The sequence below is a fragment of the Papio anubis genome, chromosome 8 (assembly GCF_008728515.1).
Source record: "Papio anubis isolate 15944 chromosome 8, Panubis1.0, whole genome shotgun sequence".
In the NCBI taxonomy this organism is placed as follows: domain Eukaryota; kingdom Metazoa; phylum Chordata; class Mammalia; order Primates; family Cercopithecidae; genus Papio; species Papio anubis.
The window spans coordinates 94,300,734-94,361,681 of record NC_044983.1 but is presented as its reverse complement, the minus strand read 5'-3'; the positions used below and the strand labels follow the sequence as shown (position 1 = coordinate 94,361,681).

The 60,948-nt window shown below is 43.1% G+C and overlaps 1 protein-coding gene and 1 long non-coding RNA gene across 4 annotated transcripts; one reads left to right on the top strand and one right to left on the bottom strand.

The window, feature by feature from the left end:
- Positions 1–1,610: 1,610 nt before the first annotated feature.
- LOC103886998 lies at positions 1,611–2,972 on the top strand. The gene is made up of 2 exons (XR_002524108.1): positions 1,611–1,939; positions 2,826–2,972. It is a non-coding gene; the product is annotated as an uncharacterized LOC103886998 (long non-coding RNA).
- Positions 2,973–22,100: 19,128 nt separating this feature from the next.
- On the bottom strand, positions 22,101–29,751 carry OSR2 (odd-skipped related transciption factor 2). 3 transcript variants are annotated; one of them, XM_009213411.2, is made up of 5 exons: positions 25,680–25,709; positions 25,511–25,562; positions 24,584–25,352; positions 23,446–23,545; positions 22,101–22,679 (listed from the first exon to the last, which is right to left on the bottom strand). In XM_009213411.2, the coding sequence occupies exons 3-5, from the start codon at positions 25,237–25,239 to the stop codon at positions 22,497–22,499; spliced, it is 939 nt and encodes a 312-aa protein (XP_009211675.1). In that variant the 5' UTR covers positions 25,240–25,352; positions 25,511–25,562; positions 25,680–25,709; the 3' UTR covers positions 22,101–22,496. The 3 variants fall into 3 exon arrangements, with proteins under 3 accessions (XP_009211675.1, XP_003903062.1, XP_003903061.1); XM_003903013.3 differs by lacking the exons at positions 25,511–25,562; positions 25,680–25,709 and adding an exon at positions 29,337–29,751 and having other exon boundaries at positions 22,101–22,597; XM_003903012.3 differs by lacking the exons at positions 25,511–25,562; positions 25,680–25,709 and adding an exon at positions 29,337–29,728.
- Positions 29,752–60,948: the final 31,197 nt, after the last annotated feature.

Below are 60,948 nucleotides of genomic sequence, written 5' to 3'. Positions count from 1 at the left end.
CCGGTCCCGAAGGCGCAGGGAAGGGCGGACTCCCGGGACCGTCCCCTCCTCCCGCAGGTCCCCTGGGTTGCTCGCGGAAGGCGGGAAAACGCGAGTGGCCTTCGCGCCCGACCTCGGGCACGGCGACCCGGCCTCCACCTGGAGAGGGAACGGGGGCCCGAAACTCCCGTTAGCCCTCTTGGTTATTCCGTGTGGCACCGCCCCCCCCGCCCCCGCTCCGTCTCGAGTGCGGTTCCGGGATCCAGAGGCCTTGCAGTGGCCTCAACTGCGCCCACCGACGTCAGGCCCGTCGCCCAGGGCCGCTTCTACCCAATCCACACCGAACGCCTCACCGAGCTCGCTCCGCGGTCCGAGCACTCGTGCCGGCCGAGCCCAGCCCCGCGCGCCTAGCCTTCCCTCCATGTCCCGACCCTGGGCCTGTAGGGAGGGCCGAGCTGGATGCTCCCCAGCTGCTTCCGTGCGGACGGCCGCGAAAAGTCCATATTTCTGCTCGGGTCTCATTGCCTCTACTTTTCCGCAACCTCCCTGGGGACGCTGGCGGTCACACTGCGGTTTAATCCCCCAGTGCGCTTATCCACGAGCAAACACACAGACGTGACTCAACGGAGCGTTCACCGACTCTCGGAGAAGCAGCTCCTGGGCCCTTTCTCCCAGGACCATTCCGCAGGTTGGATAGGGCTTCTCTGCGACCTGGGCCCTGCGCCATCTGTAGCCGCAGAAGCTTCCTTTCCCCGCGGCGTTGGCGGCAGGGGTTACCGGCCCCTGCACCGGCGGTCCTGGGGACGCGCGTGCCTCGCTGGGTGAGGGGGAGGCCGCCGGCGTCGGGCTGCGGCCGGGCGTCCGCCGTGCCTTGGCCCTCGGGGGGCGGGAAGCGCACGCCCAGGGTCTCGGGACTGCCAGGGTAGGGGTGGGCACGGTGTCGTGGGCGAGGCTGTGAGGGCTTAGGGCTCATGAGACTTCTCTAAAGGAAGTCGGCCACGTGGAGAGGCCTCGTGGACACGAACTAGACCTAGGCCTCTTCTCCATCACCGCCGACTTCAGCCCTTCCCCCGCCCGCGTCTTCCCGGCTTCGTCCTGCCCCCACCGAACAGCACCCGGCCCAGTTCTCCGCCTTCCAGCCCTCCTCTCTTCCCCTCCCTTCCCGCCCCACATCTCCTCGCCCCCCGCCCCCCCCCCCCCGCTTCCTTCTCCTTCCACCCGCTCCCCTCTCACGTCTCTAACCCTCCCCTTTCGCGCTTTTTTCCACTTAATCTCACTCCCTCTCGCTTGCTTGCCCCCAGGCACCCTACTCAGGTTTGAGCGCTCACTTTTTTTTGTTGTTTGTTTGTTTTTGAGACAGGGTCTGTTGCTCTCCCAGGCTGGAGTGCAGTGGCGCGGTCTCGGCTGACTGCAACCTCCGCCTCCCAGGCTCTGGCGATCCTCCCACCTCAGCCTCCGGGGTAGCTGGGATTACAGGCATGTGCCACCACGCCCAGCTAATTTTTGTATTTTTAGTGGAGACGGGGTTTCGCCATGTTGGCCAGGCTGGTCTCAAACTCCGGACCTCAGGTGATCCGCCCGCCTCAGCCTCCCAAAGTGCTGGGATTACAGGCGTGAGCCACCGTGCCCGGCCCCTCACTGTCTTTTAACCTGTTTCTTAGTTTATGTGGAAATAAGCTGCCTCCGCCCAGCCCCCCGACATCAGGCTAACTTCATCTTTTTTACTCACAGTGCAAAACAATTTTTACTACCCAAAGGACGCTGCACAAGTATAGAATAAACTCTCGAAAGGAAATCGATCTCCACATGAAGACGTTTTCCTCCGTTGGTCAAGTCGAAGGTCCTCGTTGGCCGTCGATGAAACGAGAGATTTCTACATTGGTTCTCAGACAAGCCTGTTCTTTCTCCCGGAGATTCAGAGGCTGGGCCGCGGTGCCTCTTACAGGCTGCACGCGGGGCTGTGAGCACCTGGGGGCAGCGGTCGAGGCTCGTAAAATGCCCCGGCGCGAGCAGGGAGGGCAAGCAGCGGCCACGGCCTGTCTGGCTGCCCGCCTAGGCCGCGGCTGCGGGACGCAGGCAAACACCCAGGCCCACTGGTCACATGCGGAGAGCCCCGCCCGAGTCCCAAATCTGTGGCCCCTAAGCTATGAGCCGGCGCCGGAAAGTGAGGCCAGCGCGGGTCTCAGCAGGCTACTCCTAACCAATTCCTGGAAGGCACTGAAGCGCGCGCCTCCAGGTTGCTCAGGCCATCTGCTGTCCACCTCAGGCGCGGCCCTGGCATTCCCTCCAAGCCCTAGAGGAGCAGTGGTTTCGTGCAGCCCGAGGCTCTTGGTGTCCGAGAGCCTGAGGTCCTTTGGCAACCTTTCTTACTCTCCCAGGGGCAAAATATAGAGAGCCGAATCTGAGCCCTGAGCATCGACAACGTGGCCTCTTCTCTTCTTAGTGTGATAAGCTCATATGGTTTTTTAAAATTATATATCAGCCATATTAGATATAATAAATATACGTTTGCCAATTACCTGGGCTTGCATAGAGAGAATGCATTAGCTGTGGGCACAAGTATAGAGAGTCTCCCAAGGAAAAGATTGCGAAGACGAACTTGGAGGATTTAGAGCCAAAATACTCTTGCTTTCAGCTGCTTAAGTGGTTTTGGGCAAGTCAGTAACCTCTTTCCCTTAATTTCATTATTTACCAACTGAAGTTACTGGGTAAGCTCTATGATTCCTAAGGTATTTTCCAACTCAGAGACTCTCCCCAACAAAAAAGCTTTTTTAAAAATTCGATTAACGTTTGAATTCGTTGGTTTTGCTTTTTCTTCTTTTTAACCCCTTTTCTCTCTATTTCAGAAAGAGGTAGGAAACAGCTTCAAAAGGTGAAAACATCCAGAAAGATCGGGAAATAATGGAAAAACAGAAAGTGAAGAGATCGACTAAAGTCATAAAAATGTATCCAGTTTCTCCAGTGAAAATAAAACCAAACAGAGCCCTTTAGAACTCAGCCTCTGGTTCAGGTTTTCACAAGAATATTGAATCTCAAGTTTGTAGAGGGCAGGAGGTGTACTGCATTGATAGGTCCCAATCAGACTATCTTGTTATCTCCCTAGCCTAGCAAATGAAATACTCAGGGTCTTAATTGTCTGTTCCATAGAGTGTATCTAAAACCTGTTGTGTCTTCATGTTCCTAGGGTGAGTGGTGGAACCTGGCCATAAGTAAAGTGGAAAAGAAAGGACTGTAGGAGGAAGGAGGCTTAAGGAATCTCCAGTTATGTGCCACCTTAACTCAAAGTCCCTACCTTTCCCTTAGCTTCCTTTTTTTATTTTTTATTTTTTTCCGAGACAGACTCTATGTCGCCCAGGCGGGAGTGCAATGGTGCGATCTCAGCTCACTGCAACCTCTGTTTCCCGGGTTCAAATGATTCTTCTGCCTCAGCCTCCCAAGTAGCTGGGATTACAGGTGTCCACCACCATGCCCAGCTAATTTTTTTTTTGTATTTTTAGTAGAGACGGGGTTTCACCATGTTGGCCAGGCTGGTCTCGAACTCTTGACCTCAAGTGATCTGCCCCCATCGGCTTCCTAAAGTGCTGGGATTACAGGCATGAGCCACCATGCCCAGCCAGCTTCTTAGGTTCACACACAACATAGCCAAGGGTTAAAAACTCTCTTCCTGAATTCACTCCTTCATTAACCAGCAGTCTGCATTGGTTATGAGCTAGGCACTAGGGATTACGTACTGAGGACACAATGTGGAATAAACTTTGGGGTCCAGTTTACAAACTAGTGACAGACATGTGTAGTATGAAAAGTGCTGTTATACAGCAATGCACAGGTGTCATGAGACCAGAGTCAACATCAAGGAAAACTGTCCAGAGGAATGCCCTTGAGCTGAGCTTTAAGGAAAGAGTTGATGGGGGATTTTGGAGTTAAGGGGATGGGTAGGCACCCAAGGACATGCCTGACGCCCCAAGGCTAGAGATAGCTTCCTTTGGAGAAGTTCAAGTAATCCTTCAAAGCCGAAACAAATGGTGCAAATGAAAAAATACAGAATTAGTGGGAAATACAGCTAAAAAGGCAGGAAGCAGCTATATCCTGAAGGGCTTAGTGAGTTGAATTTGAACTTTATCCTGAAAGCTATGGGAAGTTCTTGAAAGAGTTTTAAGTGAAAATGCATAATATGGATTTGCTTTTTAGAAAGATCATTTTGACAGTAATATTGAGGACAGATCGGAGGGTTGGGTAAATTGGAGGGAAATGAGTTAGGAGACTATTGCAGTAATGCCTAGTCTAGTAATGCCAGTAATGCCTAATAGAAGTGATTAGTTTGAATTTAGGCAGTGATAGTGGCTGTGGAAATGAAATTGAGGGAGGATAGGAAGAGAGGGAGGGACTGATACAAATGATAAGAAGGGAGACTTAAGACAACCTGATGACTAATTTGAGTGTAAGGGATGACTGAGAATGAGTAGACGAAGATTCCCAGACCTTGGCTTAGGTATCTAGAGATTCAGTGATGCCACTTGCTGAGAGACAGGCCAGGAGTGAAACAGAAAGATGTGCTGTTTGGGACTTAGTGAGTTCATATGTCTGTGAGACATCCAATAGAAATATCAGCAGTGGTCTGGCCTGGAGGTTCAGATTTAGAAGTCACTAGCATAAAAACAGTAGCTGAAGCCCTGGGTTTGGATGAAGTCACTCAAGGAGAGTGTTCATTTGAAGAACAAACTTAGGGAACACCAATTTAACAGGTCATCAGAAGAAAAGGAACCCTTGAAGGATATTAAGAAGGAATGGCCAGAAAGGCAGAAGGAAAACATAAGGATAAGCACTATTTGGGAGATACCTATTATCTTCTAGTTAATGGCCCAGAATCTTTATATACATTACGTCATGGAATCCTTACAGCAACTCTAGAAAGTAGATATTTTCAAATAAAAAACTCAAGGTATGAGAAGTTATGTAACTTGACTAGAGTATGTTCAGCCTGTGGAGTCAGATGAAACCTCGGTTCAAATTCCACCTCCCAATAGCTATAGGATGTAACCAAATACTTAATTTCTCTGAGTCTCAGTTTCCTCATCTGCAAAATGGGACTAATAAAACCTATGTTTGAGAATTCTTGTGAAGATTAGATGAGATAGCATAATAAAATGCTGGGCACAGATTATGAAAATGATGGTTATTATCCTTAGTAATAACCATAACCACATATCTCTATGTTAACTTGAGTTCTACCATCTATTCTTTAGCCCTTTGGCCCAAACATGAACTCCAAATTTTCATGGTGCTTAATGCACAACTAAGACCTAAGCCAGACATAAGTATAATAATCAGCCTTTACTCAAGGTTTGGGCATAGCCAGATGAGAATGAACATAGAGAAACATAAAGCTAAATAATCTGAAAGTTTATCACTTCATTTTTAGGATCCCCTGCAAGGCTACTGCCTTCTTAACTAGCCCCTGGGAGAAGCCATCTTTCCCATACCACCAGAGAGCATCCTCAAAGAATCCATTTACCTGAAAGTCCAGCAAGAACATGATTCCAGAGGAAGTCAGCAGTTTTTGCTGAAGACCAAAACCCATCTTCCAAGATTCTATCACCTGTCAGAGGACCTGCCCCTCCCAGACAAGTGATACAGAGAATGTGCACGTTCTTCAGAAAAGGTCATGTCTACCTCTAAGGGTATGGCCTTTTTATATGGCCTCAAGAGTAGAGCCTTAGAACACAAAATAAGTGTAACATTCAAATAAAAGGTATACACTTTTCATTATTCCTAGAAAAGATAAGACTTCTCATCTGAATTTTTCTTAATCTTTCACGACCCTTAGGTCTTCTTTTACTGAAACAGATGCACACAAAGTACTTTCTAGCTTTAGATAAAGCTAGAAACTGACTATAGTCCAAGTACAACAACAAGGTACTATAGCAAAAGGAACCTCTCAGACTGAAGGCAGGAGAAAGATTTTGTTGGTATAATTGAGGAAAAAAAACCCCCACAGTATTTATGTTATCAAAATTAAAAGGTATAAGTAGATATGGAAATGAATAAATAATTGGTTAGTGTTCACTCATGTGTTTTTAATCCTCTAATATGATTAGATATTTCAAAGTATAGAGACTTTTGATCATGGCTTTAGTACAATTCATGATGGCAGTTCTTCAATTTTTTTCTTCACACTTGTTTCAAGGAATGTAGAGACATATTCTGCCCTAGGGCTTTAGTGTGTTCACCTCTAAGGTGAGGATCCTATGCAGATTTTTTGAGAGTTAGGCACACAGCTTCAGCAAGCTAGAGACTCCAAGTCATGGCCTATTTTGCCCATTATAAAAGCTATCCTCATTAACCATTATTTTAGTCACCTGTAAAACATGGACAAGATAAAATATGTTGTTCGATTTTATTTAATTGACCCATAGCATCCATTTGTCATGGGAATTATCCTCCTGAGGTTAAGAATTTTAAGGGTGGGTGGGACGCAGTGGCTCACGCCTGTAATCCCAGCACTTTGGGAGGCCTAGGCGGGTAGATCACAAGGTCAAGAGATCAAGACCACCCTGGCCAACATGGTGAAACCCCGTCTCTACTGAAAATACAAAAATTAGCTGGGCATGGTGGCGGGTGCCTGTAGTCCCAGCTCCTCGGGAGGCTGAGGCAGGAAAATCGCTTGAACCTGGGAGGCGGAGGTTGCAGTGAGCCGAGGTCATGCCACTGCACTCCAGCCTGGGTGACAAAGCAAGACTCCCTCTAAAAAAAAAAGAAAAAGAAAAAGAAAAAGAATTTTAATGGCATCCTTCAGGATGGCAATAGGTCTTCCCCCAGGTGTCCCCCCAACAACAAGAAAGGATGGTTATGGTCAGGGTAGTATGGGAAATGCTGGGTTATACTGTGTTAATCAGATTTCTTTACTGCCAGACTTCTCAGAGACATAAGTTGTTAGCATACCTTGTTAAGTTTCAGATGTATTTGACTACAAAATTCCTTTTTCTCAGAGTGTCTAAAAAGACTTCTGTGTCATGGATTATGCTTTTAAAAAACCCTGCTATTTGCCATTACTGTGATCATTACCAGGAGAGCATACTTCATTTGGATAAAGTCACCTGAATGTTCTCTCACCATTGAAGCCACATTTACCTTCTCCAGTGAGTCTTCCTTATCCCCTCTCTTCCACCCTCACTGACAGGGGAACCTTCTACATACGTCCATAGAAGCCTACACATACCCAGATCATAGCATATTTATTTCTTTATTGATGTTTTTCTTTATTTGTCTCTTATAATAAATCAACACAACGCACAACACACTGAGATACTCAAATATTTGTTGAATGGCTATCAAATGAATGATAAGCATTGGGATATATATACTTATATATAAGTATATATGTATACAATTGCAGTAATATGTAGTATTATATGTATGTATATATGTATATATTCATATACATATATATATTCAATCAAAGAATTTTCTAGTTACAGATATGTCCTAGGGTTCTTCATAGGACACCAGCTTGCAGAAAGATAAAAAAAAAAAAGGACACCCCCTTTGTTGACACACCCACTAGGCAAACACCTATTCCATATCCTTCTGTCCAGGCAAACTTAATCATTACCAAGAGCCCCTGTGAGTCAAACCATAGCTATATAATTCCACTGGATTGCTTCCATAAGGTTTTAACTCAAACATGACTAGAGGAAAGGAATCCTTAATTACAACTTTAAAATATGATCAAAAGCAACACTGAAGAAAAGTGTTTCCAGGGAAGAGCTGAGGATGACACCCAGTTTATAATAATTCATTTTCCCAAACCTCAGAGCATGTGATCAAAGCTGATATACATTATCTCAGTCTTGCTACCAGGGTGACTCTTTTTTTTAACTTTTTTTGAAGTTATTATTTGGATGAATAAATAGATGAGGATGTGCCAAGCCAGAGACAGTCACTAAGAGTCCTGAGTCCTGCGGCATGATCTGTAATCGTTCTTTTTTTTTTTTTTTTTTAAATAAAGAAGCTGTGGCCTTTGGCAGCTTGAGATATTATCTTGCAGCTCAGGCCCTTTCGAATCAAGATGGGAACGTAACATGTTAGAACTTGCAAGAAAAGGACAATGGAACCTCCTAATTACAGTTGGAGGAGGTTGCAATCAGATTAGGGTTATTAGGCAAATCAATGTGATACAAGTACCCTTGACAACCTGTATGCTCAATACTGGGATCGTTCAGTTAATCTGGGCCAGGGATCTAAGAGATTTATAACCAGTAAGGCTTCAGATCAAACCAGTTAATCTTCCTTCCTACCACATCATCAGAGAAGGAAATAAAACCATGAAACTTCTAGTTCCTTCTTTCTCCTCCCATAAGGTGTGCTAACGTTGACTTATTGGTAATTGTTGGCAGATGTCCCAGAAAGACTGAAAATTTGCTAAATTCCTTGGGGTATTTGGATGAGAGAGACGAAAACTTCTATTCTAGAATCTGCATAAAGAAGGAATATGCAATGTATTTTTCCGAGGACCTGGTGGTGTGGTGACACCACTCCCTAAAAATTCTAAACATTTTACAAAGTCCAGCTCAAACATCTTTTCATCTGTTTATAAAAGAAGAATTCTCCCCTTCCCCCAAGTTTACAGCTTAGAGAAAATAAGGGCAGGATTGGGACCAATCATTGGAAGGTGCAATGAGGTGGATTTTTGATTGAACATAAGACTTTTCTAGCATTCAGAGTTAATGGTACCTACGATTTCGTAAAATAGTAAGTGCTCCTACCTTTAATAATACTGTATAAGGGATGAACAAAGACATTTCTAAAGTTCCTTCCAATTCAAAGACATTGCTATTCTTGAAACATAATAAAGATTACAAATTGAGAAATATGCTAGCTGTTCTGACTAGCAAACCTGTGACCCCTCAGCTCTGTACCTCACCCTCTTTGATAAGTAATGGTTTCTTCTTCATTGGTTCTGAAGACCTGAGAGGAAGGAGGAGATGAAAGGTAGAAAAAACAAAACAAAACACCTTTCGAGCAATATAAACATCTTGAACTAAATATTCACCATTTTACATTTTTAACAGAAAATGTAAAAGTTGTTCTCTGTTTACAAAAGGAAGAATTATATTGGAATGAATATTCCTTGGTCACCCAAATTGTGAGATCCCTACAATAAGTAGAAAGCTGATTGGGAATCATCATTTTACTCCACTAAACCCCACAAAACCAATTTTATTTATTTATTTATTTATTTATTTATTTACTTATTTGAGTCGGAGTTTCTCTCTGTCGCCCAGGCTGGAGTGCAGTGGCGCCATCTTGGCTCACTGCAAGCTCCGCCTCCCGGGTTCACGCCATTCTCCTGTCTCAGCCTCCTGAGTAGCTGGGACTACAGGCGCCCGCCACCACGCCCGGCTAATTTTTTGTGTTTTTAGTAGAGGCGGGGTTTCACCGTGTTCGCCAGGATGGTCTCCATCTCCTGACCTCGTGATCTGCCCGCCTCGGCCTCCCAAGGTGCTGGGATTACAGGTGTGAGCCACCGCGCCCGGCCACAAAACCGATTTTCAACTGTTCTTTAATAATCGTACTCTAAGAAGGGCCTAAAAATGAATTTTTAATCTGATGTTTTTCCAATCGTGTTACTCGTGTAACAGCATATATTATTTATAATATCAAAGGATAAGAATTTTTTAAAAGTTTAAATTGGCTCCTATTTTAGGCATGGGCTATCTTTTAGTCTTTAAACCCTATACTAATATATATAACTTGACTCTATCAATTATACTTTAACTTTTTTTTGGTTTTTTAACATTTATTTGACACCTATTATATGCCACCATTGTGCTAGAAGCTTTTACATAATTCGTATTTGGATAGATAGCTTTTACATAATTTGTATCTGGATCAGCAAGTTAGCAGAGGAGATTAAATTATTAGTTTATAGGAGGACTTCAGAGAATTTATAAAGTTAAGCAGTGCATGTAATAGTATCTATAATAATTAACTATCTAGATTTCATGTTGCAGTTTATATCTTTCTAACACTTATGTAAATTCCTGTAGTTTATTCTTTTTTTCTGTTTCATTGCTTTCTGTTCTTTTGTAATAGCTTACTAGCTTTAAGATATAATGTGTATACCATAACCTTTACTAATTTCTAACCTTTTTTTTTGTATATTTACGACAGAGTGCCCAGGCTGGAGTGCAGTGGTGCCATCTTGGCTCACTGCAACCTCCGTCTCCCAGGTTTACACAAGTCTCCTGCCTCAACCTCTTGAGTAGCTGGGATTACAGGCACCCACCACCACACCAGCTAATTTTTGTATTTTTTTAGTAGACACGGGGTTTCACTGTGTTGGCCAGGCTGGTCTCAAACTCCTGACCTCAAATGATCCGCCCGCATTCGCCTTCCAAAGTGTTGGGATTACAGGCATGAGCCACTGCACCTGGCTCTAACCTTATTTCAATAGTAAGAGAGAAACTTGATGCTAAAGAACAAAAAAAGACCTTAACTGTAAAACAAAAATTGACAACTCCAACAGTCCATTTTGCGCTAATACTTAAATTTAAGTATGTTTTTTAAGAACAGATGAAAATATTTTGAGGCAAAAAGAGAAAGACAAAGCTTGAGGAGAAAATAAAGGCATCTGAAAAATAGTATAAGAAAAGTTGATGACATGCAGTATGTATATGAAGAAGGTGGAGCATGTGGAGCCTGGATACTGAGTTTGGTTTGGTAAATATCAAGAGAGTACTTCAGGTCTTTTGAGAGAGGATGGGAAAAATTAAGAGACCAGCCAAGTTAATTTGGAAACAAGCCAGGTTTACATATAATAAGCTAAAGAACTGTCTGAGAGGATAGGTAATTCAAGAAGGTGGCTAAGGAAGGTTTGCTGGAAAAGGAGCAAAGATAAAGTAGACATGTCTGAAGTTTAGCTAAAGGAAAAAAATAACCTGTATATGCTCCCATAATACAAAACAAAGACAAGTGGCAGATAGCCTATTAGTCAAAGATTCATGTTGTATTTCTGCATTCTGTCTTTTGATTACAGGCTAAGTGTGTGATTCACAAGGAAAACCACATTGAAAAAATGTTAGTTAACCACATTGAAAAAATGTTAGTTCAATGTATACTAAATAATCTACTTTTAAAAACAAATGTAATTATAGGAGGATCCAGTTAAAACAACACTTTTAAAAAATCATATGCAGAGAAGAAATAACACATTATATTTTAATTTAAAATATGACATCTTAAATTTTACCAAATGTTCCAAGTCTAAATGGAACTAGAGTTAGTGTAATGATGATCAGATTATTTGGTATTCATTTAAAATGTTACAAAACTTAAAAATACCCAGTGGCTTTTTCACGGCAGAATTTCTCTTATTGTTCTTTATAAAATGAAACTGCTGTTTTTACTCAGTGGATTTGAGTCATAATATAAATTAATTCATGCCACTTTACTATAATTAGAGTATAATTAGTTAACCAAATAGAAAACTTCTATTATTACATGTAATAAAAAAACTTTCAAGTTGCTTTGTTTTTTTACTATTTGTACCACCAACACAAGATATCTTCACTTTTCACTACTCTTTTTGTGTTGTTTATTTTAAATAGCCAGTCAGGTTATTTTTATTACACCTGGTTAGATCAGATTGTATATTTAGGTAAATTAGTTATAATTGAGATTTCACAGATTACCAAAACTTCTGGTCATTTGTTAAAATTTAAAAATTAGTATATCTTACTTGCATTTTAAAAGTCATATACATTTATATATATTGTGTGTTTTTAATAAAAAGAGAAATATAAAACTCTGCTTATTCAGATACTCTGAAAATTTTAAGAACCTTAAATAAGTAAGAAAATAAACCATTTCTTAACCTTTTTTGAATCACAGATGTCCCTGAAAATCTGACGAAAGCTAGTTTCCTCTCCCTAGGGGAAAAAAAACACACATGTGTATATGCAAGTGAAATTTTGCCTACAATTTCACAAAGTTTATGGACTCTCTGAAGTCTGCCTATGGACCCACTAAAGGTCCATGAACTCTAGGTTAAGAACTTCTGCAATAAACCCACACTTTGTTTTGGCAAGATGAAAAACTTAACTATTACAAAGTATGACTGTTTAAGCTTTCATTCTTTAGGGGCATGTATCTGAAAGGAATAATTTCTTTTTTAATCTCCTATTCCCTAAAAAAATTTGGCTCTGTTATCCCTCCTGTTTAGCCTTAAAATGAGGACCAATTTCCTTTGGGTCAAACCCCAAACTCTTAGTGTCTTGACTTTCTAAATGCTTGACAACTATAGACACTTTAATGAAATCCAAATGGGTGAAATTCAACACTTCATTCTGATGTTCTTTACAGATGTTCTTAATAAGAACACTGAAGAAGTCCTTAGAAACCTAGCTTCACACATCAGCTAAGGGAAGAAATAATTCATTGGAAAATGAAGATAATAAGTAATTCCGGATAATAAGTATCTGTATCCTGTACCAGTCAATATTGTGCACTTACAACATAAACCTGTAATCAACTTTGTAGCGAAGTATGTGACACACAGGGTACAGTCTGCTGATGGACTCCTGGGTAGCAATAGTATTACATCATAGTACCTTCTGACGTTGGATATTTAAATTCGGCTCAGGATAATTTTTCCCCACAAGAGCTTCATTTCTACAAGTGACCATTTCTTTTTCAATAAACTCAGGAAGAAGAAGAAGCTGAAACAATCACCTTCAGCTCTCATAATATTAAAACAATTATTTAAATAGAAATGAAGATAATTACTTTAAAATAAACTTTATGAATGCTAGAGTTTTGTCAGTAGAATGAATGTCATAACACCATCTAGGTAGCTTAGGTTACCATAATCATTTTGTTCTTCTACTCCCTTATTTTCCAACAGTCGATAAAAGCTCACCTGATACCTGTCTTCAAAGCTCTGAATAAAACAGTTACGGCTTGGAAAATGATTTCCCTGAACATTCTTTGAGACCATCTGGAGAGAAGAGTTTGCGTGGACATAAAAGTTTACATTAAACATGTTTACCAATGAATTCACAACTTTGAAGGTGAAAAATAATTCATCTGACAAGGTATTAGTGGTAAGGGCCCTTTTCTTACAATTTTCAAGAGTGTTAGCTTTACAGGAATGTGTGGAAGTGAGGCACATTAACCTAAAAGGGAAGATCAGAAAGAAAGGTACTCCAAATGTTGCATTACATTAAGTCAGAGTTCTGAATTCTGATCCAGAACCTGTCACTCTTGTTTCCTACAGAGCCTTAGGCAATTTACCTCACCCCACTGCTACTCCCCCATTCATCCCTTTCTTCACCCATGAAACAAAGATAATGCTGACCTACCTAATATAAGAAGGTTGTGTTAATTTAATGTCACGTGCAAAATATTCAACAATTTTAAAGCTATTTAGTTAAGTTTTAGTATTTGACAAATTTGTACCTATGCCAAACAGATGGCTACAAAACAAGTGAGACACTATCAATGTGCTTGTGCCTAACACCATCAGTAATTAGAATAACATTAGGTTAGAGGGAGACCAGAGGAAAATAGAAGTATACAGAAAGACAGAGGAAGGCAAAGTTCTAGAATTGGCTTGTACCTTGGGAAAATAACTTGACTTTTTTGCACCTCAATTTCTTCATCCTCAAATGAAATAAAATCCTCTGTGTGGTCCATGTTAATATTCTGTTTATTTTTAAATTTTGTCTCTTTCTGGTAGAATGTAAGCTCCAAGGATGTAGAGACCCTGTGTCTCTGATGCACCAGAGTAATCCTAACATCACCAAAGTAATCCTAACATCGCAGAGTAGCTAGTCATTAAAAATCCAATTATTAGACATTTCCTAAAGTCCCTTTCAGCTCTAATATCTGATTCTTTTTTGAAAACAGTTTATTATGAAAATTTCCAAGTATATAGGAGAGTAAAGAGACTAATGTGACAAACACCCCTCTATTTACCACTCGGCTTTTCCAAGTCTTAATTTCTATATTTGCTTCAGATATAATGAAGAAATAAAATATCATAAATACAACTGAAATCTCCCCTCAATGTGTACTGATCTCTAATTTCTATCCTCTTTCTTTCCAGAGGTATCCACTATGCAGACTCTGGTGCTTATTATTTCCAAGAACATCTTATACTTTCACTATAGTTTTATGAACTACATGTCTTCAAACTTTACATGAATGATAGGTACTTATCATTCTGTAACTTATTTTTTTCCCGTACAACATTATGTGCTTGAGATTAATCCATGCTGATACATTTACTGCTAAACTGGTCATTATAACTACTACATGGTGTTCTATTATGTGAATATTGATGATTTATTTATCCATTCTCATGCTAGGGGACATTGTTTTTTTTTTTAGTTTTTCTCTATTACAAACAATATTTCAGAAAATATTCCTGCCCATGTATCCTTCTGCAGATGTGTTTCAGTTTCTCTAGTGGAATCACTGATTTAAAGGGATATGTATCTTTAATTTCACTGGTCTAGGCCAAATATCTGATTCACTTGCCCGTATTCTTACTGAGATGGTTGGTCAAGTTATGTATTTATTTTTTCATTTTCTTTTTTTATTTTGCCCTGGGCAGGAAATGAATGTTAATCAAGTTGACGAGAGCATCATCTTTCTATTTCTAACCTTTTCTAGATATAAACAGATAGAAATAGGGCATAATTATTTTAGAAGTCAAGAAGACTAACATAAAGTAAGGAGCTTTCAGATGGATCTTGATCAGAACCACATAAAAATATGACCATGTCCTGTCATCGCATTATGAAATTTAAAACACAGCACTGTCAATATGTGATGTTGCAAAAACACAGTGCCACATTGTAAACATTGCCGAGGTCTGTGAATAAATCCCTCTGAGAGCTTATGACTCTTTATGACCCAGTTCACGAAATAACTTTTAGAGTAGAGAAACACTGACTTTTTAGATCAAGATAATGGGAAATGTTAAATTCTGACTCATAACACCAACTGAACTACTGTTTTAATGCTGTCCTTAAATAGGCAACATGTCTATTAGTTTAATTTGGTGTTCCAAGTGCTGGATCTTATGCAATTCCTTTAGCCTTGTATTTAAGATGATCTATTTGGAAAGATAGGTTATGGGAAAAGTTTCTTAGTCTCAGTCCCTGCAATTAAACAGCTTATGTTTCCTTATTCAATAAATATTAAAATATAATAAAGAATATGAAAGTATTTATATTATCTACTTAATGTAGTTTTTTCTCCTATATTAATTTTCTTATTTAGATAAAAGATGTAGGGCATGAACAATGCAGTTTCACTAGGAGGTTTACCTTGGTAAAAAGACAGGAGCTATTACATTCTGTCTTGTCAATGATCCATGGATAATGGGTCAGCAGGGGATTTAAGAACTGTATCTTTCAGTTCTTGCCAGGGAGATACATCAATGTGCACTGATGTGAACTATAATATGACACACCTTGCAGAACCCTCAAATCCCTTCAGGCACTCTAAGCTGCCTTTATGAAGATAGGGGACTAAAGGTTGTCAGTTAAGGATGGTATTTTGTAAATAATTTCAGTAACAGAATGATTTCCCTATTTCTCCATATTAAATTCTAATGCATAAGAATTAATCCTCAGGTTAAAAAGTCCTTAGTTTTGTTTTGATTGTTTCTATTACATTAGCAGCAGATCTGTTTTAACCGGTAGGGTAAAACAGACCAAATACATGCATTGGTTTATACATACATTATTTTATATATACATTGTTTATTGTTAAGTGGAGGTGGAGGGAAGCAAGTTGAAAAATAGTATTACAGTAGATCCTATTTGTGTGTGATTGTCCAGATTAGTCAGGGTGGGAGCAGGTAATAAGAAACTTACCTTATACATTTATATACTGTTTGAATATTTTAAAATAAGTATGATTGTTTTTATAATCTAAAAAATAAGTAAATTTACTTTTCAATGTAAAAATATTACTTTCAATTAACAATCTTTCGTGTGGTCTTTAAAATTTTAAGAAAGTTTTAAGAAATTAAATTAACAGTCTTCTGTAGGGTCTTTAAAATTTTAAGAAATTTTAAGAAAACAAATGATTTGTGTTTCAAGTAGAAATCACATTTATTTTCATTGAGTTAATAAAAATTTTCATGGGACAGAAGTGATCTGATTTCTTGATATTTTCTAACTTTTGTGAAATCATCAATACTTTTCTGGAAATGCTCTTTTCCCAAAACCATATATCTTACAAGCTGGAGAGGACTTTATAAATTGTGTAGTGCAAATTCTCATTGTACAGATGAGAAACTGAGTCTCAGAGAAGTTAACTGTCTTGTCCATAAACAGTTTCAGAGCTTAAAAAAATTAAATCCATCTCTGACTTTCATGTTTATGGCTCTTTCTATCAAAAAATGGCCTCCTCCAGCTCTAATTTTAGTGTGATGATAACATAAATAATCTAAAAGCAATTTAGTTTAGCTCTGATTCTAAAACCAGCACACATCCACACCACAATACATAAAGCATTGCTGCAGCAAATGAATGCTCTTTGTAAAAAGCTGAAGTAAGAAGTCATTTGGTGACAATATTTTCCTTAGTAAATTGAAAGAAAATTAATTTTACTCTGTGATTTACCCATTTCAACCAATTATTATAGTCTCTTTCTTCTGCTGCTTTTTAAAATTAGGGAGCAGATCAAGAGAACAAAGAAGAATAAATAAATAAAATTTCAAAGCCAAATATGTCTATTAATGAAAAAATTGAAATTTGGGACAGCAACAATAGAAAATAAAAGTACATGGGAAAGACCACGGAAGGGCAGTAAGCATCAAAGCAGAGGAAAATTTGACAACTTCAAGGACAGTGAGTAAATAAGTAAAGAAAAGGGGGTTGAGATTTGTTTTATGTTTATTATGGTAGGCACATAGTAAATGGCTGATGGATAAGATAAAGGTAATGATGGTGTCAAAGGCTAACGCAGAAGTTCTGTCTCTAATACACATAAGAACTACCTGAAGTGTTTGTTTAAAATAGAGTACTTAGTCTTTATCACCAGAAATTCCAATTCACCCACTGGATTAGGGAAGACACAGAAATAAGTACCTTGGGTAATTCTAATGTTCACACATGAGGAACCCTGGGCTAGAATTGTCGAAGCTCTAAAAAGGGTGAAAATATGGAACCAGGATGAAGAAACCTAGAGAAAAGATAGGAAAAGGAGCTCTGAATGGAAATCAATAAAGAGAGATAAACTAGAAAGTAAAGATGTAACTAAATTAGAAGAATGGTTTAGAAGTGGCATATGAGTGTGTGTGAAAGGAGACAAGCAAAGATTGGTCAGAGGTAGTAAATCAAGATGAAAGATTATAAAGATGAGCAAATTAAGGCTTTATTTTAGATTTTAAAAATAAAGATTATTACCCTTTTCCTTTATAAAAGTAACGTGTGCTCATTGTGGAAGAGTTGAAAAATTTAAAAAGGAGAAGAAAAATGTACCCTTAGTTTGTCACTCATGAAGCTGCTGTTAACATTTTGGTATATTTTCTGCTACTCTTTGTTTCTGCTTAGTTTTTGAAAGGTTTTGCTTGTCTTATATAGTTGAGATAATAATGTCTATGCCTTTTTATATATTTGAAATAATACTGTCTAATACCAACATCTCCTAACACAAGGTGTTTAATGGAAACTTCATTTTAAACATCTGCCTAATATTAACAATAGCCAGTTCTCTTTTCTTTCCTGCTAACAGAACTCAGGTTTGTTCAGGCGGTCAAGGGCTTCAGGCTTAAAGGCTGACTCCATTTCCACTCACAAAAAGTGATTTTTTGTTTAGTTTAAGCCAGTCATGGTACAATTCTATTCCCCTTATCAGTGATTGGCTGAGGAAAGGGCAAGTGACATACTTCTGACCAAAAAGATATAAGGGCAAATCTATAGGTTAGATTTGTGAAAGAGATTCTTAGTTCCTTAAAAGTGATCCAAGGAAGAGATAATCCCTTTTTCTGCCTAAGGAATGTGTGTCAGGAGGGAGCAGTGGAGCTAGTGCTTGGTGCTGTGGCAGCCATTTTGTGGCCATAAAGGAAGTCCAGTATACACATTAAAGATGGAAGAACAGAAAAGTAGGAAGAATTGATCCTAGTTGATCATGACACTCCAATTAATTACACATCCCTGGACCCTACTTTGAGACTTCTTGTTATGTGAGAAAATATATCTCCTATTACTTAAGCCCTTTTTAGGTGAGTTTTCTGTTCTGTGCAGTAGAAAACATCCTAATGGAGATAGCATGATAATTTACTTAACAATTTTCCTCTTGTGGGCTATAAGGTTACTTACAGTTTTTCACTATCAGTTTTTGCCTGGGATAGTTTCAAGAAAAAAAAGTTACATAGCATAGATAATAAGGTAGCTTGTGTTCGGGGAAAAAAAACAACAAGCAATAAAAAAAAAGAAACCAGAATGAACTTGAAATATCTCAGGTCATCAAAGCTGAATCATTCGGAATCTCCACGCCCTTTATTGCTCATTGCTGTCAGCAGAGGTGGTTATCATGACAAGTTACATTATAGAAGAAAAAATTGAGAAATATAGTCTCCATATAACACACTAATAAAGGCAAACACAAATAAACCCCTAAAATACAAAAGTCATTCCTGTTTGCAATGTGTTATATGGTTTCATCAATTGTTTAAATCTTTCCTTATTATAATAATATTAAAATTACTTTGGTAATAAGAAAGGCAACCCATTATGCTAATATTTTTCTTGTATTAAAATTTGCTGTTGATTCTACACAGTGTTTAGTGCAAATGCATCTATTTTGTCATGTTGACAATCTTCAAGAACTCAAAGTTGGGGTAAAAGTATCTGACTGAACATTATTTAAGTGAAGAGGACCAAATGCATGTGCTAATATCAGCAGATGAACAGACAAAATTCCCAGTAACCACCTCTGATTTTATCACTAGTGGTAGTTGAGCCTATTTATAATTTGAGATTTTAGATTTGTTGACTTTTTAAATATTTTGTTATTCTATAGTCAGATTTTAAAAATGCTTCCTCATGTAAAAAAAGGGTGTGCCTGTGCAAAATAGCAATTGTAATTTCTACAATTATAAAGCACTAGTACCACAATGACCTACATTTCAAGGTTAGTATCAGTAAGAACACCTAACACACATTCATAATTTTATATTAACAATTGGTTACAATGTAATTCATTTTTAGAAATTATTTTAAAAACCTTACTGCATAGACTGCAAAATGAGATTACAGTCACAGCTAGAGAGTAAATACCTAACTTGTGCATGAAGTTCTTCAGCACTGTGGTTATGACTCGTGATATTTCCACCTCCTGGCTGGTCTCTTGCCAGGAGCATTGATTCACGAGTTGACTGTGGTAGAGGGTGTAAGGAAAACACAGGCTAATCTAAAACTCAAATAATGACTCTTCTCTGAACCAAAAAAACTAGCAGATCAATTTCCTAAGATACAAGATATTTTCCCTATGATGTCTCATAAATTTGTTCATTTCCTGTATACGTGGACAGTCTAAAGAAGAAGAAAACAAAACCCAGAATTTGGAGAGGATCTCACTGTTTAAAAGTTCACCTGGCTGGGCGTGGTGGCTCATCCCTGGAATCTCAGCACTTTGGGAGGCCAAGGCAGGCGGATCACTTGAGATTAGGCATTCGAGACCAGCCTGGCCAACATGGTAAAACCCTGTCTCTACGAAAAATACAAAAATTAGCCAGGCATGGTGGTGGGTGCCTGTAATTCCAGCTACTTGGGAGGCTGAGGCAAGAGAATAATTTAGAACCCAGTGGGTGGAGGTTGCAGTGAGCCAAGATTGTGCCACTGCACTCCAGCCTGGGCAATGAGTGAGACTTTGTCTTAAAAATAAAAATAAAAATAAAAATAAAAAGTTCACCTAAGATCATGAAGCGTATGTAGAAAAAGTCTACCCTGACAGAAGCTAGATCCTTTCTGAGCCTAGACGAATGCTGGATTTAAGTGTCTAGATTGAGGGTGTTAAATTAGCCCTATCGTAGGTTTTTAAATTACCTAAATAGCCAAGATTCCAAAAATGTGTCACTGGATATAGAAAGGCAGAAACTGATCAAGAAAATCAGTGGAATTTAGCACAGGGCTTGGCACATGAAAAGCATAAAATAAGCATTTATTAAATTAATGAGTAAATAAATTAATTATGAATAAATTAACCTTAACTTTTAAAGTAGTTTGTGTATCAGATGGGGAACTGCTTTCTCCACTTTCTCCTCTCTTCTTCCTCTTTCCCTTCTGATTCTCATTTCTTCAAATAAAATAAATGGAGAGGAACAGTTTTCTGGTTATACCTATCTATATATTCCTGTAATAGGGACTTCAAGGATATGCCTGTAGCTTGATAGCGAACAAGGGTCATTCTTTGATAATTGGACTGAACCCTGTGCAATGGAACTGTGACACTTGTAGTCAGTAGGGGTGGGTGGGGCTGTGAGATTGACTATGTAGAAAAAGCCTGCAGGATTAGGGGGGCTTTAGGGACAGTCAATGTTAACTCTGCCCTAAAGTATTCAAATCTTCTGTACCAACGTGGGCAGGATCTTGAGAGAGAAGAGGGCAGGGAGGTCACTGAGTTAATTCTGTACAAACAAAAGAAAGCAAACAGCTGTTTCATTCCTCTAAATAACACAGGCACATGCACTCCATACTCCATCCCTGCCCCTACTCCTCAGGAAGACTTTGGGCTCATCCCATGCTGGGGAATGCATTTGTGTGAGCATTAGGCACACAGGCTGGTGACTGGACACTTTGTTGGAGAGAATTAATTTCTGGTGAGAGATAAACATGACTTCTAGCCTGCTCCCCTGAAAACAGAGGAAGGAATTAGTCAGGAACACTTTTTGAAACCTCTTAGTAGGTTGTATTGAACAAGGTACTGTTGAAAAATTTTGAGTCTAGTCTTCAAGTCTCTACTTTTCTGGAAGATTCTAAGGTAAAAACATAGGGTATGTTGCTTGGAATCACCCTGAAAGTGAAACATGCCATCCCCACACAAATATACAAAATTTTTAAACATCTGATAATGCCTTGTTTAACCCGTTGTTCCATATTAAATAGTTTGTAAGAGCCTACTGGGCCACAGGTTCCTCTGTCATTCCCCCTTTAAGTTAAATCACTTTCCTTCCAGTCTCTGTATAGTACTACTCTTTATCTCCTTCCAAAGCCCTCCACCCAAATCCTACACTATACTTCAGGGTTGTCACTATACTAGAGTCATGTTCCCCGGGAATCATTTAGGAAAGGTTGAAATGCCTCAGAAGGTGACTACATGTTTGTCATGAGCTCTATACATGGAGTAACCTGCACTTCTGGCATTTTCCCAGGGACAAAGACCAACCAGTGGTGGAAACCTCACTGGTAGCCTAACTCAGTTTGCTTTGCAGAAAAATCCTAACCTTCTAGAAGAAAGGATCCCCACCCTTGGAAAGAAATATTTTGTGAACATAGCTAACTGGTTTCTCCTTTCTCCTCTTCTCTCCCGTCTTCTTGAAGATTGTATCTTCCTGTACTCTTCTGTAGGATTTTAGACTTCCCTCCTGAAGACAGGATAAAGTTTCTGTCTATAGTGATAAATCATAGTGTTCAAAGTCTAATGGTAAGAGAAGTTGCCCATCATAAATTGTGACAATAGGCCAAGGACTTTTCAAAAATGAAGTGGTAAGAAGCTCCCACCTCTTCTATGCTTCCTGCTTCTTCCCATCCTGTGCTTTCAAGTGGGACAAGCATGGAAGTTGCATGTTATATTAAGATATTACATTTATCTGAGGGAATAATACACAAGTAATTGAAATAAACAAAAGGGGATAAAACCTCAGGGGCATCAATGTTTTAATATCTTTGCAAAACAAAGAAACAGCCCAATTGTCTAATTCCAAAATGCCACCGTATAAAAAGGGAAGGGCTGAAGTTGCAGATTGAGAATTCTGAGAAATCCTATTTTTTTAAACTTAGGGATAAAGAATGCCCTTCAGTATTGAATTGTATAGAGAAGGCTCACTCTTCCAGAATCTAGAGGAAAAACAGAATTTAAATAGCAAGACACCTTTGCAGGAGTGTTGAAACAAACAAGAAAAAGTTTTATTTTGAAAATACAGTCTTTAAAGATAAAATTTGGCTTCCATTTTCCATATCTAGGCGCATCCAACAAGATCCAAAAACAAACAAAACAACAAAACAAAGACCCACAACATTATGTACAGAGCTCTAAAATGAGCTGTGAATATCTACAAAAAACTAGCATATACTCTTTGTGAAGGGATGTAGTGTGTGGCTTTCTACAGTTCTCAGTCCCCCAGAAGAAGAGTTAACTCCCTGGAGCTGCAGGTGCGGTTGCAGCAAGGGAAGAGCTGGGGTCAGTGAATGGCTAGGGGTGCGACCCCCCGGGAAGGAGACGTGGAGAGGTGTCGGGGGAGGGGAGCAGCGGCGGCACGGGACAGATCCTGGGCTTCTCTAGAAGTCCTGCCGCGGGGTGTGAGTCAGGCTGTGCCGCCGCAGATCACAGTTTCGCCTGAACACTTTGCCGCACTGCTCGCAGCTGTAGGGCTTGATGTCTGTATGGGTGAGAAGGTGAGTTTTCAGATTACTTCTCTGATTAAAGGTTCTTCCACATGTGGGACATTTGTGTGGAGATTCCTGTTCAGATGTGAAGCAAGCAAAGGATTAATCCTTCACACCACCACTGTACCCTTTTCAATAGTTTCTGTCTTATCGGTATCACAAGCGTTAACATAACACTCGCATGACAACAAAAGAGGGGACTTGCAGGAACAAATCTGTGCTCCTAATCCTCCAATCATGAAAACACACGTGCAGGCATACACAGAGGCCCGATTACACTGATAACTTCGGAGGTAGACCCGCGGCCACCTCGGTGGGCTTTGTGATTTCCAGCTCTTCACATTTCATCACCATGTCATAGGCAGGAAAAGGAGGAAGGAAAAACTCTAATCCTCTCTTAAGGAACAACATTCTCCTGGGTAATAAGGCTCCTCTTTGCTGGAAAACTAAACTATTCCTCAATGTCCTGAAAGGTACAAATTATGAGGCCCCTGGGAAAGAGAACGTATGGGATTTCACTATGCCTCCATTATCAAAATTACCTTTATTTCCTCCTAAACACGAAAGTTTTAAATGCAGGGCAGATTGGATGAAAAGAATTCTAAAATTAGGGTTTATGATAATCAAAGTGGCCTGTTTTTTAAGAAAAATATAAAAATGCTTTATGTTAAATAAGATTAATTTTATATATAAAAAAAATCAAGAGTGTTGCTTTTCCCCACCTAGAGAACTAATCTAAACAGAGCCTTTTACGAGAAAGAGTCTGCCATTGAACACCTTTTGCAAAGCAGTAATGATAAAATGAACCAGCCACTGTTTTTAAACAAGAAAACAAACTTACCTGCATGTGTAAAGTTTTGTGAACTGCTAGAGTTCTAGACTGACAAAATCCTTTCCCACACTCCTGACATTTGAAGGGTTTTTCTTTGGAATGGATATACCTGAAAATTAATATAAGGTTTCATTGAAATAACTTTGCCCCATGATGAAGAGTTACTTTTAGCAATTACTTAAAAGGAAGTCACGGAAGAACAAAAGAAACAAGATTTCCATTTATGTTTTTAGATTTTTTTTTTTCCTGTGTAATTCTGTTTATGGTTAATCTCAACAAACAGCTTCTCTTCAAAATGTTCACTGGCCTGCGGGTTTTATCTACACTTGATCGCCCTCTCTGGTGTTTTCTGGAGCTCAAAACCCCGCTGAACGGGCCTTTCTTGGCCTCCATGGTTTTCTCTGGGATTTAAATTGGCCAAATCAGGATGTAAGGCAAAGCCGAGTTTAGAGGTGCTAATTTTAGTGAATCCCTTAACGGCCTCGGAGGATGGGTACAGAAGTCTCATCTCTGGGGAACAGCAGGTAGAGTCCAGAAAAGATACCCCTAAAAAGGTCTCCCCAACTCCTGAGAAGTTTTTACCTAAGGATAACACTTACATTATTGTATGTCTTCAATTGCCTTGTATTAATGCAGAGTTTAAGGTCGTGGAAGGCAGGTGGGAGTTGTTTGTAAATTCGGTGACCGCAAGACCCCCCCACCACACACACACAAATACAGCTTAAAAGAAAGGTCCCCATGGCAGGCTCTGGGGTGCACTTAGGTGGGGGGCGAGGGGCGAAACCCAACAGAAGTAGCCCGATTGCAGGCAGGACCGGCACCCCAGGGTCCCTCGGTTCTTCCTGCACCACTCCTCACCGCACCGGGAAGAGACAGGATAACCATCCCAGGACTAAGGCCAACGAATTGTTCCTGTCCAAGGCTGAGGAAAGGCCCTCCCTCATCCCAAACAAGAACATAGCAGGAGCCGCTGGGGGGGAAGAAAGAGTAGATGTTGGGAGTTAGCTGAACCGGGCTGGGGAGCGTGATTGAGGGTGTATTTTAGATCACAGGGGTTTATAAAGACACTTGGGATGTCTATCAGGACTCGGTGTGTCCAGAACAAATTCGCTTTCCCTCTCCCGGCCATCCTCCTTGCCCGCCTCACCTGTGATCCCGCAGGTGATCTTGCCTCCGGAAGGCCTTGTGGCAGATGTCACACGTGTACGGCCTCTCGTCCGTGTGGGTCCTCTCATGGATGAGCAAATTGTAGGATTTGGTAAAGTGTCTGCCGCAAAACTTGCAGATAAACTCTTTTTTCGTTTTGGATGGCAACCTTCCTCGAGAGGGCTTTCTGTCCGGAGTCAATTTACTGAGGCCCGAGATGGGGCTACCCAGCCCCGGACTCAGCTTGGTTAGGTCTCCCATCTTAGGTGGATCTTCTTGCGTGGCAGCCACTGCCAAATTGGCAAAGTCAAAACGGGGCCGGTCTTTGTGCAGGGCTGGGAGGACATGGGCAATGGCCCCCTGCTTGGGGTGGAATAGGTGGGTGGTAAAAGGCAGGGCCGGGAAGGGGAAGCGTGCGTCCACGAGGCCCTGCGCCGCCGCCATCTCCGTGATAGTGGAGCGGGTGATCTCGTGCACATTGGGATACCCCAGCGTCCAGTGGTTCATGTGCATGGTCTGTACCGCGCTGAGACCGTACAGGCCCTGCAGGTGGTCCACTGTGGCCGGGAAAGTATTCACGGCCTGCAGGAAGGAGTAATTGGTGAGCTGCAGCGACGGGTGGAGCGGGATGGGCGCTGGCAGGGCCTTGCTCCCCATTTTCCGGGATGCTGGGGGGCTGAGGGGACCACCCCTTTCTTCCAGGAATCAGAGGCAGGAGTGCGTGGGGCTCCGACAAAAACTCAGTGAGACAACAGCACGTAGAGAAAGCCCTAAAAATGGCAGGGAAGAGAGGCAGAGACCATGACTATAATCCAAGGTTGCTCCTTCTGCCCTCTGGCACTCACACAGGTTACCACACTCACCCAAGTCTCCCTCCCCACCCGACTCCAAGACCCCCAAAAGAAGCCGTGAGGGGACCTCGTGGCACCTGCTCAAGTCCGCATGCAGATCAGCCCTGGGCCACAGCAAGAAATGTTCCACTGGAAAGCGGGCGCCCAAAGGAAGGAAGGTCGGATTCAGACTCTGGACAGATACAGATCGGTCCCGGGAAAACGAAAGGCGGACAGTGGGGCAGCACCCAGCCCAACCCAGCCCACCTTCCCCAAGCCCGTCAGGTGAAGCTCAGTCAACCACAACGCCAATGCCGGCAGGCCGGGGCGAGCCTCTGTCGCCGCTGCGCCTCGGAGCTCCCGGGAACGGTGGGTTAACGTATGGGTGGTGGGATCCCACGCGCTGCGCTGCTGCCGCGCCCTGCGGCCCTGCGGCCGCCTTTCCCGCGCTTACCCGGACCGCAAGCCGGCGTGCAAGAGCAAAGCCGGTGCGCTTCATCCTTCTGGGCCAGAGGGCCCTGGGAAGGGCTCGCCTCACCCCCCACTGACCTCGGAGGTTTTCTTTTTCCTTCTCTGCCCTTAGTCCCATTTATCAGCGGTGACGGGCCGCAGGAAAGAAAAGTGACACCTCAGGGGCTGGATTCGGCCTAGAATCGCCCCCTCCTCCTCCAGGGGCTCTCCTCCCAACCCTCCACTAAGATCCCTTCCAGATGGTTCAGGCTCCCAGGGGGTGGGATGGGGGCAGAGAACATCCCTGAGGCTGGAGGAACCCCTTTTCCCAGACTGAGTGCCAAGCTCTCGGGAGGCCTGAGCTGCTTCCCAGTCTGGCACCGAGAAGCGACCCCTGCATCCCTCCACCCGGTAGGCCCCAGGAGACCAGAGAGGAGAGAGAAGACAGGGGAGAGGAGAGAGGAGAGCGCTCCGGGGAGGGAGAGGAAAGGAGCTGCAGCGGAGCCGCAGTAGGCCAAGCACAGGGTGGCCCTGCTGGCCTGCAGGAACCTTGTCCGTTGGCCTAGAGGTGAGTGTGGCTGTGCTCCCGCCACCAGGACGCCCGGCCTGGGCCTAAGCAGGGCACTTCCCCTCTCCTCGTGCTCCCAATGGCAACACAGGTCTGATTTCAGATCCAGGTTCCCGGGAGCACCTCACGTACATTCACGGCGGGCCCACATTCTCCCACGGCCAGCCCCGTTTTAGAAAGGAGTTCTGCCAGCTCGGGGGACCAGGGCCTTCCCTCTGCCAGCCCCCCAGGTGTAGGAGTCAGAGCTAAGCACCAGTCTGTGCCACCAACCGCCAAGCCTGGCATTTGAACCCAGTGGGAAGGCAGGAGAGATTCCAGCCTTCCCTTCCCACCCAACCCCTTCCTGCGCCTAAGTTGTCCTCTTTAGCGTGTTGTGAAGTACTGCCTGTGGTTCCATCTGTGAGCAGACTTAGGGGGCTACGCTAATGACAGTGCGTTCTGGCAAGGCAGGATCTGGCTGCCTCTGCGGGGCCCACACCTTCTTCTGTTTGGAAGGGCTCCGGGACAGAGATTTATTAACAAATCCCTTCTGCTTGGTGGTATGCGGTCTGGGAGTTCAGGCTAGGAGTTAATGAGAGGTGTGTAACAGTCAGAGGGTCTCAGTCAGACCATTCAACCGCAACTGTAAACCCCCATTAGTAATCAACTTTCCCACCACAAATCACGATTATTTTTGCTCAGCGGCAACTCTCTTAGGGAGGCAGGAAAAAAGGATTCTACTAACATTCCTGGTAATCTATCTGATTATTTCCCTTTCAATTAAAAATAATAAATTACACCCTTATTTCCCTTTGTATAATGAGGATTTTCCAGAGATTCAAAATATTATTTTTCCCTTCGTGTTGAAAAGCAACCTCTTTCCCGTAGAGAGGAAACCGAAATTATTATTTGGGTGTATTCCCAGACTAGATTTCTTAGAAATAAATACAGGAGGCAAAGCACAACTCCCACCACAGGGTGTATGTGTTGAGGTGGGGAGCGGGTGTAGGGGGGAGCGGTGTCAGCTTAAGTACTGCTGTGACCTGTGATTTCTACTCCAAAGGCACAGCAAACTCCGCCATAAAGGTTACACTGCCACAAAGTTGAGTGCCATCTTCTTTCCCTTTTCTCTGAATGGTTTATAACACAGAAATTAACGACTAGTATATTTCAGGTTCATGTTAGCAAAAAAAAAAAAAAGTGCTATTTCATAGTGCCTGTTTAATTTGCAGAGCATATAGTTTCTTCATAGGGGAAGAGCAAACCATTGGTCCTTTTGAAACCCTTTTAGAAACAGAACTACCTTAAATATCCACCAATGGCTCTTGCCACAAATAATTAGGAGGGTTAAATTTCCACACTCCCATTGAGTTGCTGGAAATGTATGTCAAAAGAAGTATTTTAAGTGAAGGCAGAGATCCTAAAGTACTTTCGTTTTGTCTAGAGCTGAGCCTTGTAATTCCCACACTCCCTTTCAGGAAATAACAGCGATCTTCTTCTGCTGTCATTTCTCCACCGTCCTGTTTCAGACCACTGGTTACTTTTAATTTTGCAAGGAAATAAACTTAAACCAATGAAAAGGCATAAATATGTTGGTGGAACTGAGGCTATTTTTCTTTCATCAGTCTTCTTCACAGGAATTTCCAGGCATGTGGAGAAATTTTGTAAAATTTAGTTGACTGGCTGTCAACAAGGGAGATGTGTACACACTTAGTTCAGTGAAGCTTTCAAAACATTGGAGAAAAAAGTTAAGAAGTAACTTGATAGGGAGTTTTGCTCTTTGGTAATGGTATTATTACACTGAATTATCTAAAAATAATATACAGTCAGGGTTCATCCGCTAAAACCTGTGCATTGGTATCTGAGAGAAATGACTGATGGTTAGATAGATAGGCTCACTGAAATTCAGCCCAAACCGCAGTAGAATTTTATATAAATTAGAGAGCTATAGACTAAGTAGATCAAAGATCATTAAAAAGAAAAAAATTGTTTAAGGACAGATTGTGAGGGCCAGACTGTATCAGGTGAATAGAGAAACGGCTGCGAATTTCCTGTCCCTTCAGAGCGCCTCTGCCTTCCCAAGGAGTTAATTAAATTAAGATGCCTTCCGCATAATCTGGGTTCTGTTTCTCTCTGCTCCCCTTGCTCCCCCTGCGTGAGTAATTTTCTTGTTCTGCTCAGGACTGCAGTTTGTTTAGCAGAGAAAGTGGCTGTCTGCGCCCTTTCGCTTTGGGAAACGCCAGCCCCCTTTTGTTCTCTGCTAACAGGTAGGAAGACAGATCGGGGCTCCCTCCACAAACACCTTTTCCTCGCTCCTCCTTTGTACAACTGCAACTCCTTTCTCACTTGCCATTTCTCGGGAATCCGAGCGTGTAAGCCCCCGGGGAGTTTGCTTTTGGCCCCCCCTCAGTCAGGACTGGAAGGTGGGAGGAAAATTTAAAAGCCAGCACAAGGTTGACAAATTACCGAGAACTGAACTATTTCCCTCTTGAAATGCGCCTTCAGCGTCGCTGGCTGGGCAGGCACCGGGTGTCCGGGCCCGTCCACGCTGCGCTGCCGCGGCTGCCCCGGGACGAGTCGACCAGGGCTTTCTAGGACAGGGGCAGAAACACCATGGGGTTTTGGGGTTTGATCTCAGTGTACGTCGATCGGCTTTTATAAGAAGTCTTGCCGACCGCTTAGATTAAATATCCCAAAACAAAACTAAGAAACCATACGTAGAAGTGTGTGTGGCTGGGTGTTAGCTGGGAGTTGCATGCCAGGGACCCAAGGAAGTGAGAAATACAGTGCCCTGGGATTGCATCCCCATGATCTATTTTCACATGTAAACTTGGGGCACACCAGACCGAGAATCTGAACGCCTCTTGCACCCCCAAACCCTTCCTTCCAAAGGGCGGCTACAGCCCCTTCCCAGGGCGGACACTCACCTCCTGCAGAAAGGTCTGCCTGCTCAGCAGCTCTCAAACCCGGTCCAGGCAGCGAGGCGCACAGTTTGGAAAGGTCATTGAGTCCACGCCTGGCAAACTTTTTTTTCCGCGCGGAGTCGCAGGAGTCGCGGACATGATCTGGAGGACGCGAGCAGCGAAAGCAAGAGCAGATCCACGTCTTCTTCAGAGTCTGTGGACGCGGACTGTGTAAAGACCCGGGGTGCTTGGGGCAGGCGTTCAGCGCTCGCCCAGAACCTCGCTGTTCCGCGAACCTCTCGCTGCCGACTCCAGCTGAGGTCGGAGCCCACAGCCTTGCAAGGCCATCACCCTCCAGCAGCAAGCACGCCGAGCTCCGTCCCCGCCCGCGTCCCTCCCCAGGCTGCCCCAGGCCGGGAGTCTTGGGCTTTAGTAGCGGCCCCGCCTCCCCTTCGGGCGGGCGTCCCGCCGCCGAGCGGGGCCCTCAGCGCCCTGGCTCCGCCTTCGCGCCCGGCGTCTGCTAATGGTCCACTCTGTTTACTTGTGTTTGGATAGCAACTGAGCCTTAAAGGCACAGGTTTGCTCGAGGTTTCCCTCGAGCAGCCGTAGGTGACTCAGTTCAAAACTCACATACAAACACAATGCCCACCCCCTTTCTTCTCGTTGCCACTTTTCCTTATACTATTAGAAACTCAACAACTGCTTCTCTGCCTCTCAAAGACCCTGCAGAGAATCCCAAAGGGCATTTAGTAATTTTATTTGGTGCGCTCGCCGGCTTCATTTGCACATCTTAACACGTTCAATACAACTACTTTCACCGTAGAGTAAAATAAATCAGTTCTAGACTGTATTCTCCAGCATAAATCACTCTTTCCCCAATTTTGAACAGCTTTGTACATACTTTTGGTCAATTATGGCTACATGTGTAGTCTGCTTTCGCCTGCTGTTTTCTAAACGAAGTTTGTTTACAGAGGTGGCAATTGACTAATTTAGTAATTATTGCAAAGACGGGTGGAATGCCCCAGGAGAAATTTCTTCCAATATTTAAGCTTTAATCGGCAAATGTTCATTTCTTACGCAGTAAACCAACTTGGTTAAAAGAGTGGGCATCTGCAACCCATTGGCAAACAATAAAGAATCCATCTGGAATGGGTGAAGAACATTTTTAAAATTTAGGAAAATGCGATTCTAGTTTTTCAAAACATTTACATCGTCATTCCCAGGAAAAATTGAGTCCATTGTTCAGTCGCCAGGAAAGTTAATCGAATTCAAAGTGCAGTGATACATTTTTCAGGTTCTTCTAAAGGTTTGGTCTTGTGTGAGTGTAACTGCAAAAGCACTTCAACCACTCTGGAATAGGGGTGACAGAGTGACAGGAAGGGAATGATACACACCCATTTTAAGCAGCTTCTTTTCAAATGTGATTTGCGTGATCAACACTAAGCAAAAACGCCCTTCGTCCCAGACGAGTTGCCAAAGGGGATTTGCGTTAGCCCAGGCAAGCCCGCACTTAGAGGAGGTAGATCTTCAACCAAGAGGCTGTGCAATTCAAAAGTCTTCCGTCGAAAGATGGTTTTGGATGGGACTCCCCAAAGGACAATTTAAAAAACTCAACCTTGCGGGGAAGTAGACAAATATAAGCAGAAGCTAAAAACTGTCAAAAGGTTAAGCAGTAATTGGGGAGTCAGGCAGAAGCTCCCAGATATTATTTTATTAAGATAAAATTCTTTCTATTTTATTTATGCCGAGGTGGAGAGAATTTTTCGTTCCTTTGGTAAAACATAACAGAGGTCGCAGATCTTTTTTTCTATCTTTCCAATTTTAAGTTCGCAAAGATTAAAAAGTGAGCTTAAAACGGAGATCCGAGTGTTTAATATCCTGCAGTACTTAACTGCTTCAAAGTAGATTTGACACACAGAATGGAAGCAGCAGAATGCCTAAGCATTCAGTTTTTTTTTTTCTTTCTCACATTTTCCCTAGTGGGTCCCATAGGGGTGCTTTCATTTTAGAGCTCAGTCCTGAGCCTCAGCTGCGGGGCGCCTGTGGTCCTCTCTCTCCAACTGCCTCATTCCTCCCGCATCTTTTCTCAATTTGGGAGATTTGGAGGGAGCTTTCTCTTCTTTCAGACTCCCCAAGTCTCCCACTCACGGGGTGGTGACCTGAAGAGCGTTCCTAAGCTTCACACTTCCTTTTCATCAAAGGGGAGGCAACTCCCCAGCAGCGGGCTTCACACCTTTCCCGCCCTTAAGTATGTGTACGTTGGGTGCGGAATCGTTTGGTTTTCCCGAGGGGTAGGCAGAATTTCCAACCACCCACGAGCTGCTCCCTCTTTCCGCAAACCTCCTAACCCCGGGGTTTTTCCATAAATGTGTTTACTTCGTCCACTCCAGCCTGCGAAGTTCCAAAATGGAGTCTGGGCCACGCCGGCGTTCTGGGCACGACTGCGGTCGCTTGGAAAGGTAGGGAAGAGTCGGCGAGCTCCAACTTTGGGGGATGCCGCGTGGCCCGGCCGCGCCTAAGCTGCCTGCTGGCCCTGCAGCCTCGATGGGCAGGTGCGCGCCGGACGCGGGGAGCGGCCCGGAGGCTGAGCGCAGCGCAGCACTGTCCACGGGCCTTCCTGGGCCACCTCTGCGCCCACCGCGGGCTGACCCTTGCGTTTCTCCAGGCTCAGACCCAGCCAGCCCCTCATCCCGGCCAGCGTCTAGGGCGCAGGCATTGCGGAGCCCACCCAAGAGCAGGTCACCGGCCAGGCTCTCCGCCCGCCCCCAGCAGCCCCCGGCGCAGAAAGGCCACCTGGCCCACGGGCGAGTTGTGGGTTTCGGGTGTGCGGAGAGGGAAGTCCCGGAGTCTGCAGTGGCCCAGCTGTGCCCCGGGGGCTGTCTCCGCCGAGCAGTTCCATTCCCGCCGCGGCCCCGGGGACCTGAGCTGCTGGATCGCTCTGAAATTTCCGCTGACCCGGTAGTCTGCTGTCCTCGCGGCTCTGGGCTTTCGACACCAAGGACTCTCTCAGGGAAATGGCTAACTGACGAGGGGCGCGAGCAGCGGTTGTCTGAACCCCAACCGCTGCAAGTTTACGCCCCGGGAGACCGGGATGAAGGCCAGGGAGAGGAAACGCGGAGGAGGTGGAGGAGGAGGGGGCGCGCAGCCCAGGCCCCTGCCCCTGGCCCACCCAGGAGGCTCTGCCAGCTAAGCAGCGAGCAGGTGTCAGACACAGACTTCCCTGGAGTTGACTCTCAGGCTCTCCCACTCGAACCGCGCGCCTCTGCCACTCGGACTCGGATCCTAGAAACTTTTAATCTTTCAAGAATACAATATGGAAACCTTATCTTTTTCCAAGGATCCCAGCCACTACCCCCGGGGACTCGCCTCCCTTCTCCTCAGCCTTCCACTGCCTCTGCGAGGCGGGGACCTTTTGCATTTGAACTTCCCGCACTATTGGCCGTTTTTCGCCATAGCCTGGAGGAGTAGGGAGCTCGGCTGTGCTCGGGGTGCGTGCGCCCTGGCCCCGGAGTAGCAAGGACGCCTGGGGAACCCAGAGGAGGATTGCGTGTACTAGGCCGAGTTGAGGGTGCGGAGACAGGGGCAAAAAGCTAAGAATTTTATCTTTAAAACAGCGCGTCAGCGCCCGCGCTCTCTGCAGGGCTGAGGTGGGAAAGCGCAGCCGCGGGCTGTAGTCAGCAGCCGGCGGGAAGGGCCGCAGCGCCCCCTGGAGGCACTGGCCGAGCTCTGCGTGGCGCGGGCTGAGGGGGCGGCCACCCCCGTGGCCGGCTCCTCTGCTTCAGGGCTTGGCCACCAGCTGGACCGCCCGCCCCGCGGCTCCCTGTACCTGGGCTCGAGCTCCCTTGCTGCAGAGAAAGAGTCGTGTATGCGGCAGGGGTCCTGTGGAGAGGGCCTGGGCCTATTATCGGGATTAATAGGCTTCTCCACACCCACCGTCGGGTCCTTTGTGGAAGCCCCACAAGGTGCCCCCCACCCCCAGAGACTTTTCTCCTGGTGGTTTTCTGAGACGGATTTTTCGTACCCACGACGCCACTCCGGGCTGCCCTGACTTCCCCGGAGGAGGGGAAAGACACCAGTTCTGACCCCAGCGCAGGGAGTTCGCAGGCGGTCCCGTGCCCCAGATTCCAAGGCCGGGGACCTTGTCCCGGCGGGAGATGCAGAGGGGTTTCCCAGGCGACCGCGTGCAGACAGGCTGCCCCACTCCCACGGATCGCGCGGGGGCCTTCCCGCGTCTGCAGGAGCTGAGGGTCGCTCCTCACTCCAGGAACCCCGCCACCCCGAGTCGGGCCAGGCCAGGCAGCCTCAGGCACTCTTCCGGCCACCAGCCTGCGAGGCACTGAGTCACAGGGAAGGGGAGCTCTGTGGGAACACCGAGCACGGGGTCGCAGGGCAAGTTGCGTGGCCGTGGCCCGGGTGGTCTAGCCTGGGGACAGAAATTTCCTTGAGCCCAGTTCCAGCCCGGGTTTGGATCTCCCAGGTGAGGCTCTCGGCTGCCGCAGCGGTGGATCCCAGAGCCGGCGCAAGGCCACCCAGGCCACCGCCAGCCCCTCGCTAGTCGCGAGATGCCTCCGCGACCCTGGAGCGTGAGGATGGTCCCGGGGCAGGAGCGAGCGGAGGGGCGCTGGATACCGCTCGGGCTCCGCGGTCTCCAGGCCCGCGCCGCACGCCGAGGTGGGTAGGAGCGGGCTCCCGGGGCGCGCGGGCAGAGAGTGTGTTTTCGTCTTCCGGTGACTCCAGGGAAGAGGATCTGCTGCAGTTTGCCTAGTCGGAGAGAGCCGGCCAACGCCCATGATCCTGCGTCCAGGGCTGCTTCGAATTCATGGTGCTTTTCGAACCGAGCGCCTCAGTGTCCGTGACAAGGAAGACATATGGCAGTGAAGGACAGGCCCCAGACACATCCGGGGAGGGGGGGGGCTCTCCGCACGGGACCTCTCTGGGAAGGCCCCAACCGCCGAGGGCGGGACTGGCCCGGCTGTTGTGCTCAATCTGGGTAGACGATGGATGACAGAAAAGAATATCCTGGGGAAAGACTAGGGCACGGTCAGCAAACCTATATTTTTGTTAGGCTTTCATGTTGTGTGTGTTTTTCAACACACTTGCCAAAGCTTAAACGTTGGGAAAATTCAAACGGAAATCTTGATTTCCGATGACCTCCGTTCCTACGCGGCAGTGAGTTGGCTGGAGCTGAGCAGCTCTACCCTCCCGTCTCCGGACTTGTTTTTAAAAGGTCAGCTGAAGATTGCCTTGGACGTTCCATTTCCCGCTGCAGATTTCGTTTCCCCAGGACGCTGGGATAGGTCCGAGTTACCCTCTAGAGCAGCGGTTCTTAAAGTGTGGTACAACAGCATTCGCATCATCTGGAACTTGTTAGAAATGCAAACCCTCTGGCCTCACCTACTAAGTCAGAAACTGGGAGTGGGGCCTGGAAATCTGTGTTTTGAGCAAGCCCTCCAGGTGATTCTGATGCATGACAAAGTTTGAGAACCACTAACCTAGATCAAATTGACATTGGGGACCATTGCGGGCGGGCGCGATTTATCTTTCTCAGGCGTGCTCTCTCTCCTGCTCCGTTCCTACCTCTTCTTTCTTCCTTCACTCGAGAGAATGCACGCATAAACGCATCTGCTTTAGGCAGCTTATTCATTCATTCACTCGCTCATTTATTTCTCATTCATAAGACTTTCCAAGGGCACCTTCAAGTACTTGGAAACGTGCTGAGGTTACCTAGGGGAACAAGGCTCTACGCCTCCCCGCAAGGAGTCAGCATAAGATGGTGGGGAGAGCAATGGAGAGAAAGTGCGGGTGCCTTCTTTCACGGCCAGTTGTTGTTATTAGTATTATCTAAGACTAGATCTGACTGGTTTCAGGAAATGTCGCACCTCATTTTACAGTTTCTAACCATTTGTAACACTTGCCTGCCTTCCTTGTCCGTGCCGATGTCATTCTCTTATTTTCATCACATTTTAGGGACCTTTCTGTGTGTCTACTGCACACACTTCCACACACATCTTGACGCACTTGACCCACACCTTGCCAACCCTCCCTGTAATAGGTCAGAGTGGCACTAGGGGTAAGAGAGTGTCACGATCCGAGGGATCATGGGTGGGGCCAGGGTTCAGAGTCTCTGTGCCCCTGGATTACCCTGAGGCTGGACAGGAGGGTCTGAGGACAACTGGAACTGACTCACATGTTCCCCTCACCCACTTGGTGCACACCGGCTCCCACCCTACTTCCTGCTGCCCCAGTCTGCCTAGCTATCCACCTTCAAGTGCATCCAGCATTGGAGTCCTGATTTGTCACCTTAAGATGGAATCAAGTCCCTTTGCTTTTCTCTAGGGAGTACAAAATAGTCTCCCTTCTCCCCCAACTAAAAATTTCAATGACACTGGCACTTTCTAGTCTTCTTATGCCAAGTCAACTTCCCTTATGATTGTTCACTTTGCACTTTCTCTCTAGGACCTTCACTTGAATTTCCATCCTTAGGCAGTCAAAAAATCGCCTCCACTGGACCATTTGCTTCCCTCCAGGATTTTCTAGTTTTAGACAGTGAACAATAGAAGGCACTTTGTCTCCCCCAAATCTCATCTAACTAGAAGCCTCTTGTCATCTATTTTCAAGTTGGGTTTTTTTTAAGCTTTAATTTTAGTGAGTCAGTGCAGGAAAGCCACTGAAAATGCATACAAACAAAAATGAATTTTCGTACTGACCATAGTCATAAATTGTACAAAAGTATTCATCATCTTCACTTTGACAAAGGGTTGCTATTTCCAAATGACCTTTTCTTATGGGGATTCTCAAAATATAAGCTATTACAGTGGTCAGGAATGTGGTAATTTCTTTACTACCAGTGATTCTATTTCTTAACAGAATTTTGCTTCCCAGTGCAGATGGTTTGATATAGTAACATTCGAAGCAGCCAGCCCTTAGGAAATGCCAAGGCCAATATTTGAATGCAGATACAAGTTTTAACAAAGAAAACTGTAGTATATGCTTGTAGCTGTTTGCCTGTGAATATTCCCCTGGAGGGTTAATAAACTATTCTTGAATCTAATCCAAGTCAAGCCAACTCTAAAAATCCTGTGAAGTACCAACTCATAAGGCACATACAATTCCTTTCAACAATTTTCTTGAGTGTCTACTATGTGCCAGGTATGAGGCAATTGTGTTATTGTTTGAAGCCTTGAACTTTCATCCTGACTTGGGGGTGGAAGTGAGGACAAGGAAGGTGGAATTTTAAGGTTGGATCTCCTTGGTTTAGTTAAATTTTAAAGTAGTTGTACTTAATGGCAATCTTTAAAACATTTATTGAATTCTCTATTACATTTTTAGTCATTTTTATAACTCAAGAAGAGAAAATAAATGTTTAAGTCAGCCCATTTATTAGAAAGTGAATGCCAGCACAGACTTAACTTCTGGCTTTCCAACTGGAAGACAACATTTTATAATGATGTTATTTCACTTCATGCCAGGTGATAATTTCACTGTAGATTCCCTGTGATTGGTGACCATAGCTCACTCAAACTGATTCTCACTTCCTGACTGTAAGGAGCCACAGAGAAAAAACAAATCATTCTTTTTCTGGCACCCTTGCTGGAGGAGGAGTAAGGGAAGTGGCAGACGGCTAGATTGGCCCCATCCTCATAGTTTTTTGGGAGAATTTGGAGAAGGACCAGCTCAGATCAAAGTTTCAAAGAATGCTGGTCTTACAAGAAGTGATGAGCTCTGTTATCTTTGCCTCTGAGCCCAAAACACAGACAACTTCAGTGGATCTGGAGACATACCAGTATGAGAAGCCCCCCTCCACTCTTCACAGTGTCTGCTCACACTGCATGTCTTAGCTGCATACTTCACTTTTCAGTCACCAAACCCCTCTTCCCATGTCCTTTCCCCTATACCCTCCCTGGCCCATGCTTTGCAAGTGGGCTTGCCTCCAGGAATCAAACTGGGTGGATACTATGATGTCAGAACACCAGGCAGCAGCGTTTCTAACGTGTTAGACCACGGTTGTCTTTTTCTTTTACTGGAAAAGTACACAAAGTGCAAGTTGTCTCCCAGGCCATGAGGCACACATCCAAATGCCCTACGTGGTGGGCCCACCCAGGCCCAGGAGAGTGTGGAGAACAAGTGTGTCATATGGGTGTGTTCACTAGTCCTGCTCCCCCTCTGTCTCATCCTTGACCACATTCTCTTGACAAGCCATATGGCCTGGGAGTGACCTGAAATATATTAAGGGCATTTGGTTTGTAGAACCCTTGCAGAGCAAGGGAGCAATAGCAGGGTGATATTTTAGAGTTGGTAATTCATTTAATATGCATTTATTGAGTATGTTTGGTATGGATGGCCTTGTGGTAGGTACTGGGAATGCAATAATGAGTTTGGAGCTATGGTCTACTGGGAAGATGCACAAGTAAATAGGCAATTATGGTATCGTATGCATCAGAAAACCTGGATCCAAGATCCCTAGTTAATAGCTCTATTATGTTGGGCAAGTCATGTTGCTTGTTGAACCCTCAGTGTCTGAATCTGCAAATTAAGGATATTCTGAGGGTTAAATAACATGGATGCAGGCCGGGTGTAGTGGCTCACACCTGTAATCCCAGCACTTTGGGAGGCCAAGATGGGTGGATCACAAGGTCAGGAGATTGAGACCATCCTGGCTAACACGGTGAAACCCTGTCTTTACTAAAAATACAAAAACAAAATTAGCTGGGCGTGGTGGCGGGCACCTTTAGTCCCAGCTACTCGGGAAGCTGAGGTGGGAGAATGGCGTGAACCCAGGAGGTGGAGCTTGTAGTGAGCCGAGATCACACCACTGCGCTCCAGCCTGGGAGACAGAGTGAGACTCTACCTCAAAAAATAAATAAATAAATAAATAAAAATAAAAAATAAAAATAAATCAATAAGTAAATAACATGGATCCATATTAATGCTCTTAGTAGTTACGACTTTTTCTTACCCATTAACATGAACTGACCTTACATGCACAAAATTATTCCTACTATCCATGTAAGAAGTTGGAGAAGAAACCAAGGGGAAGAAATTTGACTCAATACCTATTATCTGGTTATCAAGAGTATACAAATTAAGCTGTTGCAACAAATGTTAGAGAAAAAGTTATCTGCTTTGACAGTAAGACTTTTATCAAGAGAAAATGTCTACATTTTCATTTTTTACTGAAAAGTAGGAATACAGTACTGTGCATTATATTTTATTATAATCTTGTTTTAGTTGCAATTAGAGGATACATGGAGTGAATCTATAATGAATAGGTTGTTTTAGGCTTCTAAGTTATTATTTTGGATGCTATTCTCTAATGAAATAATGATGCAATTAATTTGGGGATACTACTGATGTATGAGGCCTTGAGGAAGGAGATAGTATTAGAATACACTTGAGCTGTGTGTATCAGAAAATCCAAACTAACATGGGTTTAAACAACAGAGAGGTTGACTTCTCCCACATAAATATAGACAAGTCAGCGCCAATATGGTGGATAGCTTCTTCATTATCAGGTACTTGGGCTCCTTCTGTCATGTGATTTCACCAACTTCAAGCCATGATTCTTACTTTATGGTCCAAGATAGCTGCATTCTGACCCATAGCAAGAAGGAAGGCATGAAGGAGGGCAAGCCCCACGTCTCTAAGGAGACTCCACAGAAACCAGAAGCTAGTCACCAGGCATATCTAGCTGCAAGGGAGGCTGGGAAATGTAGTCTTTACTCTGGGTAGCCATGTGCCCAGCTTAAATTCAGACTTCTATTACTAAAGAAAAGGAGAATGGATGTAGGGAGACAACCAACAGTTTCAGCCATAGGATGTCTAGACCTTGTGCTTTGTTCTTTATATATGTCATCTATTTTTTTTTTTTTTTTTTTTGAGACAGAGTCTCACTCTGTTGCCTAGGCTGGAGTGCAGTGGCATGATCTCAGCTCATTGCAACCTCCACCTCCTGGGTTCAAGCTTATTCTCCTGCCTCAGCCTCCTGGGTAGCTGGGATTACAGGAGTATGCCACCATACCTGGTTGATTTTTGTATTTTTAGTAGAGATAGGGTTTCACCATGTTGGCCAGGCTGGTCTTGAACTCCTGACCTCAGGTGATCCATCCACCTTGGCCTCCCAAAGTGCTGGGATTACAGGCATGAGCCACTATGCCCAGCCTATATATGTCATCTTATATGTGTTGGCACCATAATCACTGTCATTGGTTCTAGATAGTTTTCACTGACACCTTTGCTGCTTTTATGGTTTTAAGCACTATATGCATTGGCAGGATTCTACTTTGGAACCCCTAAGCATATTGCCACTACTTGCCCCTTTTTGTTCACTCTTAGTTGTGGCTGCTGATATGCAGCTTTCTTCTTAGAGTGTGGAGGTGTGAACAGAGAAGGTGGGTCAGACTTGGAAAAAAGAGGTTTCAGGAACCTGGCTGGGGATTGTTGGGGAAGGCCACTTGTACCACATGGCAGCATTTCCTTTGTCAGATATGTACTAGGTGTCAGGTGGGCCTGGTGACTGGGTATTCTGCAGCAGCACTTCATTTTTTCCTTGGAAGATGGAATAGGAAATGAGACAAAACAGTACACACTAGTGGAAAAGTACCTGTATTGAAGCCCTGGATTCTTCCTGCCCCTGTTGCCATGTAAAGCAGACTTGGTCGGCAACTGCTAAAGGCAGGAATGGCCTTTTTATTAATATAACCTCATAGTCAGAGGCTGCAGAAAAAAATGTGCAGCTCAGGTTCCCCAGAGGGGCAGAGTCAAAACTGCAAGCAGACCCCACACACAGCAGGGAAGGCCCTGCTTAGCCAGAGCTCAGGACAATCTCTAAAGATAAGTGTGGAGAGAATTAATTACCATTTAAAATTGTCCTGGCCTGACCTCTCTACCTGGTGGGTTAACTTTGCTTCTGAGCCTTGTCCTGTGTTAATACTTACAGGCTCTATTTTCTCTTCCAAGCCTAGAAGTATATTTAGTAACATAATCTTACAGGTATGGAGGGAAGGTGGCAGGAAGGGCTTAGGGCTCCCCAGTCTCACCTAGAGTTACTCTTCAGGATGCTGCTTGGCTTGGTGCAAGTTCGAGTATGGAGGTTATATGCAGGGTGTTGATGCCAATATATGGGGAGAGGGATTCTTTCCTTCCAAAACCATCTGGAGTGACACTGAAGAATACTTATACACAATTTACATGAGCCCCAGGGGCTTCCCATGCCTAAGAGAACTGGCTAGATAGTTCCTATTACACATTTATTTCCTTAAAGGAGATATTTTATATTCTGCCCTGTAATTCAATTCTTTTGACTCCCACTCTGGTAAAACGAAAAAGAACATATAGTCCAAACAATTTTTAAAATCCATTTTCCCCCTCCAAATAGTAAATGTGCACAATTTGTGCAGATTTACACACATCTGTAAGCTATGCCTTGTTTATGCCAGTGCTTACAATATTTTAAAAATAAAGTATAATGTTTTTCAGTCTGTATACAATAGTATTTTCTTTTATCAACTCCCCACATACAAATGTATTTCCCTTTTTTTAGGGTGTTATTTCATGTCTAAATAGTAATGTACACAACTGATATATAGGAGGGACACGGATGTTTTACAACAAACATACCAAAGGATGTAAAATACTCATGCTGACTCTTTAGAATACAATACCTGATAACCTGCAGAGTTAGAAAAGTCCACCTAACTTGGTCTGACCCTATTCTATGTGTTGGAGTTAGAGGATTTAGGATCATGGAATGTAGTTTAGAGATGATATAACCCAGGTCTCTCATTTCACCTATGTGGCCACAGAGGCTCAGGAGGAAAGTAATTTTTCTCAAACTAGCTGTCTTTTCCACAGCACAGACCTGGGGCTCCTGATTTCAAGCAAAAGGCTCTTTCTCTTATGACCAGGTAACAGTCTAGATGGAAGCTGTAATTTGGCTATGGGAAAAAGTGGTGACTTGATTCCAGCAGAGTATTCAGCCATATCAATAGCCTCTGAGTACCAGAATTCCATTCAACCCCAGCTGTCCTCCCAGGGCCTAACTTTTCGAAGTATGGCTGGAGGACCAGGTGCATTGGCCTCACCTAGGGGCTGGTTAGAATTGCAGCAGACCTCCTGAATAAGAATCTGAATTTTAACAAGATAGTTCCCTTGGTGATTTGCCTATAGACTAAATTTGAAAGAACTACTCCAGGCCACTGTGCCTCTACTGCCAGATAATTTCCTTAAAGCCCTTTTAAATCACTTTCCTCTGATTCATTAAACACCTACAATGGCTTCCTATTGCTTATCTCTTCCTATCCAGATGTTTTCGAAAGTCCAGTGTTTATCTACTAAACCTGGGGAGTATTGTTTCCCTGGTCATATACTTGACTTGCTCTAGAGCTAGATCTGGAAATCTAGCTATTGATATTTAAAGACCTCCTCCAATGACTAGCCTTCATGGGTCCTTAAATTGGCTGTTTGAGAACTATTGATCCAAAATGTTGCTTAGGAATAACTAAGAATAGATAAATCTTAGAAAACAGCAAGCACTACTCCCAACTATCTTGTTTTTCTCAGACGCCAAATCATAAAATCTGTTTTCCTACTGATAGTATTTTCTCTTATTTTTTCCCTTTCATTGGCTTCTCACTTGCTCCCAATCTGAGGTGGTAAACTCTGCATGATTCCCAAATTATCCCTTCCATTTTCCACTGTTAATTATTGTTACCATCAGGAGTGAACTATCCTGGAGGCGTGTTTAGATCAATTGGAGATCCAGGCATTTGGTTGATCTGGCTTCGATATCTGACTACCAGAATTTATTTGGATTATCTGGTTTGCTAACTGCAAGTCTCCACTTACCTCATCATTTCATTAAAGTCCCTCCCAAAATTGTGCTTTGGTTAAAAGGAACAACATTCCTGGAGTGAGAGGGACCATTCATTAGTCAAGGCGAAATCAATTAAGTTCTGTCTTTTAGAGGAAAAGAAAGTATACTTAACCAGCTTTTAAGTTGCACTGACATATCCAGGAAAGGAGATTGTTGTGTATTCCAGAGAGTCATCTAGTTCAGCATGATTGTTTTTGTTCTGACAGGGCTCCTTTCTTACAAGGCAATGATTTAGGGCGGGGCCAGTCGGCAAAGTATTTTGTACTTAACAAAAATGGCTGTTACCAAAAGCCAGTGCCTCTCCTGGCTGTTCACTGTTACCTCATTACAACCATGATGTTATCTGCTAGGTATCTGGGTTTACCACTGACCACAGCAGAGGCTTGGACATTATTTGCTCAAATGATTTTCTTCTCCTCTTCCGTTTGTTTTAAGTTAAGTATGTGCATGAGGGATCAGGCTGGAGCAGGCCGGGTGGGGGTAGGAGTGGTTATTCCACAGAGCACAATATGTACTTTTTCAGCATTCTACTTACTTCCATAAAGTAGACTTTATGAGCAGTATGCTTGCATTTTTGTTTTCTGACTTATTGTTCTCTATCCTACAATTGTTCTATTAATTTGATAGTATATGGTTTCAGCCAAACATTTGTTCCAAATTCTGCCGGATTAAGGGGAAGTTTCCAGACAAAACACTGCCTAGGGGCCTTCCTATACAAGCCAAACTACTTCAGTTCATCCCCTGGCCACTGCACTATCTCCTTAGAGGTCTTCAGGAGTGGAGTGGGGTCAGTGGTTACACCTGAGCTCAGCCGATTTCAAGGATACCGGTCTCTCTGTAGCAGGGCACATCCACAGGCAATTCTGGAACCAGCTCAGTGGCAGAAACATGGGTCAGACAGAAGCCGTGGGTTAGGAACTTGATCTGAGTATTGAGAAATGAAGTACAGAAGCTTGTAGGGTCAGCTCCATCCTTCTTGGGCTAAGCATTTTCCTTCAGGCGATGTGCAGGCCTGTTCTCAGAATGACATTCACATTCCACTCAAGTAGTCCGCTTTTGTAATTCCCTGGGGATTTTCATGAGTATAGAGGTCACTGTCTCTGACAATTAAGCTTTGAAGTTAATTCCCAAGATAAATAGAGCAAATTGACACCACTTTGGTTGTAATTTTTCTTGCTTCAAATTCTAGAAGACAACAGTGAACCGGCTGCCAGACTCAGTTCCTGGAAATCCAAGAAACATGGGCATTTTATTTTTTAACCTTCCTAAATGAGGCAATTTAAGGCTGTTAGAAACAACAAAATCCATGTAAACGTCTTAATTCTACAATTTTGCTTGCATTTCTGAGAGGACAGAGAATCATTGTTTCCTTTTTTTTTTTTTTAAGCTACATAAGTAGTGGTTTCTTTTAAAACTGGAATGATAGAGGGTTGTAATCTTTTTAATTCAGACCTTGCAGCAGAAAAGCTGGATTTATTTGTGAACTGTATTATTCAGTAACACACTCTGCATGGAACAGGGAAAGTAAATAACTGAATACATACTTTATAATTACACATGGGAGGAATTCAAAGCTACAGTGAAGGGAATGGAGTTTAGGGGCCTGGGGCGGCAGCTGCAGTTTCTGGCTTCTCCCTCCCTACATGCTGAGGGCCTGAGAGAGAACAGAAACCTGGAGTTCCCAGTAGGCCTCCCATTCCCCCCACAACCGCCTTCCCCTCCTCCCCGGGTTAGTGAGGGAGTTGAGATGAAGGATTTGTCACTCTAGGCCTCAGCTTACAGGGACACAATTAGGATTTACAGAACAAAATGTGAGCCCAGGAGGGGACTCTAGAGATTTATTACACCACTTCCTACACAGTGTTCAGGACACCTCAAGATCTTAATAATTTTGAGGAAAAAAGATTCTGTTGTCAAACAAGTTTGAGAAAAGTTATATATTGGAGAATTAAAGTGCATGCTAGCACAACCAAGACTCGGAGAAGGACTATGGTAAAGACATCTGTTTAATCCAGTCTTCCTCACCCCGATTTGATTTCTAAAGTTCCTTTCAGCTACAAAGTTCTGAAAGTTCTTGCTGACCAAGCACTTTCTGCTTTTCAAGTGAGTTTATGGGAAGACAGAGAAAATCATGATAATTCAGATTTTAAAACTCAGATTACAACACACTAAAAGATAGGGATATAATTAATTTCATTGTCAAGGGAGACCAAGAGGCTGGCACAATTTAATTGTACTAACCTGATCTTTATTCCTTTATTCCTTTATTTATTTATTTATTTATTTATTTATGACAGGGTCTGGCTCTGTCAGCCAAGATGGAGTATAATAGTGTGATCTTGGCTCACTGCAACCTCCGCCTCCTGGTCTCAAGTGATCCTCCCACCTTAGCCTCCCAAGTAGCTGGGACTACAGTGGTGCGCCACCACACTCAGCTAATTTTTTTGCAGAGATGGGGTTTCGCTACATTCCCCAGGCTAGTCTCAAACTCCTGAGCTCAAGTGATCCTCTGCCTTGGCCTCCCAAAGTGCTGGGATTACAGGCGTGAGCCAGCACATCTGGTCTCCCAACCTGATCTTTGAATCACAGCACTGCTACTCATCAGCTGTCTGACTCTTGGCATTCATTTGCCTTAGTTTCTTAAGTTAGTTTTTTTGTTGTTGTTCTTTTTTTGAGATGGAGTTTTGCTCTTGTTGCCCAGGCTGGAGTGCAATGGCATGCTTGGTTCACTGCAACCTCCGCCTCTCAGGTTCAAGCAATTCTCCTGCCTCAGTCTCCCAAGTAGCTGGGATTACAGGCATCTGCCACCACGCCTGGCTAATTTTTATATTCTTAGTAGAGACGGGGTTTTACCATGGCTGGTCTCGAACTCCTGACCTCAGGTGATCCACCCACCTCAGTCTCCCAAAGTACTGGGATTACGGGCATGAACCACCACGCCTGGCCTGTTTCTCAAGCTTTGACCTTTGAATTAAAAATCTTTTCTGGCTCAACTGTTGTCCATGTATGGGAATATTGATTGGAGCTTTTTCCAGTAGTCCATACAGTTGTTAAAGCCCTCCTAATTTATTTTCACCATAGAACCTGTTATCAGCTTTAGAAATTGCTTTCTGGTCCATAAATCCAGTTTTGCTGGGAATTATTTCCAAGTAAAGAATTTGTCCTTCCTTTGGGGAGAATCAGCAACTTATTATATATTTTTTTAATTGGAAAGGTAATACCAGTATTGTAGAATCTTTGGAAAACCAAGAAGAGAAGAAAAGAACAGTGCTTGGTTAATGAGCACTTACTACTTGCTAGATACAGCTCTAAGAGTTTCTCTTGTATTAACCTCAAGACCAAGCCACACAAAGGCACACTGCTCTGCAGTGCAGGAACCTAGAAAGGACACTTCAAACTAGTCAAAGGTGGAATAACTATTGAATCTGTCTAGCTATTGCTGAGGGACTAACTAACCATCCAATCACTAAATCCCCCAACCTTTTAAAGGAGGTGTGAAGGTATATTTTAAAGCACAAGCTTTGCAATTGTCTTGTTTTTTTCACAGTTTCTTGGGTATGGCCTTTTTGTGTTCAACCAGCATTCTACAGGTTATTTGCAGTATGCTATAAATCCAGGCATTGATAAGGCAGAGTAAACATTTTCTCCTGGTGAGGTGATAACCCTGCATTGCTTTAGCTTTAGACTTCTCTCTAGGGGCCATTGAACTGTGTCTGTGCAGAGACAGTTGGTTTATAGACCGTCAACTGAAGCAGGGCACAATAGTAAGGTAAGGACAGCTGGAGCCGTGGAATGCCACAACAATGGCATGCATGTCATAGGATGCCAACCTGCTTTTAACACATTCTGACTCATTTCTCCTGTTCTCATCTTCTCTAGGCTCCCCACTGCATATTGAAGTACGCTACAAACAAGCCTGTATTAGTTAGGACTCTTGTTTACAAGTGACAAAAACCCAACTCTAGCTAGTTTAAGCAATAAAGGGAGTTTAGTGGTCCATGTAACTGAAAAGTCCATGAGCTGAATAGCTTCAGGCATACCTAGATCCAGGCACTCAAACCATATCATGAGGGTCTCTTTCCCTTCTTTTCATAATATATGGCCTCATTCTCCTCTACTGCAGACACTCCCACTCTGTGGCCTGGGAAGGTGGCCACTTATAGTTTCAGCTTATGTTATCCTTATAGTTTATAGCCCTAGAGCAGGGAAGTGTGTCTTTCCTTTCATGTTAATAGCACAAGCTCTGGGACAAGACTGCTTAGTTACACAGTCTATCTCTACCACCTAGTTGTATGATCTTGGACAAGTTACTCTATCTTTGCTTCAGTTTCTTTATCTGTAAAGAGGCGATAATGATAGCATTACCTTATCAAATTATATGATAATTAAATGAGATAATGCATCTGAAGCATTTAAACAGTTCCCAGCACACCAGCACAGGGTAAGCATTCAATAAATGCTAGTAGTAGGAGAAGACCTTCCATGGAAGAGTTGGCTCAGCTTGTGCCATATGCTTATCTGTGGATAAATTACTGCAGGATGGGGAATAAAGGAATCTGACTGGCCAGATCTGAGACACATTCCCACCCTTTTGCACTGGGAGGGCAATGCCCAAACCACACTGAATCACAAGAAAGTTATTCCCAAAGGAAGGACAAATAACACTATAGGGCCAACACATGGTCCGGCCCTGACCAAGACAGGTAGCCTCAGCTTTGCCCTCCAGTGTGATTTGAAATCAAGTTGGATTGCCAGCGTGATCTCACATTCAGAGATTGAGCCACAGGTCTAATGTAGCCCTAAAGTGGAAGTATCATCTCATCACCCTCAGTCTGTCAGAACCGCACCCATCTAGATGTCTTGATTTTAGCTTGATCTGCTTGGTTATCCTGCCTAGAACTCCTAGTTCTGCATAGAGCTAGGACACACTATGAACTTCATTTTGCCTGGCTGTGGCCCTTACACAGCCTAGTCTGCATTCGGGCCCCATGCCCCTGCAGTTCTGACTGTCACCCACACAACCACCCACCACTGCTGCCTGGAACTTCTCAGTACCTTGCCTTGCCTACTGGTTTTGGGCCAGCTGGTACCAGAGCACACCTGAGCTTGCTGTGTCCTAACATACCACGCCATAGCTATCCTGGAGTCAGTTTCCTCTACCCTGCCCTAATTTCCTCTTTTGTTACCCCAAATCCCAATGTGCTTTGGCCCCATTTGAAGAAGATCTGGCTATGCCTTATTTCTTAAAGGCCTTAATTTTACAACTGCATTTGTTTGTTGTCTTTTCTTCGCTGGTTATTCTTTTAGGGCTTTGGTTCTTTTTCAAAAACCTCTTCCCATTTCCCTGTCTATATTACTGCATTATAGATATGTGTGTGTGTGTGTGTGTGTGTGTGTGTGTATTGTTTTACTTTCTCTTGAAGAGAGTATTATTTTCAGTGTCTTAGCCCAGGGCACTAATATGGGAGCATCACGGGGTGTGATAAACTTGAGCGTCTATAAGTGGCATCTTGGGTAGAATGGAAAGTTCCGTATTCCATATGTTTGCATTAATAGTCAACTAGTTTTGTAGCTGACTAATAAATTACATTTCCAGGTCAATGAATAGGTTTTTATTTCACAATGAATGATTCCCTAAATACAAGAACTTCTAAAGAGCAGATAAAAGCAGTTGCAAATGTGATCTAGGAATAAATATCAAGAAAGGAAACCCAAGCAGCCTGCAGAGTTCCAGCTGCTCTCCCCCAACCCTTATCAGCGTTCTAATGGTCAGGCACATTTTGAAGTTGGAAGGCACATTTCCAACAGCTCTTGTCCTTATATGTGGTTCTTGAAATAGTACAGACATTCTGGTTCCTATCAAAATAGTAGTCACTGTCTCCAAAAAATTATTCACTTCCTTCTCATCCTCTCTTCTCCCCTGGCCCCTCTTTGGCATCTGCATCTTCCATCCTGATATTCAAGATGACAAATCCTGATTATGGGGAGGCTCTGATGCTACATAGTTTAATATGAGCTGAGCAGAGCCAAGTTTAGCCTGTGATTTATGTGATCATTCAACTCACTAGGGCAAACAAGGGTTTCTTAATCCCATACCTTTAATCCTTGCCTCCTCCAAACCACATTTCCATCTTATTGTTGCAGCTGCAGCGGGTTCCTTGAAACTAAACTGCAGTTTTCCAGGGATGGTAATTCCATCTTCCTGAGCTGATTCAAAGATTAAACAGAGTGCTTTAGAGATTGCATTCACAGCAAGCAGCAAGGGCAATCAAAAAGTGGTGTTTGGGCCAACAACAATACAACTTTCAGATGAAAAAGGGGGCTGAAAAAAATCTTTCAAATTAGAGGGGTTTGAATGAGTTTTTATTCTTGACATTGAAGGCTATGGAGCTGCCTTCTATATACCATAAAGTGCTAAGGATTTGGCATCTCTATTACCTCAAAACCTGAGTCCCTCAGGTAAACGAGTGAGTGAGGCATACAGTACAGAAAACAGTTTCTCTCCAGTTCTGCTGCCAATCTGTTCCACGATCTTGGGAGAGCTAAGGAACTTGTTGCTGAATAGTCACATATCTCTCTTTAGATTTTCAGTAATTGTCTTTTTCTGCCTTGTGATGCAACAAGTCTGGATGCCTTATTTTGCAGTTTTTACTTGAAATGTAAGCAACCACTATCAATAAGCCAGGCAGAAAAAGCAGAATTGTTGAGCCAACAGAAGGATCAAAAATTTCTTATGGGTTTTCAGGAGACCAATGGCAGCCCTGCGCATAGAGAAAAGTAGCATTGAGTCTGATGAGTGACTTTGGGAGCAGATGGGCCCCAAAGCACCCACTCTGTCTGGTCAATCTGACCTTCTTGTGGCTACTTTCAAGAAAGTTTTGGACTTTAACATCATTCTCATTACAGGATGACATTTCAGAGGAAACCTACCTTTGAATCATTGGTGTGAGTAGTTTTTCTCCTTTGTCCCTCATCATTTCAAAATCAGAAGATTTTGTCCTCTTCCTTCTTGTTATCATACTGTGCCTTACACCAGCAACAATTCTGAGGCATTTTATGGGCACAGTGTCCAGGCTCCACTCTCCTATGGGAAGAGAAAGAGAGGTTCATCTTCATTCCTCTGAACTCTCACAGCCTGTCATTGCACCTTCTGCTTTCCACAGACCTAGCTTCTAATATTAAGTTTACCTCCTTTTAATTGTTTGGTGGTGAGCCAGTAAATTAAACTGTGCCTCAGGTTTGTTCCTCAGTTCTGGCTTTTCACAAGGACTGTTGCCTCTGTGGTATGACTTAAGATTGTCATTCTCAAATATAAACCCACTTCCACACCCAAAATTCAGTCTGTAGTGATCATTCGTTGGGCTAGTCCCTCTTTTGTTTTGATTTAAAGAATCCTGGGAAGAAATCCATTGGTGCCTTTCGAGGTTGATACAAGATGAGAACAGTGGCTTCATGAGCCATCTGGGCCTTTGAAAGAGGGAAAGCATGCATAAAGAAGAAGCAAGGAGCCCATAGAAATAAACTGTACTGACTTCACAACTCTACTCAGGGCTGCCTGCTTACACAACCTTGTCATTTCTTTTTCCTGTGTACATAAAGCCTTTATATAACCAGCTAGGGTAAGCAAAAACTCAATTTAGCAGAGAAACAGAAGCAGATAATGTTTATTTATTGACAAGGGAAGCAATCAGCCTTTGTTCACAAACTTATTAAACAGACAAGGTTCTCCCTGCTGTCTAAACTGCAGTGTGAAGAAACAAGAAGGCAGAGACCTGCCAAGGATGGAGAACAGCCTCCACAAAATTTTCAGGGGCAAAAATGGAATCTCTGTCTTCATGCTTCTCTGCATTCTTCAAATGGACTTTTTGAATCTACAAACCTCCATGAGCTCAAGAAGGCCTGACAACTCTTTCAGGGTACAATGGCTGGTTTTAGTGCTATGGTTTTTCTTTTCTTTTCTTTTCTTTTTAATATCATGAATCTAAACAAATTCCACAGGCGGAAAAAAATAAAAAGAACTGGCTGGCTCAACATAAAACCATTGACATGGTTCCAAATTCTCTCTCATCATTGTCAACCCACACACACAAGCACACACACACACACACATATACATACGAGTTTTTGCAAAACTGTAACCTGTATATACACAGAGTTTTATGTTCTGGTTTTTCACTTCGCTTTATTCCATATACACATTTCCATGACTTGGGGGGTACCCCAGACTTCAACACTTTTAATAGCTAAAGAGTATTCCATCTTATTTATATCTCTGGTTGCATGACCATTCACCCTTCTACTGTGGGCTTCTGGGTTGTTCTAGCCTAGGGAGACTCCATCTATCTGTGCTTAAGGAAATGCCCCTGGGGTTTCTCAGGCCATGTTCACAAGTAGTGCTAGGGTTTAGGTTTGTTTGTTTGTTTTCATGATTTCCTCTGTCACAGTTTTCATTTTATGTTTGCATGAGGATGTTATTTCTGGATTTGGTTGCTTTAAAAAAAATATCATATTCATCTTTGCCAACTATCAATGCATTTGTTCTGAAATGCAATCAAGGCCTACTCGAAAAAGCAAACAATACAAGTGTTGCCACCTGTTGATGGAAATTTTATTGCTCTTGTTTCACTGGAGCTCTGATGAAGAACAGCGTGAAAGGAAAAAAGAAACTTTATTATAATCCCCACAAACTCAATCCCCAGACTTATTAACATAATATTTGCATTATTACTGTTCTTTTTGTTATTTTAGACCTTCTTTTAACATGGGTCATTGACTGTAAGCGAGTATATATTTTGCTTCATTACAATTTGCATTAGATATATTTAAAACCTTTCCATTTGATCAATGCTCCACATTTCTTTTTAATTTAAAAGTTTCAAACATCAAACATTTTGAAACCCCATGGATGGTATATACCCTAGTGCTCTACATGAAATGATGTCAGCAAACAGCCAGAGTTTGACAATCCTCAGCGGAACCAATTTTAACTAATTTCAAAGAAGAAAAAATAGTTTCCATATTTCATAAAAAGGGTTTTGCTAATAAACATAATAGAGGAAATAGAGGAAGTTATTTTTCTTAAAGCTTCAAGAATGAATGAGTATGTGTGCATTAAGAAAATAAGCACACAGCATGCACTTTGATAAACCATAATTTATATAAATCAAAGGACAAGAGTCAATAATTAAAATAGTTTTTAACCAGTGCCTTACAAATACTATAGTTTAAATATTCAAGTAAATAATAAATTCTAAGAACAGCCCTCACTCAGCGATCAGTAGCGCCTTGTATATAATAGAAGAGCAATAAACTTCTGAATCCCTTTTTATTTGTTTCCTGTTTTGTTTGTTCATTCATTTAATAATATTTGAGCTCTTACTATGTACCAGCTTCTAAGCTAGGTGTGCAGGAATAACAAGTTGAATAAAACACCATCTCTATCCATGTATCTAATGTGGAAGTAAGAAAAGTCCCAGTTATGAAATATTCGAATGCAGGTAATAGAAAATAGAATGAGACTAATTGTGACTCAAACATTACAGATGTTCCTGTTATCTCACTTAACAAGAAGGCTGGAGGTAGGTGGTTCCAGAGATGATTCAGTGACTCCGTGAAGCCCAATAATCCAGAATATTTTTGTTTCTCCTCTATAATCCTTAGGGGTTGCATTTTCCTCTTCTTGCTTGTCACTACTGGTTGCAAGACAACTGTCACAGTGTCTGGTTTTACAGTCCACATTCACAGCAAAAAGAAGGAAGAAAGGGCAATGCCAGAAAGTGATTTTTTTTGAGTTTTTTTCTTTTTTTAATCGGAAAATAAAATATCTCTCCCAGAAATATGCCAGCAGTTTCCCTCTTACGCCTTATTGGCCAGAACGGCTACCCCTAGCTGCAAGGGCGCTTTCCAACCTCTGTAGTGAGAAAGAGAAAGGAGATAGAAATGACTGTGGATAGGCCAGGCATGGTGGCTTATGCCTGTAATCCCAGCATTTTAGAAGGCCGAGGCGAGTGGATCACTTGAGGCTAGGAGTTCAAGACCAGCCTGGCCAACATGGCAAAACCCTGTCTCTACTAAAAAATACAAAAACTTAACCAGGTTTGGTGGTGTGCACCTGTAGTCCCAGCTGCTTGGGAGGCTGAGGCAGGAGAATCGCTTGAACCCGGGAGGTAGGGGTTGCAGTGAGCCGAGATCATGCCACTGCACTCCAACCTGGGTGATAGAGTGAGACTGTCTCAAACAACAAAAAAATAAAATAAGAAAAAGGAAAAAGAAAAGAAAGAAATGGCTGTGGATACCCAGCTGACAAAGTTTGCCACAAGGGACCTAGTGTAGTATGAAATGCCTTCAGGCCATCATAGGCTGTAACAACTTGAACATTAAAGATTCAACATATTTGCATGCGAGGGTGATCTGGCTGTGACATCTGTCACCTTATTGACCGCCAGGGTTAATTCAGCTGATCTGGCTGGCTAGGCGGGTGTCCCCTTCCTTCTTCACTGCTCCATGTGTGTCTCTCCTGAAGCTGTGTGCTCAGTTGAAGTGGATGACCATCTCTGACAGAGGAGGACCCGTCTTCGGTCAAGGGTACAGAGTAGCTGAGCTCCCCTGCTAGAACCTCCAGACAAGCTCTCAAGATTCAACATATTCATTCATGCAGTAGAGTTTTTTTTGAAGGCTTTCTGTGGGCCAGACCCTGAAGATAGAGCAGTGAATAAGATAGACACAACTCCTTCCCTTAAAGAACTTAAAGTCTAAAAGGAGAAATAGATAGTAGACAAATAATTACACTAAAATATTGTGAGCATATTATCACCAGATACTAATGACCTCCACCAGGATTTCACCCCAAATCCATTTGCACCAGGCTGATCTGCAGCTTAGAAACCCAGAAAAGATCTTATCAACTAAACAGAGCTAGGGACTCTTTTAACTAGATACACCCACCCAACCACTCATCCAACCAACCAACTTATTTCCAGGGTGTATTTCAAACACAGGTATTACAATTAGGCTTTTTTGTAGTTTCACAGGTATGCCTGTAATAAGCAGTTTTTGTGTTAATCTGCCTCCTCACAGCTCTTTGCACTGTGTTAAGAACATGGACCCTGACAAGGCAGGTCAAACACTTTCTTAGGGTGAGGTTGTAACCTTCTGCTGTTCTAACTTCACCCTCTTGCCCTGCTTCTCCAGGGGCTGGAGGATGCTGCCAGGCAGTGAGCATGGCTGTAGGCCAGCACAGGAGCATGGGGGGCTTGCTCACTGCACATGGGTAACATTTGGACAAACTGGAGCTTCTGGAAAAATCAAAGAACAAAGCCCCAGCCCTGAGAAAAACCTACAATGGACTCCGCCAGGTCCAAACAACGGCTGGGCCACTTGTGGCAACATAAAAGGCCAACATCCCGGCCATGAGTAATGTGCTCTTGGCAGCTGTTAAAAGGGGCCTAAAACCCCACTGGCTCCCAGACCCAGCCGGACGGGCCAGGTGCAGGCTGACAGGAGAGCTGTGTTGATTCTAAAGGCCAGAGATGTTATTTTGAGGTTTGACTGTTTATGTCTCATTACTGCTAATTTCCATGAGTTTGCAGGCCTCTTTCTGTCAACTCTATCCCCTGGTGGAGAAATCTATCTACACATGAAGGCTATTCACTAACCTACCCCAACCCCCAATTTTTTTGTGTGATGAGAATCATTTCTGGGAATACAACAATCTACATGTGGAAGTTTCTGAAGCAATTTCAGTTTGGGTTTGTGGGTCCCTCTCCTCTGAAGTTCTCTCACTTGGTATGAGCAGGGCTGGCCTGGGACACATTTAAATGGCATTGTAACCTTCTAGTTCCCCTCCTCTTAGGAAGCTTGTAACTATTAATACAGTGGCCTGTGCAAACACATGAAAATATTAGCTTTCTTTTATACAGTTAGAAAATTAAATGGAAAAAGATCGGATTCATAAGGCAAAAGAATATATAACACGTGGGATTAAATTTGACAAGAAATGTGCAGGGGACAAAAGGCTCCTTCCTCCCTCCCCATGACATTTTCATGTATTCCACATGCGGTCCTTTGACTGTGTTGGTCCTCATCCCACAGAGCCCCTTCTTGGTCCCAGTCTTACCTTCCGCTGCTCCTAAGACTTTTCTTAGCTTTTTTATTATGGAAAATTCTAAACATATACAAAGTAAATCTAATACTATAATGAACACTCATGTACCCATCCCATTCTGCCCTCTCTATATTATCTATACCTCCACTCTCCCATTGCATTATTATTTTTCTTAAGAGTTGTTTAAGGTAAAAATTACGTACATTGAAATATTCAGCTCTTGGGCTCTTAGCTGTCCAAGTTTGGCAAATGGATACATCACCCATGTAACTTACTCCCTTTCACAACATAGAATTTCCCCCTCCCCTGATTCCTTCACATAGCTTCCCAGTCAATCGCCCTCTGAGGCAACCGTTGTTCTGATTTTTTTTTTTTAAACCTCAGATTTATTGTTATTTTTTGGCCTGTTTTAGAACTGACAGCGGGTTTTCTGATTTGTGTCCTATCTCTGAACTCTACTCTTAGTTTCTTAACACGAGAGCTGGCTTATCTACTAAGACAACACACTCATTTGTGGGTAGGTGCTAATGGATAGATGTATTACCTTTCTCAAGTCAGACCTTGGCATTTCACAGAGGTCTTTGGAGAAAGAGACATTAGCCTCAAAGGGTCCCTCTTCTAAGGTGAGATCTTGTGGCAGGCTGTGGTAAGGGAGGCATATAAGAGGCCCCTCAACTCTTATCCCCTGGGGCCTGTTGGATATGGTACCGTATATATGGGATAATATCGGGTTCATAAACTGATACACAGGCAGATCTTGCTTGCGAAATCTTGGCTTATGAACACTGTTTACTTCCTTGCCTTATTACCAGGGGTTATTCTCACTGTTTTGAGCCCATCTCCCTGAGCCAGCTCCCTTAACCCTTTCTTCTGCTTGGCCATGACACTGCTGTTGCCTCTTACTCTCAGGCCAGTCTTGATGTGGCTGACAGAGGTGCTGGGCCCCTTCCTCATGTTCTGATTGTCAACTTCTCTGCTGAGGCATGAATTTGAACATTGGAGAGTAACACCTTAAACAAAGATTTAGATTTTCTTTTTTAGAGTTTTGTTTTTGTTTTTGTTTGTTTTTTTGAGACAGGATCTCGCTCTGTCACCTAGGCTAGAGTGTAGTGGTGCCATCACGACTCACTGCAGCCTTGACCTCCTAAGCTCAAGTGATCCTCCTGCCTCAGCCTTCTGAGTAGCTGAGGCCACAGGTTTATGCCACCACCACAGCTAATTTTTTATTTTCTGTAGAGTTGGAGTCTTGTTATGTTGCTCAGGCTGGTCTCAAACTCCTAGGCTCAAGCAGTCCTCCTGCCTAGGCCTCCCAAAGTGCTGAGATTACAGGGATAAGCCACCACACCCGACCTTCTTTTCTATAGTTAATAAATACTGAGTTGTATTCTCTGAGATAGGACAGCTACCTTTTCAGGTAGCTCTGGGTCTCAGCAGAGAGGAAAGAATATTTATTAAGTATCTAGTTTGCTCCAGGCTCTTAATCAGTCTCTAGGATAAGTTAGCAGCAAGATGTACCCCAAATACCTGACTTTTGCAAGTTACTCAGCAGGGCTTTGACCCTCCAGCTAACCTAGAGCTTCAATGAGGGAGACTTGATAACATCATTATTATTACAGCTACAATATGTTAAGCACCCACTATCGAGCATCACTTCATACACGTTATCTCTTCTAGTGCTTTTGAAGGCAGACATTTTAGTCTTCACAGAAAAAGGGGGAGGGAACAAACATTAACTGATTTGCAACTCCCATCTCAGCCTATGAAGTAGGCACTATTATTATGCCCTCTTAAAGATTAAATGAGATAATACAAATAAGGTCTTTAGAACAATGTCGACCCCATTGAAAGCACTACATAAACACTTACCTTTATTGTTATTAGGTAATTCACTTGCTCAAAGTTGCATTGCTAGAAAGGAGTAGAGAATGGGTCTTGAGCTGTTGGTTTTTTCCCTCCCACACTCCCCAGAGATGGCTTCGAAGTCTTGGTACCCAGAAGACATGACACTAACATTGAGATCAGTTCTTGGTGGTTGGCAGGGTGTTGGTGGAATCTGCAATTTACAGTGAAATAGGAGAGGTTTCTTCCAAGATGGATGATGTCTTATCTTGTTTGGGTTGCTATAACAGAATACCATAGACTGGGTAGCTTATGAACAACAGAAATTTGTTTTATCACGGTTCTAGAGGCCGGTCTATTCGAGATTAAGGAGCTGCCAGATCCAGTGTCTGATGAGGGCCTCTTCCTGGTCCTTGCTATGTCCTCACATGGCAAATAGGGCAAACAAGCTCTCTGAGGTTTCTTTTAAAAGTGTACTAATCCCATTCCTAAGGAGTCCACCCTCATGACCAAAGGCTAACCTCCAAAAAACATCATCAAATTGGGGGTTAAGATTTAAAGATATGAATTTTGGGGAGTCACAAACATTCAATCCACTGCAGATGAGAAGCCCACCTCTAGATTCCGCTCCCTGGAATGCAACCCGCATTACTGTCTTCTTTAAAAAGGTTATGCTGGTACATCTGCCATTTGCTCAGAGCCCTGGTCAATTAGATGACTGTTAGATCACATATTTATCTAAGACATTGTGTCTGTAGGAAATCAATAAATATAAGTATTTATTAAGTGCCTATTGTGTGTCAAGGCAATTAAACAGGAACGTGTGCATTTCAGCAGATTTCTGGAATAATCCTTACCATGACCTAGATGCACTGGTTTCCATCTGTTTTCTGACTTCATCCTCTGTCCCTCTCCCTTGCTCACTGCGCTCCAAGAACACGGGCTGTCTTTCTAGTCCGTTGACACATTAATCTCATGCCCAACTCAGGACCCACACGAAGAAGTGCAGATGCTCTTCTTAGAACAGAGTGCTCCTCCTCCACCTCTTTTCATGGCTGGTTCTTTCCCATTGCTCAGGACTCAGCTCCCAAATCCCCATCAAAAAGGACTGACTAACCTAGAACCACTCCCATCTCCACCCTGTTTTTTGTCTTGTTTTGTTTTGTTTTTTAATTACTTTGCTCTGTTTATTTCCTACTTAGAACTATTCCCAAACTAAAAATGTCTTACAATTACTTAGGAAACTGCACGGGGGCAAACATCTTAGTCTGATGATTTAATGCTCTATCTCCAGAGCCTAGAACAGTGATCTCAGTATTTGTTGAATGCATGATGAATAACAATAATAATAATAACTTAGGTAATGTATTGCTGCCACTCATGGTCATGTGGTCCTCTCAATAACCAGTGGAGAGAGGGAGGGCAATTATATTTATACTGCAGGAAGAGAAACTAAGTCTCAGTTGTGAAGACCGTAGACACAGTGCTTGTTCCATTTTCCTTCTTAAGCTTTTTTGCACCCTTCACTGCATGTCCAGCACTATGCTAGAAGCTGAAGTGGTTTTTTGTTTGTTTGTTTGTTTTGAGGAGGAGTCTTGCTCTGTTACCCAGGCTAGAGTGCAGTGATGCGATCTCAGCTCACTGCAACCTCCGCGTTCTGGGTTCAAGCAATTCTCCTGCCTCAGCCTCTCGACTAGATGAGATTACAGGTGCCTGCCACCATGCCCAGCTAATTTTTGTATTTTTAGTAGAGATGGGATTTCACCATGTTGGCCAGGCTGCTCTCAAACTCCTGACCTCAAGTGATCCACTTGCCTCAACCTCCCAAAGTGCTGGGATTACAGGTGTGAGCCACCACAGCCGGCCAGTTTTTATATTTTTTTAAACAGGGAGTTTTAACACTCCCTTTCTTTTGAGGACACTGCTCTCCTTAGCTTTTGCAGGGTTATGCCACAGCAGGAAAAAAAATGCATTTGAGACAGTGAATATAGGCTCCTTGTAGCATCTCCATCAGAAGTTGGTGAATCAGCTACTGCTTTGTAGGTCTTTGAAACAGGGGGAATTTTATTCTGCCTTTCATAGTTTCTGGAAAAGCTATCCTAAAATAGATGGGTAAAGTGATATTGGTCACTAGTAAAGGAAATATGAGCTAACCATGTTGGCATAAAAAGGAAAGGAGAAACTTCTCTTGGATAAGAACTTGATGTGTGTGGAGGGGCAGAGGATGGATGTTTTCTCTGAGTGGTGGGTGCCCTGTGCGACAGAATGATGAACACGTCATATCTGGGGAAAATTTTTATAAGACTCCATTTTAAAAATCACATGCAGACACACACACACACACACACACACATCAATCAATTAGCATTATTATTTCCTTTTCAAAAAGATTTCTCAAATGATAAAATAATTATTTTGATATCCAAATAAAAACTTTTGAGTATATTAAGTACTATACCAGGCACTTTTACAGTTTCCTATTCAATCTTCAAAACCACTGTATTAGGGTTCTTTAGAGGACAGAACTACATATATATATATAGGAAAGTTTATTAAGTATTAACTCACATGATCACAAGGTCCCACAATAGGCTGTCTGCAAGCTGAGGAGCAAGGAGAGCCAGTCCAAGTCCCGAAACTGAAGAACTTGGAGTCCGATGTTCGAGGGCAGGAAGCATCCAGCATGGGAGAAAGATACAGGCCAGGAGGTTAGGCCAGTTTCTCTTTTTATATTCTAGCCATGCTGGCAGCTGATTAGATTGTGTCCACCCAGATTAAGGGTGGGTTTGCCTTTCCCAGCCCACTGACTCAAATGTTTATCTCCTTTGGCAACACCCTCACAGACACACCCAGGATCAATATTTTGTATCCTTCAATCCAATCAGGTTAACACTTAGTATTAACCATCACAACCTTTCCTTTGAGGTGGGTGTCTAATCTACACTTTTAGAGGAGAAACCAAAGCTCAGAGACAGTGCTTAAGGATCTTGCCCAAAGTTGCATAGTAAATGGCAGAAATGAATTTGGACCTAAATCCAGTGTTCTTTTTACATTTACATTTTCAAAATGTAGTCCTAGATACTTGTCCTACAACACATAAACCTTGATTCTGTTTAGTGAAAGATGTATTTGTCTTCAATTTTTCAGGAATTTTTCCTTCAATCAACGACTGTTTATTGTCCTTGTGTCATATCCATCTTTCAGGCACACAGTTAGCATATCAGCACGTTTAGCTCTTACATGCCCCTAAGCATGTGGGGCTGGCTCCACCGTCCTGTTTTGAGGACCCGTGTTTAGAAATCCATTCTGCTTAAAGAGAGGCTAGGACAGTTTGAGAGGACAGAAAACAATCCAGTACAATTAACATGTCAATAGCGGCAACATGAAACCCAGTGTTGAGCAATTTGGGCCTGTGTGAACAAACAACTGAAATAATTTCAAGCCCCTTATTTTAAGAGTGAAGTGTGTGTGTGTGTGTGTGTGTGTGTAGGCATGTGCTTGCACACAGGCCTAGCTTACAGGTTTTTTCATTTTTTTTTTTTTTTTTAAAACAGGGTCTTGCTCTGTCGCCCAAGCCGGAGGGCAATGGCACAATCATGACTCACTGTAGCCTCAACCTCCTAGGCTCAAGTGAGCGATCCTCCCACACTGGCCTCTAATTTTTGTATTTTTTGTAGAGACGAGGTATTGCCATGTTGCCTAGACTGGTCTCAAACTCCTCAAAGGGTCTGCCTGCCTCATCTCCCAAAGTGTTGAGGTTACAGATGTGAGCCACCGTGCCTGGCTGGGTTTTTATTTTTTTTATTTAAAAAATACATTTTTTATCTTTGTAGATTTAGGGAGTACAAGTGCAGATTTGTTACATGGATGTATTGCACAGCGATAAAGTCTGGGTTTTTTTTTTTTTTTTTGAATTGGCTTTAGCTGAATAATCAATCACTGAAATAAATTTCACCTTAACTTACTGGATTGCCATAAGAATGTTTGGATAGAAAGAAACTAAAGTATCATAGAATCTCAAGGCAGTTCCCACCTGATAAATCCAGCTTCTGTATTTTTGAGATGAGAAAATAGACTAAAAGAGGCTTAAGGGTCTCAAGGTCTCTCAGTAAAGACAGACCCCAGGTATCTCAGCCTGTGGCTGCCAGAGGCAATTGCCTTAGAGAACTCTGTTCTCACTCCTGGACTTCTGGTTGCTCCTAAGCAGAAATATTCATTTGTGCCTGGTATGGAAGATTATTTTCCTCAGGTTCAGTCACATTGCAGTGTGGAAAAGGATTTAGTTTAATACCTGAGTGGGCAAATGTGGTGCAAGAGGTTTGTACACTGAAATACCTATGTGAAAATCTTCTTACCTGCCATCTCCTTGGCGGCATTCAGGCGCATGTGGACACCTTGTCCCAAGGAGTCTGGATGAAGGCCAGAAGTCTTGCACAGCAAATGTGTGTGTTGAATCAACATTTCTGGTTATGACTCTCCAGGGACTCTTCTTTGAAGATTATGCAACTCCAGCTAAGAGGATGGGCTTTCCTTACTAGCTTTGCACACTGACTTAACTTTTACAAAACAAACAACAGCTTCTCTACCCTCTTTTAGAGAAGTTTTTATTTCTCTGTTTCTGGCTAAGTAGTGTTTAGAGAAGGGAGAGAGAATTCTGTTAGACATGACAATGTTTTTCTAATTTTTGTTTTAATTTGCAAGTCATTTTTAATTTGTGGAATTTGAAAGAAGCATAAATCAAGGGAAACTATTATTGCACATTTAAAAAAAGAAAGCTCTCATTTGTTTTTCAAAATACAACAGGTTCCTCTGCTTAATAATTT

Coding starts and splice junctions, on each gene's coding strand:
- OSR2 (XM_003903012.3), bottom strand. CDS start 25,239: ATGGGGAGCAAGGCCCTGCCAGCGCCCATCCCGCTCCACCCGTCGCTG. Junction 23,546..24,583: donor GATCACCTGCGGGATCACAG/GTGAGGCGGGCA, acceptor ATTAATTTTCAG/GTATATCCATTCCAAAGAAA. Junction 22,680..23,445: donor ACAAAACTTTACACATGCAG/GTAAGTTTGTTT, acceptor ACATCTGAACAG/GAATCTCCACACAAATGTCC.